Source organism: Panicum virgatum, chromosome 2K, assembly GCF_016808335.1.
Source record: "Panicum virgatum strain AP13 chromosome 2K, P.virgatum_v5, whole genome shotgun sequence".
Classification (NCBI taxonomy): Eukaryota; Viridiplantae; Streptophyta; class Magnoliopsida; order Poales; family Poaceae; genus Panicum; species Panicum virgatum.
This window is the reverse complement of record NC_053137.1, coordinates 1,633,139-1,704,928: the sequence shown is the minus strand read 5'-3', so window position 1 is coordinate 1,704,928 and position 71,790 is coordinate 1,633,139. Positions and strand designations below refer to the sequence as shown.

Here is a 71,790-nt window from a genome sequence, read left to right as displayed (position 1 = left end):
GCAACGCGCGCCTCCTCGCGTGCAAATCTGCCTGCGGCTTCTGCTGCCGGCACCGCGCGAGCAGCTTCTGCCGGGCGAGAACGACGTGCCCCAGGCCAGAACTCCGTCTCCTCCGCGGCTCCGCCCTCGCCGCCTATAGACCTAGGCTAGGACACCCACCAGTACCGACGAGCTACGGCAGCTTCGCCACATGCTGTGTCGCCGTCGTCTCCAAAAAGCAGCGCGCCAGCAGGTGGCTGGCAGCCATGGCGTTTCGGTTTCGTCGCAACAGGCACGGTCTGTGTGCTCCAATGAGGGCGCTGCACGCGGGGGTGTGGCTGCGTCCACGCCGGACGCGGCGCCGCGGTGGAGGGAAAAGCCAGCGGCGGTGACAGTCGACGCGCGCGCGGTGGCTGCCCGCCGGTGTCAGGCCGGCGAGGCAGCGCCTCGACGAGGAGGACGCGGGGAAGACACCCGTTCACTTGGCTCCAGTGGTGTATCGTGGCCGTCGGCTGCGGATCCAACGGCCCTCGCCTGCCCACGGGGTGGACGGTAAATGAAATACCGTCCACCCCCGGACGGTAATTGGGGCACCGTCCACCCCTGGGTTGCCGCATGGGGCGGCGAGGCCACCCGCCGGCGAGCCGAGAGCCGGCAACGAAGAGGACACCGCTCAGGAACAGAACCTGGGAGCGCCGGCGAGGCATCCGCCGCGGCGGCGCCGCCTGCGTGGGCACCAAGCACCGCCGCCTGCGAGTCCGCCCCGTCGCGCGTGCGCCGTGCTGCTCCGCAGTGCGCCAGGCGCGCCTGCCGGTGGCCGGGGGCCATGGCGTTCCGTCGCGCGCTGCGTCTGCCGTGGTGGACGGAGAAGTCGGACGTGCCGCAAATGTTCAGTTTCATCGATGTTAAGAATTCAGAGCTTGTGTATGTTCTTGTCAGAGATGAACAACGGGAGGTAACTCCATGGTAAAGACTTTGTTTGTGTCTTGGGACAACCGTTTGTCATCAGCGAGATTGGTGCTGGACTGCTGGTCTTTGCCAGTTTAGCAGTTGGCGTTCAGGGCCATCTGAATCTGTCATTAGCTCAGTCTGTGCATCTAAGTTGGGACATGCATGTATTTTTGATCCTGCTTGAACCTTCTTGTAAAGCTGGTAATCCCAGCAAAAAATATTTTGCTTTCAGTAAAAACAGGGCCAAATGCGGTATTTTTGGTCTGAAAAAAACATGCATAGACTGGTCGGGCAGTGCAACTGCAGTCTGCCTGCAGAGATAAAACTTGAGGCGATGATCTGATGAATTGAATTCAGACGAGACGGACGAGATGCTCCTGACGTCCGCCTGCACGGCTCGTTGGTCTGCAGAAATTACGAGTTGCAGCTGCTACGTCTTGGTTTGGGCGTATGATCTGCATGAAGTTGCTGATTACACTGCGAACGGCCTGACAAGATTCTGAACATTGCGTTCCTGTTAACGCGAACTGGGGTTTTTCTGAACATTATGCGCGCTGTCTAATTCCTCTTGCAGCCACTTTTGTGACGTAGCACTAAACTGTGCTGAAATGATTATACTCTCGTAGATAACGTGCTGAAATGAATCGTCATCTTGCCGGCGACCGTTGAAGTAGTGTGCAGACTGCAGATATACCATGCCAGGCAAGCTCGAGCTGAACGTACAGGGCGGCGCCGGGCAGAGACGTGGTGGCGGAAAATTGGCGGCGTAGGCACGCGGCCACCGTTGGCTCGGCGAGGCCGTGGAAGCGGCGGCGGTTACCTCGGGCGACAACAGGGTGGAGGCCCAGGGCGACGAGGCTGCGGAGGCACCGCGCGGGAAGGAGGCAGTCTGAGGCACCGGCGGCGTCGCCAAGGAAGCGTGGACGAGGACCTCCGACGGGAGCACGGCGCGTGTACGCGACGCTGTGACCTCCGACGACGCGGCGGCGAGCACCCAGGGTGGACGGTACGTGGAATACCGTCCACCCCCACTTACCGTCCGGGCTCAAGGCCACATGGACCGTCAGATTCCATTCGCGCGGCCAGGATCTCTCAATACGGAGTCAAACCGGATCTCCCCTCTCACGGCTTCCGTGGCCCCCACCTGTCAGATCCCTCGAGGACATCTTCGTGACAATGCGCGCCTCCTCCTCCGCCGGCACCGCCAGCGCCCGCCACGGCCGCGTTCTGCTCAACCGGCCGGGGAGCGACATGCCCCCAGCTAGGCTAGGACTCCGCCTTCGCACTCGCCGCCTGGAATATAATGGAACCCCACCCCCAGCACCAATGAGCTGCGTGCATCAGCTTCGCCTCCTGCTGCGGGCGCCGGCAGGTGGCGAGTCCACCCGCCGGCAAGCCGAGAGCGGGCAAGCGAGACCATCCAGAAGCGTTGCCGCTCGGCAGCGCGCCAGCAGGTGGCCGGCCGCCATGGCGTTCCGTCTGTCGCAACTCGCACACGGTCTGTGTGCTCCGTCTCCGATGACGCCGCCACACGCGGGGGAGTGCCATGGCGGAGGGAGAAGCCGCCGGCGGTAACGTTCGACGCGCGCGGGCGGTGGCTGCCTGCCGGTGTCAGGCAGGCCGCCGGCGAGGCAGCGCCGCGGGATCCCAGCCTCGACGAGGGGGTGCGGGGAAGAGACACCCCGTTCACTTTGGCTGGAGTCCGAATCAGTGCATCGTGGCCGCCGGTTCCAGATCCAACGGCCCTCGGTTGCGCAGGGTGGACGGTAAATGAAATACCGTCCATCCCGGATGGTAATTGGGGTACCGTCTACCCGCTGGGTTGTAGTCTGCGGCGGCAAGGCCACCCACCGGCAAGCATGGCCACGAAGAGGACACCACTCCGGAACAGAAGCTCAGAGCGGCGGCGAGGCATCCTCCGCCGCCTGCGTCGGGGCGGGGCACCAAGCACCGCCGCCTGCGAGCCCGCCCCGTTGCGCCGTGCGCCAGGCACCAAGGTGTTCCGTCCAAAGGCAGCCAAATGCATTAATCCAATTCACTGTGTGATTTGCGATGGGCGCGACCACGTTAACCACAAGTGCCCAGTTCTGAAGTTTTGATGGGAAGAATAGTAACATGTGCAATGGTAATAGTAAAAATCTATAGAAGTTTTGATGGGAAGAAATAAAAAGGCTTCTCATCAGATATAGATTATTGAGACGTGATGTAACTTTGATATTTGCCTCAGGAAATTCACAAGAAAAAAAAAGAATACCCCTATTGTATGTCACACCCTTTCTTTCTGTCCCCTGTTTTGATCTTACAGCAAATGAACAAACTAGGGGAATTTTGAGAGGCTACTCTACAAAATGTAGCACTGTAATCGACAGCATTTTGATGTCGCCTGATTTGAACGTTGGAGAACTGCTTTGGTTGATGAAATGGTGGAGTCCACAAAAATGGCATCACAGATGGCTAGCTGAGTTCAGAATCTACAAACAGTCCAACCATTGATTGTTCTGCGACCTTTAACAGAGAACAATCAACCAGTTACAACATTTCGCGCTCCAACATTTGTACTGGTAAACTTCCTGAATGTCTGAATAAATGTATGATGTGCAGGAAGTCTGAATGCATCTGTTGAGGACCAATTATCTTCAAAAGAATCTCTGTTAGGAACTTGCAAATTAAAACACAGTCAGCCAGTAATGATTGCACGATGACGAAGAAGACGAGAGACTTCAGCTGATATGTAGCGAGGAACCACAGTTTGGCACCTAATGCTCGACCTTACAGGAGTGGCATGGTTGCCTCAGGATTCCAAAGTGCTGTACAGATTTTGATCATATAACATTACAAGGCATTGGGAAACAGTGGTAACATTTGTTTGTGAGGCATTTAAAATCTTGCACATGATCTTCTTAATTTCTGATTTGATACGATCTTGCATGATCTCCACCAATGAAATTATTGACCAGACACAACCCCATGAAGAAACTAATAACCTGCAGGCTGTACCTTTTCCGGAACATTAGCGCTGAACAGGAAACGAGTGACTACCGGTTGGTTGGTCCCATTCCCATACATGAAAGATGGTAATCTGTTCAGCGATGATCCTTGGTCCCATTTGCGACGAACAGCAGGTACAGGAAGAGAACAGGCACAAGCTGGAACATTTTCTGAACATTTGCGAATTGGGTTTCCTGACACCACGCCGTAGCGATGCCACTCCAGGTTAGACATGCATGTATCTGTCGTCAAGAGCTCGAGCAGAGTGCTCAATGTATTCGTTCGTCGTCGAGAGCAAAGCCAAGCGAGGCATCGTCCTGTGCAAAGCAAAGACCGCCTCGGAGTTCTGCAACGCTTAGCCATGGCGCCATGGCTGTGCCAGACAGGGCCGTAGCAACACATGGCGGAGGCGCGAGGTCACCACTGCCCCGGCGAGGCCGTCGATGCAAGCCGTGGCGGGACCTCGGAGGAGGAACAGGATGGAGGTGCAAAGGCGCGGCGCTAGGAAGGAAGGAGGCGCTCCGGCACGAGTCGCTGTGCGGCCTCTGCCGCGGAGACGGCGATGACCTCCGGTGGAAGCGCGGCGCGCGTGCTCGACGTCGGGCGCGGCGCGCGGCGTGCGCTGTGGGCACACTGGGCGGACGGTAAATGAAACACCGTCTGGGGTGGACGGTATTTCATTCACCGTCCGGCCTCTAGGAAATATGGACCGTAGGATCCTATTCTTGCGGCCAGGATCGCAATACGCAGCCAAAGCAAAGCGGGTCGCTCCCGCCTCTGCTCCCGTGACCCCACCTGTCAGATCCGCCGCCCACACAGACTAACTGGCGAGTATATATTTTCAAATGGGCCGCCCGACCCTAGCCCGATTTGGCCCGGCACTATCAGGCCCGATAAATTCTTCGTGCCGGGCCGTGTCGGGCGTCGTGCCTCACTGACGGTCCAAACCCGGCACTAAGGCCCCTTTTTCGTGCCGGGCCGGCCCGATGGCACGACCGGCCCATTATGTTGTGGCCGGCCCATCGTGCTTGGCCGGCTCGGCGTGGGGGTGCGGCAGCGGAACAGGCAGGTTGGCGCGGTGGAGCCGCGGAGGCGGCCGTGCACCCCCCGCTTGAAGGAGGGAGGGAGGGAGGGAGGGAGGAGCGGCGGCCGGCGTAGGAGGGGTCGAGGGGGCGGGACGGCCGCGGCGTCCGGCTCTCGGCGAGAAGGCGGTGGTGGCGGCCGGCACGGCTCCGCCTCACCGCGCGCGTCTAGGGAGGGGGGCGTCCCGGCGAGAAGGCGGCGGCGGTCGGCACGGGCGCGTTCATGGAGGGGCGGCGGCCGGCGCAGGCGCGTGGGCCAAGGGTGGGCGCGTGGGCGACCTACGCCGCTGAGGAGAAGGGGCGGGTGTCGGGTGGGCGGGCGGCTGGAGAGAGCGAGGGAGTGGAGGAGAATGAGAGAGGATAAGGCTAGGGTTTCTCTTTTAATGGGAAATGGGTTGGTAGATGATAGTAGTAGATGTTTTTTACCAGGCCGCCATCGGGACGGCCCAAAATCTTGCCGTGCTTCGGGCCGGCACTATGGGCCGGGGTGGCGGCCCAAGCACTAACGACCCATCGGGCCGGGCCAGCTCGTGGCCCGATCAGTCATGCCTAGGACCGGGCTAGGGCCGTGCTTTACAGGGCCATGCCTTGGGCCGCCCATTGGGCCCGGGCCATTTGGAAATCTATGCTGGCGAGCAGAGCAGAGGCCACAGCAAATCCCCACCCCGTCCATTGACTCCTGACCGGCGCCGCGCCGCCTGCCCGCCATGGCAGCAGATCCGCCGGCGAGCGTGCTGATGGAGGATGTCCTCCTGTGGTTCCCGCCCGCGGACCATCAGAGGCATCACCAATGTTCAGTTTCAGTTTCAGTCCCATCGATGTTCAGAATTCAGAGCTTGTGTATGCATGTTCTTGTCAGAGATGAACAACGGGAGGTAGAGGTACTCCATGCGGGAGATGAACACCTTTTCTTTCCATGTTCTTGTTTTTATCTTACAGCATATACACACTCGCAGTTGCTACAATGTTCAGTATCGAGCATATTTTGGTGGATTGGAATCAAGTGCAGGTGCTTGGCAATCTCAAGGCGGTTACCAGAGGATTTCGTGGAAACAAGTGCTGGTGCTCCAATGCTGTACCGTAGAGCGGGAGCATCAGTCAAGTAGTTTTTTTTTCTCTGTTCCTTCCTTTTTATAAGTATTAGAAGATGCATGGGAGAAAGGGAAAGAGGAATGGTTATGTTGCTAGTAAATGGTTTTGGTGCATTGTTACCCTGTATACGTACAGTTCCTGAGCATTAGGCTTGAAGAGGAAAAGAAGAACGAGTAGTATGCAGAGACTGATAGAATGTTTGGAAGGACAAGAGTTATCGTAGTTGGGACATGTATTTTGATCCTTGAACTTTGTAATAAAGCTGGTAACCCCAGCAAACAATATTTTGCTTTCAGTAAAACAGGGCCAAAATGCAGTATTTGGTCTAAAAAAACATGCAGAGACTGACCAGGCAGTGCAACTGCAGAGATAAAACTTGAGGCGATGATCTGATGAATTGAATTCAGACGAGACGGACGAGATGTTCCTGAGTTTGAGACGTCCGCTTGCAGGGCTCGTTTGTCTGCGGAAATTACCTCTTGGTTTGGGCGTGCGATCTGCATCAAGTAGCTGATTACACACTGATCGGCCCGATGAGATTCTGAACATTGTGTTCCTGTTGACGCGAGCCGGGGTGGCTGGGGCATTTTCTGAAGAATAGGCGAGCGTACGTTGCCTAGTTCCTCTTCCTCCAGCACGCAGTAAACTGTTAGCTAGCCCCATCCACACGCAGTAAACTCTCATCGATAGCCTGCGCAAATGAACCTTCACTTTGCCGGGGAACGTTGCAGTAGTGTGCAGAGATGACATTATATTGCAGACAGACACAGGCGCACCGACCGTGCCAGGCAAGCTCGAGCAGAACATGGCGGCGAGGCCGTCGAAGCGGCGGCGGTTAACCCAGAGGTCAACAGGGTGGAGGCCCAAGGCGGCGAGGCGGTGCCGTGGCAGCGCCTCGGCCCTGCGCTGCACTGCACGTGTGCCTGCCATTCCGCAGCGAGTAAGTAGGCGCGCGGCGGCAGCCGAAGGAGACACTCGAGCACACGGCGGCGCCGTCGAGGAAACGTGGAAGACGGCCACCGGCTGGGGCATGGCGCCTGTACGCGACGCCGGGACATCCATCGACGCCGGGCGCGGCGGCGACGGAGAGCGGGGCGCGCGAGCTGGACGGCACCCGGGGTGAACGGTAAATGGAACACCGTCCACCCTGGATGGTATTTGATTTACTGACCGGCCTCTAGGCCAGCTTAACCGTCGGATCCAATTCTGACGCCCATGATCTCGCGAGAGACCAGAGTCAAAACGGATCGCCCACTCTCCCTGCTTCCATGTACCTACCTGTCAGATCCGCCGTCCCCCACAAACCACCTAGCTGCCCAACGCACGAGATCGTCGTCGCGCCGAGGACATCGTCTTCCTCCGCGTCCCGCCAGAAGGCAACGCTCGCATGCACGCGTTGGACGCGCCTCTTCGCCGACCGCGACGTCCGCCACCGGCACCGCGAGCGCCAGCAGGTGGCCACCATGCCGGGGCTCCTCGCCGACCTCATGCAACCACACCGGCGGCATCGCCCTGTTCATCCCCACGTGCATGCGGCAGCTTCTGCCCAGCCCGAGATGATGGCGCCGGACACAGCCGCATCATGCTCAGCCAGGTTCCGGCGAGCGAAGTGCCCCTATGCAGGACTCCGCATCCACACTTAGGAAGAAATCATCACTTTGCCGTTGAGCAAATGATCTCAGGAAGAAATCATCACTTTGCCATTGAACATTGCTGCATAGGGGCGACGTGTTTCTCCGCGTGTTGTTGTTGTCTAGAGATGCATTGCAGAAAGACAGCCGCACCGACCGTGCCTGGCAAGCTCGAGCAGCGTTCGGAGCTTGACATTGGCGGCGCCGGACAGGGATAGGGCAGCACATATTGGCTCGGTGAGGCCGTCGAACCGGCGGCGGTTAGCTAGGAGGAGAACAGGACGGAGGTCCACGGCGCCGCCAGGCACGCGCTTGCCACGGGACGGCGCCGCGAGCGCCTGCCGTTACGTGGCGAGTGGGTGCCATGGTACCGGCATCGGAAGGAGGCAGTCGGGTCATGGTCTGGCACGGCGCCGTCGAGGGGCGCGGCGGCGCTGGAAGCCTGGAATCCCGGGGTGCGGCTGAGTCCATGCACGGACGCGGCGGCGCGGTGGACGGAAAATTCGGCGGTGATGAAGTTCGATTCGGCGGCCGGTGGCGGCCTACCGGTGTCAGGCCGATGAGGCAGCACCACCACGGGATCACGGCTTCGACGAGGGGGCACAGGGAAGAGACCCGTTCACTCGGGTGTATCCTGTCCGTCCGTTGAGGATCGGACGGCCCCCGGCTGCCCAGGGGATGGATGGTAAATGAAATACCGTCCACCCCCGGATTGTAATTGGGATACCGTCCGCCCCCTAGTCGCCGTGTCTGGCGGCAAGCCCTCCCGCCAGCATGAGGAGGCATGAGGAGGGTGGTAATTTTACAATACAAGATCAATGGTTGCCAAAAAAAATTGCCCCTATTGTATGCCACACCTTTTTCTTTCTGTGCCCTATTTTTATCTTACAGCAAATGAACAAACTAGGGGATTTTGAGAGGCTACTCTACGAAATGTAGCACTGGAAACAACCGCATTTTGATGTCGCCTCGTATGAACTTCAGAGAACTGCATGCTTCGGTTGGTGAAATGGTGGAGTCCACAAAAATGGCATTACAGATGGTTAGCCAAGCTGCAAACAGTCCAACTATTGATTGTTCTGTGGCCTTTAACAGTGAACAATCAACCGGTTAGAACATTTCCTACTCCAACATTAGTACTTGTAAACGTTCTGAATGTCTGAATAAATGATGTGCAGTAAGTCTCAATATCCATTCAGGACCATTTATCTTTGAAAAATCTCTATTAGGAACCTGCAAAATCAAAATGCATCTATCGGTTACAGCTTAAATTTTAGATAGGGTTGGCCCTATGTTGATCACAGATCTTAAGAAAAGAAGGATTTGCCCCCACATGTAAGCTCCTGTCTCTCTGTCTCAACAGTCAACAGGTAGGAGGTGACTGTTACTCTGCTCACGGTCTCCTGGACGGCGGTTGAAACCACCATGTGTGCCATGAGGTTGCTCTCCCTCTGCCCGGCGGCAGTATCCCACCTGACGGCCATGGATGCAAAGCGAAAACGAGCTGAAGTGTGTTCAGGAGGGTCTTCTGAGAGAAGAACAGAACACATCCGATTTTTCCGAAAGTAATCGTTATTTTCCGGCCGGATTTCTGATGTTTCAAGATCAGCCTCCAGCTTGATGTGGGCCATCTCTAGCCTCTCCAAGTTTCTGCTCAAATTTGATTCCTCTTTCACCTCATATTTTTGGACAAGACCAGATAGGATTTGGGCATTTGGCTAACTATCTCCTGGACATATGCAGAGCTGACTATCTTTGCCATTAGAGTGAGTTCAAACAGTATTACTTCCCTATTCAGAAAATATAACATATAAAAATATATGAGAGATGAAATGTGTGAACTTAAGATAACAAGCAAGTTTTAGCTTAGCAGCTGCAAGAACCTACCTTTAATTGAATGGCATGGAGGAGGTAGACAGCTATCCAGTGTACTACTCTATATAGTAAACCTGCTTAGTGCAAGGGAAGATGAGAACTTAAAGATAACATGCCATTATGATTAGAGTTGCCAGAATGATGGTCGGATGTTTCTAATTTTTGTTTTAGAGATTACTTTAACATTTAACAATAACATAATTAGATAATTTATATGCAAGTTTAGGGGTTATTTTAGATTATTTTTATAGTGGCATAGGTGGGTAATTTACACGACGACTAGGGGCTACTTTAGATTTTTTTATAATGTCATATGTGGGTAATTTAGATACATGTTCAGGGGTTACTTTAGTCTATTTTCATAATGGCCGATGTGGGTAATTGATTCGGAAAGATAACAGATCGAATGACTATTATGATTAGAGTTGTCAGATTGATGGCCGGATATTCCTGATTTTTGTGAGAATTTCTCTATTTTTTATACTGTCCATTTAGAATTCTAGGTGGTTTCTTGAGGAGGCTTTAAGGGAGCCTCAATTAGTAATAGTAAGATTGAGTTATCCTCAGCGTATACTAAACTGGTCAGAACCAAACAACATCAAACATGCAAGGCACATAAATTGAAACCATGAACAAGTGACCTGCTACAGTAGCACAAGTTCCTAATGTAGAACATATATAGGACTTCTAGATCCCGTCTGTTGTGGTTGTTTTTATTTATGCTATTTCGAGTCCTTCATTGTTTTGTTCTTTTACATCCAAGTTACATTATTTAGAATTTCAAGTGTAGCTGTGGTGCTGCTAACAGAATTTCCTTTTCTTTCTTCTTCCAGTTCATAATGGACCTTTGCAACTGGACAGGAGCATGTGTAACCCATAAGTCAAGTATGTGACAGGCACGTATCTGATTCCTGATAAGCTCCTCGTCATGCCCCAAAAGTTCTCTTTGTTCTCATGCTTGATCTCCGTGTGCTCATGAATGGCTTCTCAACCTGAATGAGTGCAAAGCCATGTTTAGACTTCCAAAGCATTTGGTAAACCATTGCTTCTGCATTCTGGTGGAAGTAATCTATTGCCTTTGGCAGCATAATGTCTTCCAGCCGTTCCAGGGTAATGTCTGTATGTAAGCAGTGTTGCTCCTTGTGGACTATCGCTGCTATTTCAGAACTCCTATTCGCTGACAGCATATCCTCTTCAGACAATGAGGTCTTCTGCTTGCTGTAAATAAATGGACATTGAGGCTTGACAATACAAATTAAAAACAATTACCGATTCTAGCAAAGCTTCTGATATTCCTGCCATGTCTAGGTTGCTAAAGCGTTGAACCTCATGCTGACCATGCTGCTTGCAACAAAATGGGTTTGGCCGAGCCCACTGCAACACGAAGCTAATGAATTTGTCCCAGTGTTTCTTATGGTATGATGAGTAAATAGATGGCCCCCATGAGAATTCTTGAGCGGGCAGTTGAGTAAGTTCATTCCTTACATTTTCAAAATTACATTTAAAATGAGGGGCAAAAAACTGCAAGCATCTAAGTGCGATACCAAATATATCTGTACTCTCTGAGAGTTGTATGACCAAACAAAATACTATATGGCCCTCTGGTGTACCATCGTACTGAACAAATGTCAAGACAACATTTGTTCCATCCATTGAAGTACGGATGGGCTCCAACAATAGTTGACAGGAAGGATATTTGTTTCCCCGAATGATTTTATGATGTAGTTTCTTTCCTGCAAAAAGGTTTTAAACAAGGGAGTCAAAGGGCATGTGACAGCATGGTGTGCCACCAAACTGTATGAATCTTAGAAGCTCAGTAGCACCATCTGCAAACCACTCAAATCTTTGAACATTAGATCTGCTCAACATTCCGTTGTCGCGGTTAAATATAGAGAGAGCAAATGACTTGGCAGCATGCACAATCCGGTCAGGAAGGGGGAATTTCTCACCTCCTGTTCCATCTGTTCCTTTTCTAGGATTCTCAGCTTGCATTTGTGCAGCATGTCATCACACTCTTGAGCAGCACGCTTGAGCTTCCTACGCCAACGCAACAAGGATCCATCAGTAACCTGCCACTTTTCTGATGTTTCAAGAGCAGCCTCCATCTTGATGTGTGCCATCTCTAGCCTCTCCAAGTTTCTGCTGAAAATTAATTCCTCTTTCATCTCATATTTTTGAACAAGACCAGATAGGATTTGGCTAACTGTCTCTTGGACAACTGCAGAACCGATATCTCTGCCATTAGAGTTCAAGCAGTGTTCCTTCCTTGTTCAGAAAATATAACATATAAAAATATATGAGAGATGAGATGTATGAACTTAAGATAACAAGCAAGTTTTAGCTTAGCAGCTGCAAGAGCCTACCTTTACTTGAATGACATGGAGGAGGTAGACAGCTATTCTAGAGAGTAAACTTGCTTACTGCAAGAAGGGAAGATGAGAACTTCAAGAGAAAAAATTAAAGTGATGGCCACGTTAGACGACTTCAATAGTGAGGGGTTTGGCTTTGGTCTCTCCAAGGGGTATCCTTTATAGTCATTAAGTCCGCCTTAAGTCAATGATGAGAGTTTCCACTTCATTACCGATTTGAATACATTAGTCCAACAACGCCAACATGCATTATGTGGAAAAAAAGACGAAGAGGTGAGTTAAGTCATGTGAAAATGGAGGTGTTAGTGTGGTAATTAACTATCAATGAAAGGGAAAAAAGGAAAGTGGAGATATGAAATACACAGTTTGAAAATATTTTTTTTGAAGAAAAGTTTGAAAATATTTCATCCACACAATAGTGGACAAGGAACTTGGATTAGTCTTGGATGCTTATCACTGGCAATTTCTAATAGAATGAAGCCAATATACAAGTCATGGTCAATTTATTAGTATGACTGATGTCAAATTGACTCACTAGATTTTTCCATGTCGTGTAATTTGGTTCAACGGGCACCAAACATAGAAAACGCACAAAATGGAATCAGAGAACAACTGATGTGCTATGTTTTTCTAATGGAGAACATTATAGTACGTACTACTTCTATTCCAAATTGTAGTTCATTTGACTTTTAACCCTAAGTTTGACCACTCGTCTTATTCAAAAAATATATGCAAACATTGCCAATTTTAAATCATTCTTGAAGATCTTGTATTGATAAAGCAAACGACAACGAAAGAAGTGATATTTTGCATAAATTTTTGAATAAAATAAGTGGTCAAACTTGGGTCAAAAAAGTCAAACGACCTACCACGGAGGGAGTACTTCAGTAATAACTGAATTCAGATGTGAAGAAATATAAAAGCTTCTCATCAGATATAGATTATTCAGATGTGATGTAACTCTGAATATTTGCCTCTTGTCGGTCGAAACCCACCGGCGAGCAGCGACAGGCAACACGAAGAGCCGGGAGGTTGCCGGGGCGCTGGCAGGCACTGCTCCCTCGTCGACGGCCCGCAATTCCGGTGCGCGCCGCGGCTTGTGAAGTCGCGGGGCGTGCCACCTGACCTATACCCGATCAGGAAGGTGCGAACGTGCTTGCGACGGTTAGCCTGCATACACAAACACGTGGAAACATAAGTCCGAGCCGTGGTCAGTTCCCCGGGACGACTCTTGCATCGGCTTTAAAGAGCCGATCGAGTCCCGGTGTCAGATCGGATCTGCATCTATCCAGATATTGATGAATAAAGTAAATAACTATAAAGCTGCTTCAGTTAAATCTAATCAATCTCATCCACGATGGTAAAAGCCTCACTGCTAGATCGGAACATCCTACACGTGACTGGGCCTAATGAACGTAACAGATAACTAAACCAAAACCCAAAACAGAGGCCTAAGAACTAGCAAGAGTCAATTCCCGGAACAATCCCTATTAAGGCTAAGATAAAGCATCTAATACACCACCGGATCATCCAACCCGTTTGCAAGGCCTAATCTAACAGATATTACGCCAACTCTTAAGAATAAGAGCAAACCATAAGAGATCAGATCTACTAAACATAAAAGAAGCAGGGTGTTGCCTTTACGCAACTAACTCTATGCAACAAGAGCTAGTATAAGATGATAACATGATCGTGTAAAGACAACATGATATTCGTAGATGATAAGCAACAAAGCATAACAGATCTACTAAAAGTCATGCTACGAACATCAGGATAACTAGCATTACTCGCCATCAAAAACGCTTCAGTACGAGTAATGCCAAGGTAAAAGCAAGAACAATGCTGCCCTGATCGCATGGAACGATCAGGGCAGCATGGCACTTACTTGGATGAAACCCTAGGATTAGGGGTGGCGATGCGCCGAGTTTGTTGTTTGTGAGACGTGATGACGTTCCCTCCTTTTCATGAATAACATAGGGTACATATTTATAGTCCGGAGACTTGGGAAACAATCTAAACTAATCTTGTCCCGATTGGACTCTATCTTTAATCTTGAACTAAATCTAAGATACGTGGCCCATGTGGCCCAAACGCTCACGCAGGAGCCGATTTACAAGCCTTCTTCAATCTTCTGCTTTAAACCCATCTTGCTTTCGGCCCATAAATTAATCCTGTTAATTTACGGCGATAACACATGCCCCCCTGGTTTTGGCAATGATAGTTCCAAAACCAATCCGTCGCTTCATCTTCCCGTTAATGCTCATTAAACACACTGCAACCACCAAGGAAGACGCAACGTCTCTGCAACTGGCTCCTCGTAGAACGTGAAACTGCCGATCCGTCTTCCATCTTTTCGCTATTTAATCTCACCCCGAATTGGCTCTTCTTCACAGCGAACTCCTTCTTCCTCCCAAAGCCAGTAGCACAGAAAACCCCAATCCTTCACCAGCCATGGCCATCTCTTCTTCCTCTGGCTCCAACTCTTTTGGAGATTCCTCTTCTTCCACCTCTTCTCCTTCTTCTTCCCCCCTTCCTGCTTCTTCCATCGACTCCATTCCGGAGAGTCGGGAGCCGACGCCGGAGTGGGACCCAACTGCGGCGTATGAAGCGCTAGCTCCTCTGCACTGGGATGCAGAGGAGTTCGACTTCGGGGTCGTCTCCGAGGAGGATGAGCCCATGACTGAAGGAGAAGACCTCCGGCTCCTGTTCTAGGAGGAGTAGGAAAACAGCGAAGAGGAAGACCCTTCTTCGGACGGAGTCGATTCCTCCTCAGAAGAGGAGATCGACTCCCCCTCCGACGACGACGAGCCGATGGGCGGAAAGCCCTTTCGGTTCCTCGGGTCCTCCGAGGAGGACAGTGAGGAAGAGAAGAGCGGCGGCGGCGACGGCTGGAGTGACTTCGGGTCTGAAGGCGGCAGCAGCGCCTTCAGCAGCGATGATGACGACGACGACGACAGCGACGACGACGGCAGTGAGGATGCGCCAGCCCGAAGCCCCAAGCGCCGTAGGTACTAGGTACCTACGAACAGTAGTAGTAGCATCGTAGGGGTAGGATCACAAAGCTGAAGGATTAATTCCTTTGTAACAATCGGCTTTCCTTGTAATGAACTTTCCTTTAATGAAATCGAATTTCCTTCAATTCCGTGCATCTGTTTACTTTCCAAAAAGCTGATGGCAACGCATCAAGCTTCTATAAATATCCAAGGGCCGACGAAATTCAAACCAAAAGCAACCCGCACGAGAGTAGAGTAACACTTCCACCTTGAACCAAACTCTTGAATCCGAGCACAATTCGAAAACCCAGCTCTACAAATTCAAGCAAGGACTCCTCAAGCATCCAGAATTCGAATCAGAACCCACAGCAACCAAACCCCAAGTCAACGGATCTGACTCATGGCAGACTCTACAGCTCAGACAACAAATCCTTCCGTTGATGATGCGGCAATATGCGGCCTGAAGGTAATATTCAGCCTAATCCTTTTAGTTTTCTTCAGCTTAGCAAGCTTCTGAAACTTTAAATCCTAAAACCTGACACCGTATGCATATTTCTGAATTTCTGAACTTCAGGTGTCAGACATCCTTTTACCGCATCCTTCCAACCCAAAATCTTTCTTTCTCGGCCCACGAAATCATGAAAACCCCATAGATTTGATCTATTGTGAAGCAAATAGGATACCTTTCGTGAGTCAAAACATCGATTTGAACCTTTGGGCCGACTGCTTAAGAGCCTGGCCTAATCCTCCTGAGAGCTGGATTACATGGTATAGCAGAGTAGCAACAGCTCATATGCCCTTGTGGCAGGATTTAAACATAGCCGATGCACTTAGTTTATCATTGTCTCCACTTGACAAAGATGAAAATCTACTGAAAACTATCGGCTATTTCTGGTCCGATGCCCTGAACTGTTTCCTCTTTGGTCATGGACCCATGACTCCCACTCTGCTAGATGTCACCATGATCACTAGCCTAGACATTGGATCTCCTAATCCAGCTGCCCACAAAATGGTAGAAGTCCCCTTTAAACTTTCTTCCAAGGCTAACTGCACAAACTGGGGTACTTACATGAATCAGCACATGAAAACAAAAGGTCCAGTGACTGAGAAGGAACACACAGCCTTCTTAAATCTTTGGCTAGAGCACTTCATCTTCTGTGGCCCTTTCTTAGCTCCAACTAAGAACTATCTTCCCTTGGCCTACCACCTGGCCCATGGCAATCACATCGGCCTAGACAAACTTTTTCTTGGTGAGACCTACAGATATCTCCATTTGATGACATCTAACTTGCTTAACCAAAAGAAACTGAGAACTGGAGGCCCTTGGTGGTTTATTCAGTTGTGGGCACAACTATACTTTCAGCACCAGATTCCGAACTTCCAAGGCCTGACCAAGAACTCCTTTCCTGATGAGAGTGGCAAACCAATTAGATGTACTAGCTACGGCCAAGATTTATTTAGTCTCCCTGGCAGTAAACTGAATTCAGCAGATGCAGCAAACTAGTTCAGAGTCTTCTACAAAGGACTGGACAATCCACTCTACTTCCCATTCACTGAATCTGAATCCTTTGAAAACCCAACTGCCTTTAGACTGGATAATTTTGCCGATGACGACAGCACTCGGCATCTGTATTCTTTAATGATCCGACCTGGCTTCCTTCCTACCGGCATGAGCACCTCCAATAGAATTATCAAGCTAGGCTACGAAACTTACCAACCAGTCATAGCAGCTCGACAGTTTGGCCTAGGACAGGTCCCTCCCCACTTCCATATTCACCACTTGGTGGGGAGCAGAGCCGATCTGTCTGACGGTCTCACCAGTTCAAGATGCTACAGCATGTTCGATGACCTCCACATTCCAATACCAGCCGATCTATCTTTTGATCCTTCATCGATCGATTTTAGCACATGGTGGGGAATGTGGAAAACCCATGCTTTCAGAAAAACTCTAGGCCCTCGACTGCAGCAAATTGATCCTGAATACATAATCCCCGAGGAAGAGGTACTGAATTTATGCATTTTACTCTTTCCAAATCATCCATTCCTTTTACTTGACCAACCCTGCTCATCCTGTTAGCAGCAACAGGATGGTCCAGAACCTATGACCATCAACGTGGAGCCATTCCACTTTCTTCCAACTGCTCCTGATGTACTTTTCTGCAAAGGATCACCATCAATGAAGAAAATGATAATGACTATTCAGCCAGACTTACTTCAGTCGGCTTCCAGACGAAAAGAAGCTCCTGCAAGCGTTGCCCCCTGAATCTTGACCAAGAAAAGGAAGATAATCACGAGGCGAATCATCAAGAAACCAGTACCGGCTTCCCCGAGTCCATCAGAGTCCAACACCAACCAGGTAACTCATCATCCCAAAACTTCTTCTTTGTTGCACACACATGTACTCTGGTTGACTGTAGTTCTAGTTCCAGGACACAGCTGAAGACATCCCCAATGTAGAAAGTCCAGTACAACATGAGATGGCTGCAACTCCTGATGCACTGATGGAGGCAAACGAGGAACAAGCTGATACAGTCGATGTTCTTGATGTCAACACAAGCTCTAACAGGACGATTGCTCTTGAACTGCCCAACACTTCTTCTTCAGAACAGGTAACATTACAAAACCAATTATGAAACAGCCGATAGCTTCATAAACGCACCTTGCTCTAACTTCATATATGTCCATAGGGCTTTGATATTTCAGGTTTGCTTTCTTTTGACCCGGCATCAATGGGTCTGACTGCCCCTGGAGCAAAAACACCATCTATGCAGCAATCGGCTAATTTGGCACATCAGCTTCATCTTATCAAGGATCTGCTATCTGCTCCACTCACTGCTCTAGTTGGCGATTCCAGTGAAATAAAGAACATCTTCGAGCAAATAGAATCCCAACTCCCGGAGCCATTGCAAATCAAGCTTTGGCCAGCCAGCAATCTTCCATTCTTCCGGGTAGAAGTGAATAAAGCACAACAAAGAATAGAAGCACGTCGCACTCAAGCTTCTCTGAAAGCTGACATCGCTCAAAAGTGCAAGGCCCTCAACCAGAAGAAGGCAACTCTAGATATCAAAGCTGACGTGTCTGCCAATATGAACCGACTCGACCTCCTGAAGAAAGAACTGGCAGAACTCGAAGAAAAGGTTCGTACCAGCAAGAAACTCATCCAGGCTGAGGAAGCTTCCATCGCAAACTCCAAACAAGAAACCCAGGAAATAGCCGAGCAGATACAAGCAGAGTTTGCAGAGATCAGCACCTTAAGTCGGCAGATAGTTACAGGCGATGACAAGGATGACGAAGCGATCGTAGCACGAGCAGACATCGTCCGCACTAAAGCCATCCATGCCATAGAAGAATTCCTGAACCAATAGATAGGCTCAAGAAACAATTAGTACTGCCTGTTAATTCTGAAACTTGTGACTGTTAAAAACATCTTAAGTCGATGGTCGCACATCGTCTATCTTGCTTCTCATATGTATTTTTACTAGCCAACTCAACGTGTTGGCCTCTCATTTATTTTTTCATTTTTTTTTACCGGCCAACTCAACGTGTTGGCCTATCTCCTTTTTTTTACTGGCCAACTCAACGTGTTGGCCTTTCATCTTTTTTTTTTTGTTACTGGCCAACTCAACATGTTGGCCTATCTCAGTACAGCCACATGGATCTCATCGGCTCTTGTTACTTGCTTTCCCATATGCTCGGGAAATACTTCTTGAGGTGTTGACCATTGACAGCAATAGGAAACTTGACGCCGTCCAATTCCTCGAGCATGTATGCATTCCCAGGCAAAACCTGATCGATCTTGTACGGCCCATGCCAAGTTGGAGACCATTTACCAAACTTTTTATCTTTAGTTCCCAATGGCAATACTGCCTCCCAAACCAAGTCTCCAACCTGGAAATTCTTTGGCTTGACCTTCTTGTTGTATGCGTGAGCAACTTTGGCCTTATTTTCCTTGATCTTCTCCAGCGACCAAAGCCTTAGCTCTGTCAGGTCCTCCACATTATCGTTCATCAAGGCTGCATACTGTTCAGCAGATAAATGATTCTGAAACTCAACACGCCTTTGATCCGGCCGTGATCTCCCATGGTAGTACAACATCTTGGCCGTAGACTAAATGGTACGGCGATGTCTTGGTGGACCCGTGACATGAAATACGATATGCCCACAAAGCTTCTGACAACACCTCATGGCAGCGCCTAGGATATTCATCGATCTTTCTCTTTATGAGCTTGATGAGGCACTGGTTGGATGCTTCAGCCTGTCCATTAGCTTGGGCATAATATGGAGATGATCTGATCAGCTTAATCCCCATGTCATCGGCAAACTTTCTAAACTCCTCCGATATGAAGACCGATCCTCCATCGGTCGTAATAGTTTGAGGAATTCCAAATCTGTGGATGATGTGTTCTTTGACAAAGCTGATCACATCTCTTGATGCTACTGACCTCATGGGCACTGCCTCTACCCACTTTGTGAAATAATCTGTAGCAGCTAAGACCCATTGGTGACCCTTGCTAGACGACGGGTTGATCTGACCAATCATGTCCATGCCCAACCTCTGAATGGCCACGGTTTGACGATAGGATTCATTACTGATGCTGGCACTATCTGAATTTTGCCAAACCTCTGACATGCCTGGCATCCTTTGTAATATTTGAAGCAATCTTCAAGCATAGTGGGCCAGTAATAACCTAATCGCCTAATCAGCCACTTCATCTTATGAGCCGATTGATGAGTACCACAGTCTCCTTCATGAACCTCATGCAAGAGCCGATTTGACTCTGAAGATCCCAGACATTTAAGCAGTAGTCCTTCCAAGGTCCTGTAGAACATGTCATCCCCTACCAGAACATACTTCATGGCCTTGAGTCTTATCCTTCTGGGTGCCGCCCGAGCCGAATCCTTCAAGTAATTGAAGATATCGGCTCTCCAGTCTTCGGGATCTAGAAATTGAACCTCTACATCGACTCTATCGGCTGTTTCCCTGTACCCGGAAGCCATCTGTGCCAAATCGTTGGCTTCATTATTCAGAGTCTTGCGTATCCAATGCAAATTGATGTACCTGAATTGTGACATCAACTCACGGCACTGCATCCATATCGGAAAAAGAGCCTCGCTCTCACATCTATATTCTTCCGTGAGCTGAGAAATCACCAGCTTTGAATCTCCAAAAATCTCCACCGCTTCTGCACCAGCTTCGAGGAGTAGTTCCATCCCTTTGCGAACGGCTTCATATTCTACCAAATTATTGGTGCATGGGGCAGTCATCCTGATGGAGAAAGAGTAAGTCGCCCCTCGGGGCGATACCAACAGAATTCCCATACCGCATCCATCATCACAAGCCGATCCGTCAAAAAACATAGCCCAAGCATGAATAAATAGTGCAGCTATATCAGTACTGATCCTGTCTGCAACAAAATTTGCCAATGCCTGTCCTTTGACTGCTTTCGCAGGCTGATATCAGATATCGAACTCTGACAATGCAAACATCCATTTTCCAAGCCGGTCTTTTAGGACAGGAGCCGACTGCATATGCTTTATGACATCCGATTTGCATATGACAATTGTTTCCGCCGAGAGCAAAATATGACGAAGCTTTGTACATGTAAAGAATAAGCAAAGGCAAAGCTTCTCGATTTCAGGATACCTGGTCTCGGCATCTAACATACGTCTGCTGAGTTAGAAAACCACCCTTTCCTGGCCGTCGTGCTTCTGGACTAACACCGAAGCAATGGACGTGTCACCCACGGATAAGTACATGTAGAACGGCCTATCTTGCTGAGGAGGAACCAACACTAGAGGCTTTGACAAATATTCTTTGATTTCATCGAAAGCTTGCTGCTATTCTGCCCCCCAGCGAAACTCATCATCGGATTTGATCTTCACTAAACCCATAAATGGTTCGATGCGCCCAGACAGATTAGAAATAAATCGTCTGACAAAATTAATTTTACTGATGAGCTTCTGCAACTCTTTCTTCATAGTAGGTGGCTTCATCGTCTTCACAGCTTCTTGACTCTTCAGGCCGATCTCGATTCCCCGTTCATGCACCAGGAATCCCAGAAATTGACCGGCCGATACTCCAAAGGCACATTTCTTTGGGTTCATTTTGAGCCCAAACCTTCGAGTCCGTTCCAAAACTTGGCGCAGATCTTCTAGGTGCCCCCCAACTGATTTGGACTTGACCACAACATCATCAATATAGATCTCTACCAGTTTGCCGATGAGATCATGAAAAATATAATTCATGGCACGTTGGTACGTTGCACCGGTATTTTTCAGTCCAAAGGTCATTACCAAGTACTCGAACAAGCCGACCGCTCCTGGTACTCTGAACGCGGTCTTGTTCACGTCTTCTGGGGCCATGAAGATCTGGTTGTAGCCGGCATTACCGTCCATAAAACTCATCATTTTGTGGCCGGCAGCTGCGTTGATCAATGTCTCTGCAACAGGCATCGGGTATTCGTCCTTTGGCGTCGCTCTGTTGAGATCTCTAAAATCGACGCAGACACGCCATCGGCCATCCTTCTTTTGCACCGGTACCATGCTAGAGATCCGTTCTGCATACTGGCACGGCCTGATGAACCCAGCATCCAACATCTTCTCCACCTCTTTCTTGACTTCCTCTAGGACTTCGGCCTTCATCTGACGTGCTCGTTGCTGAAACGGCCGAAACCCTTTCTTGAGCGGGAGCCGATGCTCAACGATGCTTCTATCTAGACCGGGCATCTCGGTGTAGTCCCATGCAAAATAGTCCCGGTACTCTTTCAGCAGTGCAATCATCTCCTCACGCAAGACCGGATCCAACTTCTTGCTGATAAATGTCGGCTGTGGCTTATCCCTAGGACCGATGTCAACCTCTTCCAAAATCATCAGCTGACGTGAACCCGTATCCCAGCTTGCCGTCGTCTGAAAAACCAGCTGCGAATGCAAGCGAGTCTTTGTTATCCACCAGATCAGCGGCAAACACATGGAGATGACAAGAAAAATTATTTGGCCAACCATATGGGCTGGCCGCTTCTATACTCCCATTACCATTCAAAACCGAATATTCAACGAGCGGCCAACTGCCAGAGCAGGCCATCATATGTACATCATGTAACAATTCCGACCCCGAACAAGATTTTTCTATTTTTTGGGGCCGGTCGCTGGGACCGGCCTCTCTACCTCTATTACACCCCGTAGCATACCAGGATGCGTCTTCTCTGTGAGGCCAGTGGATAAGACCAGCCTCGGTCCGTTTTTTGTCACTTCGATCCGATCACAATCTTCCAGGGCGATCCCTGAGATCGGCTCTTGCCCTTCCGCATCCCAGGCATTCATGTCTGCGAGCGAGACCTTGCTAGAGTCATCTGCTCGGACCACTTCCACTTCATCGCCATCCCATTGGACGAGATACTGATGCATTGTGGAAGGGATACAACAGTTGGCGTGAATCCAATCCCTCCCAAGCAATACCGTGTACGCACTCTTGCTGTTGACGATGAAGAACGAAGTCGGGATCGTCTTGCGGCCCACTGTCAGTTCCACATTAAGGACCCCCATTGCCTCTGATGGTTGCCCGTTAAAGTCATTGAGCATCACATTGGTCTTGATTAGGTCGGCAGAAGAACGCCCCAACCGGCGCAGCACCGAATACGGCATCAGGTTGACTGCAGCGCCGGTGTCAACCAGCATCCTGTTAACGGGTTTACCGTTGATAAAGCCCTTGAGATACAGACCCTTCAAATGTTTGTAACTTTTTTCCTTTGGCTTCTCCAAGATGATCGGCTGGGGGCCAAGATCCAACTGTGCAAAGGGCAAATCCTCCGGTTGGGGTGCTCGGAACTCCGATGGGAGCACGAACACCATGTTCACATCAGCCGATGGCTTCTCATCGGCTTTTGTCTGCTTGGGGCGCCACTCTTTTCTAGGAGGGCGCCTTTCCACCCTTCGCGGGAGCTTGACTTGTTCCGCAAGATCCGGACGTGCCTTCCTCAGCACGTCAAGGTACTTTGCTTCTGCCTCTTCCAGATTGCGCAAGCGCTACACTCTGCGCTTCTACGAGCGATTAAGCCCGTCAGGACACCAGCGTGGGCGATGGTACCTGTCTTCTTCTGGCTCGGAATCACCCCTGGTCGACCTCTCAACATGTTCATTGTGACGCTCTTTGGGCCCCAAGCGTCGAAACACCGAAGTATTGCCAGACTGGCGTGTCCGAGGCCTGCACTCCAGACAATCATCTATAGTGGGCAACCGGTTCATGCCAGAATTCCAGCAGTACCTGAAGAACGGGCAATGCCAGTGGTCGCGTACGGCCTGGCGTCTTCCCAGCGTCCTCCTTGTGCGGCACTCATACTCCTCTTCTTCCGATTGATATCGGCGACGCAGCTTGTGCTGATACTCATACTTTTCCAAGAGCCGATCGGAAGCAGGAAGCTGGTTACGGATGTGACGCACTTGCTCTTCAGTAATGTGCTGTCGCCCTGACTCATTTTGATCCTGGGGCCGTTTGCCAAAAACGGCCTCTCTCCTTTGCTCGTCACGACGGCATACGGGCCCCGCCATGTTGATCTGGAATGAAAAATTCTGGCTTGTAGGAGTGAAGTCCGACAACTCTACCACGTTGGCTTGTGGGAAGGGCTTCGTGTCGACCTTCATCATGTGTTGAGCCAAAATTAATCGGCCTTGCTCGATAGCCGATTGGATCTGACGACGCAGCTCCTTACATTCACCCGTGGCATGAGTGAACGAGTGGTGCCATTTGCAGTACAGCCCTCCCTGCAGCTGTTGTGGCGTCGGTAGCTTGTGATTCTTTGGGAGCTTCAGCTGTTTTTCTCTGAGGAGCAGATCAAATATCTGCTCTGCTTTGGTCACGTCGAAGTCGAAGCCCTTCACAAGCCCCTGCTGCTTGATCCATTTGCACGGGACGGGGTTTGCCCCCCGAGTCCACTCTGCCATGGCCACTTCTTGCTCCTCGCCAGAGTCATCAGATTCATCCGCCTGGGCCATGTTTACATGGCGCTTGAACTTGTCCTGGTACAGCTCAGGATGGTAAAGCTCATATGCCGTAAGCTTCTGCACCATGTGTGCCAGAGAGGTGAACTCCAACTGAAAAGCCAGATCCTTGATTGGCTTAGCGAGCCCCAGAACAGCCAAGTCGACTGCCTCCTTCTCTGTGATGCGCGACGAGTAGCATCGGTTTTTGACTTCCCTGAAGCGCTGTATGTATTTTGACACAGTCTCTCCTCACTTCTGCCTGACTTGGGCGAGGTCGGCAATTCCAGCTTCAGCAGCCTCTGAGTAGTACTGGGTATGGAACTGATCTTCCAGCTGCCTCCAAGTTCGAATCAAATCCGGAGCCAATGACGCGTACCACCCAAACACCGGGCCTGTAAGAGACTGGCCAAAGAACCGGACCCTCAGAGGATCCGACACTAAGATCATCCCAAGCTGCATTAAGTATCGGCTCACATGCTCTATGGAGGTGGCTCCTTCTGACCCATTGAACTTGGTGAACTCAGGAAGCCGATACTTGGGTGGCAGTGGGATCAAGTCGTAGTCACTTAGGTACGGCTTGGAGTAGCCGATCGCTTTCCTCTTGGGCAAGATGCCAAACTGGTCTCTCAGTATTGCACTGACCTGCTCCACAATAAGAACTCCTGGGGCCGATGGCTCAGCACTCGGCCTGGTAGCGTACTTTGCCAGCCACGCTTGTTTCTCCGCGTCTGCTCCAGAAGCTCCTGGGTTTACCATCTGCACCGAGCGTGTTGGATTGACGCTGTCAGGGATGTAGGCGCACGTGTAGCCGTGCGGGATCTCCTTGGGTGGCTCGGTGAGGAATTGGCCTTCTCCAGGATCACCGCCGATCTTGTGGACGACGTAGATCGGCGAATTTTGTGGTTTTGGAGCCGCAAATGAGAATGGCACTTGCGGCCTAGAATGCAGTGCAGCTTCCTCTGTGTGACTCCCCAAAGCTTCTTCAACTCTTCTAACTCTGCAACAATCACATGAAACCAGAATATGCTATAATTGTGGTGAGAGAGGTCATCTGAGTCGTATTTGCCCTCAGCCACAAAGGTCTCATCGTGGAAGGGGGAGAGGTAGTGATAGAGGTACATCGAGGGGAGGTGGATACCGTGGGGGAAGGAGAGGCTATAGAGCTAACTTTGCTATGCCTGAGGAAACTGCATTAGATTTGGTCACAATTCCAGTTGCAGAGTTAGAAGAGTTGAAGAAGCTAAGAGAGAACAAGATTGGCAACATTACCAAATGAGGTTGACACTGCTCCTTGATCATCATATTTTGAGTTACTCAGGAAATCTAGCTCGATGTACGAATATCTAACTGGGTTCAGATTCTGCAAACAGTCTTTAACAGTGTTCGTTGTTTGGCACTCCAACTTTGGTTGCCGCAAACGTTCTGGAAGTCTGAATCACACAAGTTCGCAGGGGCGATCAACAAAGGCCCATCAGGCTTTCTGACGACGACAAGTATATCTTCCTTCTTCCTCAGAGGATGCATAGAAAACTCAAAACATTTCAGTGCGAGATGGACTCTCGGTTGTTTGGCAAAACTCATCTCCGGCTCTGAACCCCGCATGGTGGCGCCGGCGCATCAGGAGTATCTGACCAATCAGCCATGAATGCAGAAACGACCTGGTAATGCGGTTCAGCGTTCGGGAGGTCCAAGAGAAGAATAAAATGCATCCGATTTGCCATACAAGAAGAACCCACCAAGATTTTTCCGGCCAGGTCGATTAACTCCGGCTTGGCGCTCGTGCAAGCAAGCCTCGACGAGGGGGAGGGGGAAGAGCCCCGTTTGCTTCCCTGCAGTCCGAGTCGAAGAAAATTTTTCCACCCAGGTCGAAATAACTGGGTGGAAGCCCAAAGGAGGCGGCGCCACGGTCCTGCGCTGCGCGAGCACCTGCCATTCCGCGGCAATTAGGTAGGCGGCGGCACCCAAAGGAGGCACTCGAGCACGGCGCGGCGCCATCGAGGAAACGTGGACGACGGCCACCGGCAGAAGAACGGCACATGTACATGGCGCCGTGATCTCCGAGGACGCTCGGCGCGGCGGCGGCGGCGGCGAGCGGGCCTCGTGCGGCGCGCGCTGGAATCCCGGGGTGGACGGTGGAAACATCATCCGCCCGGACGGTATTTCATTTGCACGACTCCATACCAAGTCAAAGCGGAACGGCACCCCCACAACTCCCTTGGCCCCATCTGTCAGATACGGACGAGAGGAGATGGCAACTCGCGCCTCCTCCGCGCGGCGCTCGCGTGCAAGCTCTGCGCACGCCTCTTCGCCGCCCGCGGCTTCTGCTGCCGGTACCGCGAGCGCTACCACTGGCGGTATTGCCCCCCGCCGGTTCGTCCCTACGTACAGGCAGCTTCTGCCGCCGGGGAGCGACCATGCCCCCAGGACAGGACTCTGCCCTCGCCTCCTAGGAGGCTCGGAGAGCAACGCCGATGAGCTGCGGCGCCAGTCGGTGCTCAACTGGAACGAGGCGGCCAATGTTCAAGCGCCGGCAAGGCATCCGCCGCTGCCGCCAGCGTGGGCACCAAGCACCGCCGCGGCGCCGCCTGCGAGTCTGCCCCGTGCGCAGTGCCGCTCCGCAGTGCGCCAGGCACGCCTGCCGCCTGCCGGTGGCCGGCCGCCACGGCGTTCCGTCGCGCGGCGCGTCTGCTCAAAGCGGAGGCGGTCACCTCGGACGGCAACTGGGTGGAGGCCCAAGGCGACAAGGAGGCGCCGCGGCGGCGTCACGGCCCTGCGCTGCGCGATCACCTTCCATTCCGCGGTGACTAGGTAGGCGGGCACCCAAGGAGGCACTCGAGCACGGCGCGGCGCCGTCGAGGAAACGTGGACGACGGCCACCGGCGGAAGCACGCCGCGTGTACGCGCGACGCTGTGATCTCCGACGACGCCGGCGGCGACGGCGAGCGGGGAGCGCGCGCAGGACAGCACCCGGGTGGACGGTAAACGCAGTCCACCCCGGACCGTATTTCATATACCGTCCGGGTTCCAGTCTACCTCGACCGTCGGATGCCTTTCACGCGGCCGGGATCTCCCAATACCAAGTCAAAGCGGATCGCCACCCTCACAGCTCCCATATGGCCCCACCTGCCAGATTCTTTTTTTTTTTTGAAACGACACCTGCCAGACTCGGACGAGAGGAGATCGTTGAGGATATCATCTTCCTCCGCGTCCCGCCGGACGGCAAGTCGCGCCTCCTCCCAGGACAGGACTCCGCCCTCGCCTCGTAGCTAGGAGCCCACTGCCGACGAGCTGCAGCACCAGCCGGTGCTCAACTGGAATGAGGGGGCCAATGTTCAATGACCCGATGCATGAAATACCATGCACCCCTGGTTACTGTATGCGGCGGCGAGCCGAGAGGGGGAAAGCAGGGGAGAATGCTCGGGATCAAATGCTAAGAGCGCCGTGGAGGCACTCGCCGTCGCCTTCTTCTTCACAAAGCACCGCGGCCTCTGTCTGCGTCGTTGCGCCGTTGCGCGCCCTCGCGTTGCCGCTCGGCAGCGCGCCAGCAGGTGGCCGGCCGCCATGGCGTTCCGTCGCAACTGGCACGGTCTGTGTGCTACGATGAGGGCGCCGCACGCAGGGGTGCGGCTGCGTTCACGCCGGACGCGGCGCCGTGGTGGAGGGAGAAGCCGGCGGCGGTGAAGTCCGTTCGACTCGCGCGCGGGCGGACCGGGCGGTGGCTGCCTGCCAGCGTCAGGCCGGCGAGGCAGTGCCACGGGATCACGGCCTCGACGACGGGGCACAGGGAAGAGACCCGGCCCGTTCACTTGGCTCCAGTCCGAATCGGGTGTATCCTGGCCGTCGGCCGTGGATCCAACGGCTACCCAGGGGTGGACGGTAAATGGGATACCGTCCACCCCGGACGGTAATTGGGGTACCGTCCACCCCCTGGGTTGCATTGTGCGGTGGCAAGGCCACCCGCCAGCGAGCCGAGAGCCGGCGAGCGAGGCCACGAAGAGGGGGCCTCTCTGGAGCAGAACCTTGGAGCGCCGGCGAGGCATCCGCCGCTGCCGCCGGCGTGGCCACCAAGCACCGCCGCGGCACCGCCTGCAAGTCCACCCGCGCGCGTGCCCAGTGCCGCTCCGCAGTACGCCAAGCGCGCCATGGCGTTCCATCGCGTGCTGCGTCTGCTCAGAGTAGCGCGCCGCAAGCGGGAACGCAGCCGCGTCCACGTCGGACGTGCCGCCGTGGTGGACGGAGAAGACGGACGTGCTGCAAATTGGGCTGCTGTCAGGTTTCCTGGAAGAACACAGTCCAGAACTTCAGGTTGGGCAGCACGCTGCTCTCTTGCTCTCCTCTGCTTCAGGGAATCAGGGTCAGATGCGTTTCAAACCTCAGTTAACAACTACAGAAGTGAATTTCACTTTACGTGGGCACGCCTCTGACTGTGAGATTTTGCAATTGGTGACAGTAAAATCTGCTATCAAAATTTTGAAGGAAAAAGAATCAAAGCTTCCAGTCAGACATAGATTATTGCGATGTAACTCTGAATATTTCACTCAGAAAATTCAGAAAAAAGAATACCACACTGTATGACACACCTTTTCTTTCTGTGCTCTTATTTTCATCTTACAGCAAACGAACGAACTATTAGGGGATTTTGAGAGGCTACTCTACAAACTGTAGAACTGGAATCGACCACATTTTGATGTCACCTCGATATGAACTTCAGAGAACTGCTTTGGTTGATGAAATGAAATGGTGGAGTCCACAAAAATGGCATTACAGATGGCTAGCCGAGTTCAGAGTCTGCAAACAGTCCAACCATTGATTGTTCTGTGGCCTTTAACAGTGAACAATCAGCCAGCTACAACATTTCCAACTCCAACATTAGTACTTAGTACTTGTAAACTTCCTGAATGTCTGAATAAACTATGTGCAGGAAGTCTGAATAAACTTCCCAACCTGACGGCCATGGATGCAAAGCGAAAACGAGCTGAAATGTGTTCAGGAGGGTCTTCTGAGAGAAGAACAGAACACATCCTATTTTTCCGGCCGGATCGAACCCACGCCGGCTCGGAGCAGCGCCGCGGGATCACGCCTTGACGAGAGCGCGCTCTGTTCGCCTCGCTGGAGTCCTCATAAAATGTATCCTGGCCGTGCGATGCGGGTTGGACGGCCCTCAGCTTCCCAGGAGGCCACAGTATGCGGCGGTGAGTCCGCCGGCGAGCGGAGAGCCGTCAGGCGAGGCCAGGAAGGGGAGAACGGCCTGTAGGAGGCTAGGAGCAACGTCGAGGCACCTGCCGTCGCCATCTTCAGCACAAAGCACCGCGGCCTCTGTCTGCGCCCTTGCGCGCACTCACGATGCTGCCCGGGCCGGCAGTGCGCCAGCTGGTGGCCGGCCGCCATGGCGTTCCATCGCAAGGTCTGTGTGCTCCGATGAGCGCGCCGCACGTGGGAACGCGGCGGCGGCCGAGGGAGAAGTCGGCGGCGCGGTGGGGTTCGACGGGCGTCGGGCGGGCCGTGCACCGTGGCTGCCTGCTGCTGTTTGGTTGCTAGTTGGAAGGAGGCGATGCAGTGAGCTACTGAGCTGGGCCATCACCAGCCGTGTACGTGTCGTACGTGCCGCCGTGGTGGAGGGAGGAGTTAGCCGGGGGCACGATGACGTTCGTTGCGCGGGCGGTGGCTGCTGGTGTCAGGTTTCGTGGAAGAACGCAGTCCAGAGCTTCTGGTTTGGGCGGCATGGTGCTTTCTTTCTCTCCTCTGCTTCAGGTTCAGGGAGAAGGGAGACACTGTCATTCATGTGTACCAAACCTCAGTTAACACTTAACAGAACGCAGAAGTAACATCATGCTGAAATTTAGAGAACTGCTCTGGTTCATGAAATGGTGGAGTGCTCAAAAATGGCATTACAGATGGCCAGCCGTTTTCAGAGTCTGGAAACAGTCCATCAACCAGTAATATTTCAAATTCTCAAAAGAGTGAGTGTTACATTAGCATTCCTAATATACAACGTACTTCTAAAAACCAACATGATACAAACATGATACAAACATTTGACATGTAACACTACTACCATGATACTGCATTTCAAATATGGATAATAACACTACACTAGCTTTGCTCCAATTGCCCCTGTATTCATTTCAAACCTTTGACTCATATTTGTTCTCTGATAATACCTATACTATGATGCGTTGGTGGATTATCCTCAACTATGAATAGCAACTCCAATATTTTCTTCTATCCCATCCCTTTCCCCCTAATTGATCTATGTTACATGATTTAGAATTTCAGGTCCAGCTGCGATGCTATGAAGTATGAACTTTTCTTTCTTCAGCCAGTCCTTGAACGCGCTTCTTAGCTGAATGGGCACATGTGCGCGCCATAAATCGAACAAATGAGGGATCATAAATTTTCTACTTATAAACTCCTTATCATGTCCTTGTAACAGCTTTCTTTTCCTAGCCCCCCAAAAACTTTTCGGTGTGCTCATGCTTGCCTTCTCAACCTGAATAAGTGCAGAGCTATGTTTAGACTTCCAAATCATTTTGTAAATTGATGCTTCAGTATTCTGGTAGAAGTAATCTAGCGCCCTTGGCAGTATGATATCTTCCAGTTGTTCCAAGGTAACGTCTACATGCAAGCAATGTTGATCCTCGCCGACTGTCGCCACTATCTCCGAGCTTCTATTTGCAGGCAGCGTGTGTTCTAAAGAGCGATGAGGTGCAAAGTAAATTCCAGCTTTCAGATAACTAGAATCCTGCAGAGAAAGTATGTCTTCAAATGGCAAGGTCTTCTGTTTGTTGTATGGAGACAAAGAAACCTGACACTGCAAATTCACTTCAGTTACTGGTTCCAAGAAAGCATCTGACAATCCTACCATGTCTGGGTTGCTAATAGGTAGAAGCTCATGCTGATTATGCTTCTTGCAACATAATGAGTTTGGGCGAATCCATTGAGATGCATGGTGTTGGACACGAACCCGATCTTGCTGGTTGGAATGAACATATGGCACCCACGACAAGCACTGAGTTGGTAGCTGAGTAAGTTCTTTCATAATATTTTCAACTTTACACCTGACATAAGGGGCAAACAAATGCTGGCACTGAATTGCGGTCCCAACTATGTCTGTTCTCTCCGAAACCTGTAATACTATGCTAAAGTAGATATTGCCCACTGCTGGAGAATCATCTGTCTGGATAAAAATCAGGCTAGCCTCTGTTCCGTGCTCTGCAGTACCAAAGGGCGCCAACCACAGTTCAGAACGAGGATGCTGGGTTGCGCCAATGAATTTGTGATGTAGTTCCTTGCCTGCAAAAAGGTTATTGACAAGGGAGTAGAATGATATGTGGCTGCGTGGTGTGCCACCAAGCTCCACAAATCTCAGAAACTCACTAGCACCATCTGCAAACCATTCAAATCTTTGAACAGTGGATCTCCTCAACCTCTTGTTGTCACAGTTAATAATGGAGGAGACAAATGACTTGGTAGCATGCACGATCCGTTTCGGAAAGGAGGAATTCCTTACCCTTTGTTCCATCTGCTCATCTTCTAGTATCCACTGCTTGCATTTGTGCAGCGTGTCGTCGCATTCTTGAGCAGCACGCTTCAGCTTCCGACGCCAATGCAACATGGATGTGTCGGTGATCTTCCACTTATCAGATGTCTCAAGAGCAGCCTCTAGCCTGATGTGTGCCATCTCTAGCCTCTCCAAGTTTCTGCTCGCTTCTGATTCCGCTGTCTCCTCATATTTCTGAACTAGAGCAGATATAACTTGGCTAACTGTCTCCTGGACAACTGCAGAACTGACAATCTCCTCCATTAGTATTCAAGCATCTGTAGTCCCTTCTCTGCTCAGGAAATACAACATATATCAGTAATACTATGAGAGACTAGATATATGAATATGAACTTTGGATAACAAGCAAAGATTTAGCTTAGGGGCACCACACGAACATACACCTACCCTTTGATTATTTTTTTTAAGCATGGATGTTGAGGACAGCTATCCTGTGTATAGAGTCATAGAGATATCTTGAGGACAAGATCATACCACGAGAAAAGATGAGTGAAAACTTAAAGAGAAGAAAGTATTGTCCGAAGACTTTGGGGTGGAAACGACAGGTCCAATAATGAGGGGTGTGGTGGAAGTTAATTAATTAGTCAAGAAGGTTTATACCTTCTCATCTGCTCTAGTCTCTATCATCCTCCAGTCTCTCAATCTCCATGGTCGCTCAATCTCAATCTCCCATGGGTAGGAAGAACAAGCGCCCGGCAGATGGAGCTCCGAAAGGCAATCTGCGCTCCGTGCCCGCCTTCTCCGGCAAGGGTAAGAAGATCTTAATCCTGCGTGGTCTCATGTAAATGTTCGTACCACTAATTCTGTTCTGTTCATACAGGACCATATGTATGGCCGACTTGTCCTGCAGGGGTGCTCGCGGCGCCAAATCCACAGCCGCAACAAGTTCCTCTGGCGGCTCCGGTGAATCCTACAATGGAGACGACGCTCGGCGCTACCTCCGTTGGTGCAAGGGGACACGCAACCTCTACTCCGAGGCAACTCGTGAGATTGTGCATCTCCAGCTCTGCTTGGGGATCACCCAGGCTGGCCTGATCGCCGCCGAGGGTGAGGCCTCCACCTCTCGGGTGATGCTGTCCGCTGCCGATGGCAGAGTTGCAGGTACGGTGCTTCTCTTTGAGCATAATTGATTCTCCATGAAGATTATTTGTTCCCATTAATAAACATCTCTTTTTTTCTGCATGGAAATATAGCCCTGGAGGCATAAATTCAGGCCCTCCACCAAGCGGCAAACAGCGCCGCCACCACGGTGAATGCCAGAGGCGACCTGCTGGTGGACCGCCTACAGGACATCCCCAACCGCACCGGGTAGATTGCCACCCACGGTGTCCGGCAGGGGGCTGCAACTGCTCTTGCTATGGCGCAAACCTGTACCGGGCACAATCTTCTCCTTTTGGAGACTGTATTCCCCGAAGGAGAAGGGCGAGCAGGCTTCGACGATCTCGTTGTGCAATTTGATGTAACCGCTAATGCAATCGCCAATAAAGTCAGCGCCGATAGTGTTGTAACCAAGGTCTTCCTTGGTGAAGATTAGATTGTACCTGAAACATAATGAATGCACAATCCAATCTTTTGCTGATTTCATGAATGACCACAACTGTGTGCAAATCCAGTACAACAACAATTTCATGACAAGTCTGAATGTGCAATAACAGGCAACAAGACACACGTCCGAAAACAATAATGCATACTCCTAGAGATCGTCGTCATCGTCATCATCACCATTCCCATTGGCGTCAGTGTCAGTACAATAATCCAAGATAGTGTCATTCCATCATCCTCATATTCCTCCTCGTCTTCCTCATCATCTGATGAATCTCCCATTACAAGGTCTTCTAGATTAGCTTCAATGATGTCTGCATCCTCATGCTGGTGCACATCATCAGCAGCATATTCATCGCCCTCATGCACTGCACGCTCCGTATAAGAACAGTAATCGTCTTGGTGTACGTTCCCATCCTTTTCAGGCACATCATAAATGCCCCTGTGCTTAAATTTTTGCACAACTCGCCAATCGTTGCCTAAATCATTATCCTGCAAGTAAAATATCTTTGTGGATTATGTTGCGAGAATAAAAGGGTCAAACTTGTGCCAAAATGAGTTGATGTTGATGGACTTGAAATGTCCATCATCTTTAATGCCTAGAATTTTTCCCTCTTGATTGTACCAGTCGCATCGAAATAGGACCATTGACCGATGGTGTTGCAGATTAGAGTTATATTGCAACTCTATTACCTCTTTGTGAACACCATAAAATTCAATTGTCTCGCCTCTATGTGTCTCCTTGGCCATGACACCACTATTCTATGTTTTTAGATGTTACTCCCGGGCAACTGTGCTATAGCGGACTCCATTGGCACTGCAAGTTGCGCACTGTAACACCCAGGTGTTAATCACCTGTAATTAGGGTTAATCATATGTTTAACATGACGATTAGTATTAATGTTAATTATGTAAAGGCATTCAATAAAGTTTGTTAGTACTTTAACACATGAAATGACGAGTTCTTCAAATTACAGTTTTTAAACGTTTAAATCTATATTTCAAATTGTAACAAACAGGTTTAAAAATAAATTTCAAACCTTTGCTTAAATGTACTTTTGCCTAGAACCAATGTTATAGGTTTTTGAATGATGAACAACTTTCGTGTTCAAAAATTTTCGAGTTGGCACACAAAAGTGGGAGAAAAAGTTGAATTCCGAAGTGTATAGGACATTTTCAAATGCACTCAAGTTTCAAATTTTATCTTTCAAACCATTGTTCAAATGGAAATGTGTCTAAAACAAAAGTTGTAGATCTTGAAATTTTAAGCAAGTTTGGTATTCAAAAGTTTTTCATTTGAGGCCATGAAGAAGGAGAAAAGCTGAGTTTACAAATTGGAATTTTGGAACTTCGAGTTAATTACGAAACTGCCATCACCACCATCTCTCCTCTCTCCTCCCTCTCTGTTTCTCGCCGTGACGGCGTCCGTGCGCCGGCGCAGCCTCCTGGTCGGCCACGCGCCGTGACACCTGCCAAACCCATCCCCGGCGCCCCTGGTTTCGTCGAAACTAGCCAACCTGGCTTCTCCTACGTGCGACGCGTGCCCCGCCGTCCTCCGCTCGCATCATTCGCCGTCTCGACGTCGGTGCCGAGCCACGCGTCGCCGCGCCGTCGCCCTGTGCCGCCCATGCTGGCCGTCCTCGGCCTTATCCTCCCAGAAACCCCATCCTCGTTTCTCCCCTCTCTTTCTTCTCCTCCAGCTTGAGTCGAGCCGAGCAGGAGCAGCGCAGGCCGCCGCCCGTTCGTCGATTCCGACCAGCTCGACCCACCGTTCCTCGATTCCTCGCGCCCAAGCCTTTCCCTCCTCCTCCTCCACCTCTTCTGTGCCTCCCCGATCCCGGCCGTGCCCTACCCCAGCCGGAATCGACACCTCGTACCACCGGCATCCATTAAAGTTTCGTCGAAACTCAGGCCGCCATCGAACTCCACCTCCCGGCCACCGTTTCCACCAACCAACGGCTGAAATCGACTCCCCTCGACTCCCTAAAGCTCATGCTCTCCTCGTTCTTGTGCGTTCCCATTGTTTCCGTGCTCGTTCTCCAGCCATGCCATCGCCGGCATGCTGCTGCTCACCGCGAGCCGCACGCACGCGCCCCTGCGCCGCACCAACGAGCACCCCCAGTCCGCGCGGCCCTGTCGAACCCTCCCGTGGCCGCCCCATCACCAACCTGCCTCGCCGCAGGCGAGGGCACCGCCGCCATCGCCGCTCGTGCTGCTGCACCGCCGACGCGCCTCCTCCAACCATCCCCGGCTCCAACTCTTGCTTCGATCCGGCCCTAGGTGAGCCCCTCGTGCTTCCCCACCACTTCCCGACCGCCGGCACGGCCTTCCCCCACCGGAATCGAGCTCCCTGAGCACTCCTCTGTTCCAAATCCACGTGGAGGACCCCAGACAGCAATAGAAACAAGTACAGGTGTCTTTTTGCGAAGTCATAGACTCAGATGAATAGTGTCACACTGGACCTTTTTGAAATTCTAGCTGCAATCTTTGAAAATCCATATAAAATAGAAGAAAAATGCTAAAAATGCAAACTATAATTTGTTGGATTCCTTGTTCTAAGATCTATAACTTTCCTTACAGGTTGATCTTCAGTTTCTAAATAGTTTTTGCTCTAGTTTAAATGTTAGTTTAAATGGTTGCAAGCTTTGAAAATGCATAGTAAATAGTATAAAAATGGTAAAAATGTAAACCCAGTTGGGTTAGCTTTGTTTTGTCATGTAGAACTTAGGAAAAATATTTAGCCGGCTGTTTGTTTAATGTTTTTTTGATGTATTGATTTAATCATGCTTAATGCTTGTTTAAGCTCATTTATTTTGTATCTGCAGTTTTGTATGTTCAAAAATTATGAAATTTATGCAGTAGCTTACTCTTCGCATGCTTAGTTCACCATAAAAATTTGGTGCCCAGAAGTTATGTGCATGTTTGTAAATATGTTTTTGTTCTGTTTGTCTTGCTAGGGCTAAATTAAATGTTTTCTGTTGTCAATAAATATTGGCAAAATATTGTTGCATGCCTTATCAATAACTCATCATGCTGGTAAGTTTTGGTTACCAGTTTTAGGCAGCAAGTCAGGTATCTACTTTTGTTTAGTTGCTAGCCATAGCTTTTATGTTATAATGGTTGCTAGGCAATTCTTTTCTGCAGGTTTAATTTCAGTAACTCATGTTGATCTGGTATAAGTTTTGTTAACTCTTTTAAATACTAGAATGTAGGTTACTGTTATATCGTTTGGTCCCATGTATCTTGTTAGTTAAATAATTTATTCTATTTGTTATTTCTCGGTTTATATCTTTGCTTAGCCTTTTCTAAGCAAGCTAGTAATGCTTTGTAGTAGGAAACGCTTCAGGCTAAAATACTTGAATAAACTCTCGTATGTAGCACCAACTCCTTTGTCTTTTGAACTTGGTTGTTGTATTCACTCAATAAATGATTGCCCAGTCATGTCTTCCTTCTTAATTGTATCGCATTGCATTGCATCAGGTTCGTGCCCATGCAAGCGTGACTTGTGCCTGCCCTGCTTGCCCTTTTTGCTGTATCATCTACTGCACTTCCATGCATTCAAACATCCACCTTGGTGCATCTCATTTAGGTACGCTAGATGTACAACGTGTGGACTTGAAGCACGTGCGGACGGAACCGAACCACAAGACGGTGTTGGGTGGACGCATCCTGAAGAGAAAGGGACCCGCTGGAACCACCGAAGACCCAGCTCAAAGTTAGAAGGGCCCAAGGCCTTGTTAGTACTAACACTGACTCAGTGTTATCCCAGGCAAGCCCCGGAGCATAACCCTAATTTAAGTATTTAATATTATTTAAGTAATTGTGCATTTACGTTCTAGGAGTTGTATGAAACTCTAGTATGCATATTCTCCCTAGGTACCTGTGAGTCCATACTAGTATAGATGTCGTTACGAATGCTTTGCTAAGTAGGATCTCGATAGAAGTCGGGTGATTCCTGTCACTCGCGAGATTTAAGATCCGGTTACTTATGGCAAAGTGGTTTGAGAATGAATCTGTGAGAAAAGAAAAATGGAGACCGTGCGGAGAGGAATTGGATTATGGGTATGGAATGGATGAAAAATAAACCTCCGCCTGTGTCGATTGAGGACTATACCTTTGTTGGCACTATTGATCAAGGATTGAACAGTACTAACCACATACCGGAAGTAGGATGTAGTCGAAACCATTAAACTGTGTACCGCTTTACGACGATACTTTGAATTCCATCATGCTGCACTGGGCGTGGGATGATGGCGGGTGTTGGATTGGATGTCGCCTCCGGGTTCTCCGGGAGTTCACCGTGAGGGGCACTTCACCTGGGTTTTAGCAGGCGTAGTTCAGATGTCGTGGTAATGATGGGAACAGCTGACGCGTGTGACCCGGCGTGGTTTGTATGTGTCGTGTGAGTTAGGTCCACCTTACAAGGTTAAATCGGATCGATTCACCGTGACTCGCGGTTATGAGAGCCTTGATCTCTCTTCACATCGTAGTAAAGAAGTGGAATGTGAATGGCAATGTGATGAGATATATTTATGATACTCTTGAAAAATATAATGTGATATACCATGCTTGCTCTAGATGTTTATGCAAACCTAGTTGATATTTGTACATTAAACTTGAGCTAAAATATTGAAAGTAAGGATTCACTATTAGTCGCCTTTCAGCAAAATAAACTCTAGAGCCAAAAAGCTTTACATGTCTAGATAGTGGGCTAAGTATACCCATGTCGGGTAAGTCTTGCTGAGTATTAGTATACTCAGGGTTTGTTGTTATCCTGTTTCAGGTGTAGCTGCTGCTGGTTGGAGCTAACCAGGAATCACATCGGTGGGCTCGATGTGACGTCCTAACATCATCGTAGTTATCATTGTTTTTCTAAACTAAACTTCTATTTAATTTCCACTGCATTTTTTGAGCTCTGATATTTTACGTAAACTTGTTTGTAAAACTCCACATTGTAAATTAATTTTGAGAACTTTTGTCTGCTTGTAATCATCTGTGCTCGTCTTCGTGCGAGACTTCCAGTGTTTTTCGATCCTTAACCTGGCAGACGACTGGATTACATCGTTTTAAGTGCGTGGTAACTAGATTAACCATTAAGATGATAGTTAGCGCACTTAAGCCGGTTTAATTTGGGCGGTTCTGCTACACACATGTCTTGACTCAGAGATCAGGACCACAAGAGAGTGCAAACAATCCCTGGCTGACCGCATTAGGATCCTCTCCACGCTGCTCCGTGATCTACAACCAAGCATATAATAAAGTTGTATGCGGCTATCGTAATGCCACTGATGACTTGCATAAATGATAGGATGACAACAACTTACATAATGCTTAAACCATTCAGCAAACTCTTTCTCGTGCCTTTTGTCAACATCACGTACCCCTTGTCAACATCAAAGTATAGACATTATTGTTACGAATATATCCGCAGTGGTCACCACATGTGTGGATATAATAAATAGGCAACAAGTAAAAGATATATAAACTTACTCCAAATACGGCTCGACTTCATCACTGCTACTTAGTACATACCAAGCAAGCTACTCAAAGGTTTTGTCATTGATGTATTGTACCCGATCCCTGCCAATAAGACGAACACCATGCATGAAAACATCGGTGTCACCATCTGTTGGCTCATCAAATTCAGGAAGTCCGTCGACATCATCGTCCATGTACGAAGAACAAAATGTCAAGACTTCACTTTCTATGTACGCTCTAGCAACTGATCCTTCAGGCCTAGCCCTATTCCTTAAAAGATTCTTCAATGTGCCAAGCCGCCGTTCAATTGGATACATCCAACCATACTGTATAGGACCTCTAAGCAGTGCCTCATCAGGTAGATAGACTGCCAAGTGCACCATCACATCAAAGAAGGCAGGAGCGAAGATCTTCTCAAGCTTGCATAGGATCAGTGGGATCTCTTGTTTCAGGCGTTGGACGACATGTACAGAAAGATTTTTGCTACACAGCTCCCGAAAGAAGTTCCCAAGCTCAGCAACTGCTTCATATAGATCAGGACGCACAAGTCCTCTTAAGCCCGCAGGTATGATTCTTTGTAAAAGGACTTGGCAAGAATGAGTTTTCATCCGGCCTTGGACCTTTGAACCATCTGCAGTAATGTAACTTCCTAGGTTGGCTGCAAATCCATCTGGAAACTTTACACCTCTTAGGTACTTGAAAAATGTAATTTGTTGTGCAGGCTTGAGGACATACCAAGCTGGTGGAGTCTTTACCACATGACCCTCCTGGTAAGGATGCAATTTATGTCGTATGCCCATGGCAACCAAATCTATCCTGCTACTCACTGTGTCCTTTGTCTTGCCCTCCAGTTTCAGCAGAGAGCCAAGGAGGTTGTTGCATATATTTTTCTCTATGTGCATGACATCAAGATTGTGGGGTAGCAGCAGATCTTTCCAATATGGCAGCTTCCACCACCCATATTTGCGGTTATAAATTACTCGTTCCCCTTTGTCACCTCGCTTTCTCTTGAGTCCTGTGTCTATTACACCTGGCTGGACATGGCTGACCCTTTGTAGTAGCTCTGCAACCTCCTCTGTAGTGAACTTTTCAGGTGCCCCCTGCTCCTCTGTGTTCCCATCGAACTCTTTTGTATATTTGCACCAATCATGATCCGTTGGCAGGTAACGACGATGGCCAATGTACCCTATCTTATTTTTTAGTTTCCGTGACAATGAGTTTTTGTCGCAATGAACACATGCATAATAACCTTTTGTACTTCGCCCTGACAGGGTGCCTAATGCCGAATAGTCATTTATGCTCCAAAGCACAGCTGCATGCAGGTTGAACTTCGTTCGACTGGCAGCATCATATGTCATGACACCACTCCAGAGCTGAAGTAGTTCTTCTATAAGAGGCTCCAAGAATACATCAAAATCTTTTCCTAGAGATTTTGGACCTGGGATCAGTAAAGACATGAAGCAGTTCGCAGGATTCACACATTCCCATGGTGGAAGATTTAAGGGCATAACAAGCACTGGCCACATGCTGTAGGTCGTGCTGAAGTTGCCAAACGGATTGAAACCATCTGTAGCCACGGCAAGTCTCAGGTTCCTTGCATCCTTTGCGAACCAATTGTACTTGTTGTCAAAGTGCTTACATGCCTTCCCATCTGCAAGATGGCTCATTTGACCCTCAACCGTTTCACGCCTCATCCCGTGCCACTAGAGGTCCTTAGCTGTTCGGCTTGAAGCGAACATCCTCTTCAACCTTGGAATTAGGGGGAAATGCCTCAAAACTTTATGAGGAACACGTTTGCCATCCTTATCTTCCCATCTAGATTGCTTGCATTTTGGGCAGGCATCATGTTGGCGTACGTCTTCCTAAACAACACACAATTATTCTCGCACACATGGATCTCGTCGTATCCAAGGCCCAGTTCATGAAGATACTTATTTGCATCATCATATGTTGAAGGTAATTTGGAGTCAGGGAATGCCGAGGACAGCAACTTCAATATTGCATTGAATGTTGTATTGTTGATTCGGTAGCGCAACTTGATACGAAGCAGCCTCACAAGAAAGGAGAATCTTGAGTGGCTAGATCCTGGGCAAAGCATCCTCTTCAAATCTTTCAGCACTCTAGTAAAATTAGGCAACTATCCATCCTCCTTTGCGGCTGCATACAATTCTGATAACATCTCCAGATCTGGATTGCTTGGTCACCAACATTGGGTTCCTCGGAAACATGAATCCCATCGTAATGGTGAGATTCCCAAATCCCATCATATTCATGTGGATGTGCCTGCTCTGTAAACTCAACATTCGCATCAATTGTAGATTCCCCATGATGAGTCCACCTTGTATACGCAGCTTACATTCCAAACAGAAGAAGGTGGTCGTGGACAACTGCCTGAGCCCTGCGACTTTGGTTAAGACTCCGGGTGCATGGGCAACTTATATGGGCGTGCTCAGGAGATCGTTGCTTAACAAACTCCATGAATTGCTCCACTCCAAGGGTGTAGGAAGGTGTGAATTTTCTACCATTAGTTATCCAATTTATGTCCATCTCGATATTTGAATTTCCTAAACAAATCATGGTGACGGAGTGGCCGGATTGTAACTAGTTCAACAATCTACTAGAGGAAAATCAAAGCTATCACTTGCCAAACTATAGTCATATCAACAAACAGATGATTGCGGGGCGAGGAGACTTACTTCCGGTTTAGGGTGAGTATCGGCTGGGCGGAAGGATTCGAGAACACAAGGATCCGCCACTGCCGCTGCCGCCGCCGCCGCTTAAGATTGGGGATTCTGGCCGGAGTGAGTGGTGGTACCATTCGGTTGAGTCTACCCTAGGTTGACTGCGGATCGTGGCCGTTGATTTACCATCTAGGGGTCAAGAATCCCCCATCGGTGAGTGGACTGGCTGAGTTGGCGCATGGACTTTCCTTTTATTAGATTAAAATTAAAAAACCGCCGCGCCCCTTTCGCCTTCTCCCCCAATACGGTTGACTGCGGATAGGTTTTCTCCATCTTCGTCGCCGGCGACTTCGTCTTCCAATCCATCGCCGCCTTCCTTGCTCCCCCTCGTGTCCTTGTTCTGCACCCCAGCAGCAATGGCGGAACGCGCCGAGCATTTCTTGCTCATGCAGGCGCACGATAACTGGGGTCGCTTCTCGAGCAACCCTAATGCAAGGCCGAGGCGCCGCCCAGCGGCCGCTCATTGTCGGCCCGCCTCCCTAAGTACTCCGTTAGCCGCATCCGCCCACGTCCCCTCGTCCTCGTCGGGGCGAGTGCTGAGGAGTGCTACGAGGGCGAAGGCCAACGCCAACGCCGACGATGGTGCGCATGCGGCCGCCATTGGGGATGTTCCAGAGGTCACCGCCAATGCCGACGATGGTGCGCATGCGGCCGACGATGGTGCGCATGCGCCCAAGAACGAGGTTAATATTTCAAGCACCCTTGCTCAACTTCGGATCCTAATTAGATTGATTCACCATGTTGAACTTCGATGCCTAATTAGATTGAGTGAATCTGTAGCTTGGATTGTAGGGAGAGTAGTTCGGATTGAAGCGAGTTGTGATTCAATTGTAGGAAGTTTAGATACTTGGCTTGATTGATTGAGTGAATCTGTCAAATGAACTGTGCATCATGTACTATCCTTCCATATATATGTATAGTGACCATGGTTTTCTCATAGGCCGAGGGGATGCATGAGTTTCGTTTTCAGGGCATCATAGTGATTGTGTGTGCCATGGAAGGCGACATTGATGATGAAGACGCCGATGGAGAGGTCATGCCGCCGCATGTCGTAAGGATCCCTCTCATAAGCTACTACTGCACCCCTCATTTTGATTTATAACTTATCTGATTGCATTGTCAACTGTCAGATATGTCAAATTGCACATGGCCTTCGTGTTGCCATCAGGCATAAGATCATAGCCGGAATCTTCTACGATGATTGGTGACGACATTGGCGATGAAGACGCCGTTGGAGACGCATGTTGCCCCTTCTCTGTATTTTGCTGCGGCGAAGAACAACAAAGACCTACTAATTAGTGCAAGATTATGTTTTTCACTGAAGTTGTGAAATGTTTGCATCCCTAAATTGTTATTCCCTATCTGTTCAAAGCTGTTATGAAATGTTTGTATCCCTGAATTGTTATCCCCTATCTGTTCAAAGCTGTTGTGAAATGTTTGTATCCCTTAATTGTTATCCCCTATCTTCAAAGCTGTTGTGAAATGTTTGTATCCTTGAATTGTTATTCCTAAATTGTTATCCATCCAATAAGCTTACATTAATTGAACAACAAACAATTAAACAACACGATTACATTAATTGAACAACACGATTACATTAATTGAACAACAAACAATTGAACAACACGATTACATTAATTGAACAACTAACAATTGAACAACACGATTATATTAATTGAACAGGGCTCACAGCATCCAACCCTCGTTCCGAGCCAGGACTCGGTGCCGGCTGTACTTCTTCTTGTTGCCTTCCCTCAGGGCGCGGGACTTGGCCTTTCCGACGACATGATCCCTGACCTCATTTAGACTAGTCCATCGGCTCGCCAAGCTGGGGCAAACAGGGCACCGGAAGGTGCCGTCACCATGGCGGATGACGCGCAGAGTAGGGCCTCGGGGTACTGCTCTGCGATAGCCCCGTCGGTCATCGTTGTCTGAATCCGTCTCTGTCTGTGTCTCGGAGTCAGAGTCGAATGCCTCAGAAGGAATGTTGACCGTGGAGGTGGACGTACTTGGCGGCAACGAAGCAGTAGAGGTGGACGAGGACGACGCCACCACCACCGGAGAATGCTGGGAACGCAGTGGGGAGCCCGCAGCCCCTCCGCGGCCTGCATCGGTGGACGATGGCTGGTGCCCGAGGTCGCCGGCGTCGTCGGAGTGGGGCGAGCGCCTAGAGCGGGACGACAAACCTCCACGCATCATGCCGAGATAGTGGTAGTGGAAATGGCGAGGATGCCGATGGTCCTGCAAATGTCGATTTAAAGGAATTTGTGGCTTCCACGAGAAGTCAACCGATTTGAATAAATGAGTTCATGGCTTCCACGAGAAGTCAACCCGCGCCGGAGAACAGCAACCGGCTGCGGCCGTACTTGGGATCTGAATCGTCAGCCATCAATGGGCAGATGAATGGCCATGAGGAATTGGACTAGACTAGTAGAAAAAAGGCCCACTGTAGGTTTCCGGCCCATTAAACCCAACGGTCTACATATTGACCTTTTAAACTTTCAAGTAATTTGAAAAGTATGTTCAAATTGAACTATGTGTCCTCCAATAGAACCCATAAAATATCAGAAAAATTATAATCAGGATCATATATAGCAGCATAAGCCAAGTGCTACATATGAAATGAATATTCAACTGGTTAGTATGGGTAATTCAAACATCTATGTCTAAGGAACTACAAAAAAAATAATAAAATCAAAAGTTTGTCAGAAAATCGTACAAACTAATACAACAACATAATGTAGGTTCATAATATTGTAAAACAAATCAAGTGGTTTCGACAAAGTTGGGTCATACATTGTTCAAAAATGGCTACATCACCCACATGGTTACCTAGAACTCAACACCAAGTTTCAAGTTTCCATAGCACAACAATACATGTAAACTCATATACACTTCAAATTTGGACACAATATAGTATTTACCTTACAAATGCCAGATATGAGCTTATATTTGCATTTTTTATGAAAATTGTGTTGTTTCTTTTTATAACTTATGCATACTAAATGACGCGATATGTACAAGATCTAAATAACAATACATAACTTTGGGATAACACAAATTAATGGAAAGAGGGCGATTTAATATAAAATTTTGAAAAAGAATAATCAAATTTCGAGTTAGTATGAGGGAGAAATACCAGTTACAAGTTTTTATTAAGGATTGAAAAGAGAAATATGGACTACATATGACCACTTTTGGATTTGAGCCAATCGCGCGCACCATTCATCCGGGATTCAATTCGAACCGACACATGGGGTCCACTGGTCAGTGGGGCATCCGGTTCGAAATTTTCGATGGGCGGCAAATACGTCGCCGAAGCCGAAAACATTTCCTCGAAATGACCCGTCTACCCTCAACCAAAAGGCACACTGCTACCCCATCTCTCAAGGGTATTTGTGATAATCTTCCCCCGCGCACTATATCAATTGCCCCTTGAATCAGTCCCCGCCTCCACCTCACACCTTTCCCCATTCCCCTCCACCGAAGGCCACCGCGACGGAGCTTCTACTGCCTCCGCACCAGATCTGCTTCCCCATCATCCACTATCTCTGCACCGGAGCTGCTTCCCAGTCAGCCACTACCTCCGCACCGGAGCTGCTTCCCCGTCATCCACTACCTCCACACCGGATCTGCTTCCCCGTCGGCCACTACCTCTGCACCTGAGCTGTTCCCCTGTCGGCCACTACCTCCGCACCGGATCTGCTTCGCCGTCGGCCACTACCTGCGTATTGGATCTGCTTCCCCATCGGCCACGACCTCCGCACCGGAGCTGCTCCCTCCGTAGGCCAATACCTTCGACGAGCAGCTACCCCGACGATTGACCATGGTCGGTCCAGGTATGCAAAATCCATCCTCTTTGCACAATCCTTCCCCTCGCCCTCCTCCTCTATGGAGCCTATAGTGGGTCTGTATTCGCCCTCGTGTCAGCAACCAGTCACCAGCCAGCCAGAAATACTTTTGTCTCACAACAAATCAGTACCAGCCACCAGGCACAGCCTGCCGAACAAGATCAGGACACACACACACACATAGAGAGAGAGAGAGAGGGTGGGGGAGTAAGAAAAAGTAACATTTTTATTCTCTATTGGTACCTTTTGCTATGGATTACTGTATGGTCTGGTCTCACAGTGTTTCAGCACTATGGACTGCTTTTCAACAAATTTGTGGATGCTTTGCTCTGAACGTAGGTTACTAACACTTCAAATCTATTTTGCACATTTAAGAACCGTCTTGTGAATACGAAATGCAATGGAATGCCAACATCAGGGAAAGCAACAGAATATTTGAGGAGCTTGGCCTTAGTGGTCTGGCATCAACTCTTAGTTCGTTGCCAACAAAAAAAGCAACTTCAAAGGGGGGAGATTCAGGCACCAAGGGGAAGAGCTCTGGCAATAATGCTAGGCAGGGTGAAGGGTCTGATTTATTAGATTATATCCCTGAACATGAGGAGCCTGATGATGGAGATGACGATACAGACTTAGAAGAGGAGGCGACACCCCTAGCAAATGAGGTGCATTTTATATCTTGGCTTAGGGGGCGGGATGCGGGATTACATATTTCCAATGCCTATAGAAGCCGACTATTGCGTGGAGTACATATCTGCAATACATAATACTGCTTCTAAGTTATTTGTTTAAACAACTGCTTTTTTTAATTCAACAGGGCCCTATACCAACTCGGCGTACGAAGGTGTCTGAAAAGACAAAAAAAAGACATGCTGTCATGGCTCCTGGAGGCAAACAATCCAAGAGGGTCAGGTCAATCCCACTAGCACAAGTTGTTAATGCAGGCTCATCAAGGATACTGAATAGGCTGAAGACAATAGGAGCACCTGAACAATATGTGTCTGAAAACATATCACCAGTGCTAGCAAACAGTACCGATTGTGACAGTGCTCAGGCAGAATTGACACCAGTTGTAGAAAATCAGAACTGGTCATTTGCATATGATGGCGGCCTGGACGAAGATGAGACCGAGGGCAATCCCATCCCCGAAGATGATCCCATATCCGAAGGTTGGTTCTTATGTTACCCTCAAGACTGTTGCACTAATGTTTGTATACTTGTTCAATAATGTGAATTTGAATTGCAGTACCTACGCAAAGAGGCGGCTCGAGGAAGGCGAGGGAAGCAACCACGGGAGTTATGCTTGACAGGATGACAAAAGCTATGGGGAGAAGGTTGCCCGTAATTGTTGTTGAGGGGAACCTAAGGCCGCATGATCTGTTGCAAGCTGCCAAGTTTGCATCAGAGACTGGTGTTATTGTTAGGGGTCAAGTTCCTATCTTCACCCATTGGAAAGAACACAAGCAACATACAGAACATTTTGATAGCTTTGTGGGAAAGCTATCTGTGAGTGCCTATATGCTAGTTTCTCTTTTACATTGAACTCTTATATGGCCCTCGTGTAACTCGGATGTCAATTAATCACCAGGGAAGGTTAGCAATTGACCCAAGCCACAAGCCAACAAAAGATGCTTGTGTCAGTGTATTCCAGTTAGCCATACAGCAGTGGCGGTATAGGTTGAAGAAGAAATACTTTGTTGGCCGCCATGCTAATGAGATACCCACAACCTCTCTTGTCGCCTACATGACTAATGCACAGTGGTCTCAACTTGTTGATAAGTGGTCAAATATGCGCAACAGGGTAATTGCTCTTGCTGTTCTTTGAAATATGTACGTGTGATGGAGACTAGATAAGACATAATTTCTTACGAAGGGAGTCTCTAACCAGAACAAGCAAAACCGTGGACGTGTCAAGTGGCCTCAAGCAATAGGATCTCGCTGCTACGTTGCCCAGTTGCATGAATATGTAAGTCTCAACACTCTTGTAATGGAAGCTTTTCATTATTTTGCTTTGTTAATGAAATAAGCGCGCGCGCGCACGCGCGCACACACATGTAGCAAGTCCTATTGTCAGTTATTCCTGCTTGATCATCATGGTTTCGCTATTTGTTTGACCACCATTTTGGTATATCCATCAGCACAATAACAAGAAAAATGATACCGAAGGCAGTGAAGTCGACGGGGAGGAATCCCAGGAGCCAGTTAGGGAATCTGATGAAGAACTCGATGCTGTGGAAGCATTCAAAGTCTGCCATACCAACAGCAAGAATGGTATGAGTGATGCCGCTAGAGAAGTAGTTGTAAGTCCCCTTGCATGGTTCCTTGCTCATCCAAGATTCAGCTAGTTTTGTTGACATTTGCAATTCTAGTTCTTTTGCAGCAGTTAGAATTTCATGATTAAATACGGCTTTTAGTTGTTTCTGCAAGGCTTTTGTCATCATCTTTCCAATGTTCTGTACATGCTGCATTATATAGTTTTAATATGCATGGCTCATGGCTGCCCCTTTGACTCAGTATTTTTGGTACACTACTTTCTTTTACTACAATCAGTGAAGTAATAGTTCATCTATGCATTTTATAGATGTCAATGAAAACTATCCGGGCAAAAGCTGTTGCTGATGGGCAGGACCATTGAGTAGTGCTGAGGTGGTTTCCAAGGTCATCTCGCCTGACAGCTCCAACTCCACTTTCTTCAAGAATGCTGGTTTATCCACTCGCTCCTTGAAGCCTCCGTCAGCTGCAGAACAAGAGCTACTTGAAGAACTTGCTGCGCACAAACAAAAAGAAGCTACTATCACTGAAGAATTTACTGAGGTCAGGAAGAGGAGTGAAGCAACAGAGGCAGCGTTGCTGAAGACCCAACAACTGTATGACGAAATGAAGAAGCAACAAGAAGAGAACAATCTCATCCTCCAGAGAATCTTGCAGGTGAACGCTGCTGGTATCTCTTCTCAGCCCTGATCCTGTCCTTTCCTTCCGGTGCTTGTGGGTTCTGAACTATTTTGGTGGTGCGATGAACTATCTGTTATGTTATGGTGAACTATATATCTATTGTCTGTAGTGGTGTGATGAACTATACGTGGTTGTAACTTATGTGGCTCCCTTTCTGTGATTTCTTGCTGCATCATTTCATCTGTGATGGAATGCAGTCCGTTCGGCTGGCTGGGCTGAAATAGTTGGCTGGGCTGGAATGGAATGATAAAAATGTGGCTGGCGCTAGCCAGAACCAGCCCAGTAAAAAGTTCTGTGAAGAAATGGTTTTGTGACGAAAGCACCACGTGCAACTGTATGAAAATGACGCGTGGAACAACCAGAAACCGACACGTTGAACATCCATAAAATGCCACGTGCAGCACCTTGAAAAGTGACACGTGGACCAATAGGCACGTGACACGTGGACACAATGGGCACCGACACGTGGGTCACCGGGAGAATGACACGTGGACGAATCGAGAAAGGACACATGGAAAAATTGGAAGATGACACGTGTCAGTTGCTCATATCGCCATGTGGACTATTACCAGCTCGCCACATCGCTATCCTCTTTGCGACACGTGCTGCCCGCCACGTTAGCTGCCAGCATGGACAAAGCCACGTCGAGCGCCAGCGTGTCCCATGGTGGCTGCCAGCGCGGACGTGCACACGTGGATCTGGGCCTTCAGTGACATTTCAGCGATGCGTCAACGAAGCAAAACTGGTTTCCCGACAAAATTTCCTTTCGTCATCGAAAAAACATTTTAGTGACGTTTCGACTATTTCGTCAAGGCAGACCTAACTCGATGCTCCATTTTTGACGAACCGAATTTCATCACTAATCGTCAAAAATTCGTCACAAGATTCTTTGCACGACGAATTTGGATCCTTCTGTGACGAAAGTTGTTCGTCATCGATGCATCAATTTCCACTAGTGATCCCACTTTCTGGTGTTGCGCGGCATAGCACACACCTGTCGTTGTGCGGCCACCCCCTTGCACTTAGGCGATCAGCAGTCCATAATCTATTTTGGATGTCTAGCTAGCTAAACACTTTGCACTTCGGTGGCACCCAAGCCGTCCAAATGAGGTTTTCAAAGTTGGTGGAGGTCGAACCTAAGAATTGTGCGTCATAGGCCGACTTTGTTGTATACATACCATCAGCTGTGAGTTTCTAATCGATGTTGTCTGGGATATCAGGTTGAAGTGTTGCTTGGCTCACTTGGCGCCAGAGTTGGCAATACTCAGAAAAGTGGGCAGCTGAGAAACGCTGATTGTGTAAGTCAAGATCACGCACCCAGTTGCTATTCACAAGCGCCTCACGTAGATTTCTATTTTTCCTTTTTGAGATGTTGTATACCGCTGGTGCTATGTCTCTCGACCTACCTTTCAATTGAGTCGGAGCCAAACAACTTGGTGCCAGGTAGTCTGATCGACCGGCTCACTAATTCAGGTTCTCACAACTTACTTGATGCCGTGTAATTTGGTTCACTAGCCTTCTGATCTTCGCTTCATTGAATCTGAATGGCAACTATTGGTCATTGGTCAAAGGTGTCCCCAGAGTACGTCGAGATCATCTCTTGGAGGCCAGGTAACATGGTCCTGCAAGAACATAATAAGATGGCAGTAGCAGAGAAGAATTCAGTGGCATCATCGTCCAAGTCTCCCATTGGAAAAAGATGTAGTCAGCTGGTCAGTGACAGGGTGCGTGTGCAGTGGTGTGGATAATTATATTAGCCAATAATTGAAGTTGCTGAGGCGTGCAAAGCTGCCTAACCTGAGCATTCCACTCGTAACGGTAATCCTATGCGTCAATTGAAGTTATTAAGCAACACTAGCACCAACAGCAGCAGTGTATTATATTCGTCTCACCTAATTTTGTTTTTGCTTCCAGAAACAAGTGTTTGATGGAGTGATTAGTCTCATTGTGTCAATGGATTGCTTTTGTTTATTGGACGAAGGGGACAATACAAATCTGCACAATTTGTCATCAAGAAAGAAAGGGCCTGAAGTTCTACGGAGTATGTCTTCATCACCGGGATTCAGGACAGGAGGTCCACGACCGAGAAGAATGCAACCGCATCTAATTTGCCACGTGGAAAGAAGCAAGCAGACGAGACATTACAGGCGAGGTCGCCGGTGCGTGCTCGTGTAACCCCGGTGCTCGTCGGGGGGCGGCGGCGTGGCCGGAGAAGCGGCGGCGCCGGCCGCAGAGGACGGTGCGGCGCTGGAGCGCTGCGTTCGCTTCGCCTCATCGCGCCGTGGGTCCCTTGCTTAATCCTAGCCGTAGGACACCCAGGGGGTGGACGGTAAATGAAATACCGTCCACCCCCGGCCCGGACGTTAGTTGCCAATGGCGGCCAGCGCCACCCGCGGGCGAGCCGGGAGCTCGGGAGCTGGCGAGCGAGGCCGGGAAGAGGTCATGGCCCTCACTTCGACGCTGCGGTAGCCCCTGGTGTGGCACACCGGCGCCGATCTGGCGGCGGCGGCGGCACCGAACTCCACGGGCAGCTCGGGGGTGCCCCTGGCGCGTGCGCGCGCCGGCCGGCCGGCCGGTGCCCGGTGGTCGACGAGCACAGAGTTTACTCAGAGTAGGCCGCTGCACGCGGGAACTCACCACCGCCCGGCGGCGGCGGCGCCGGCTGCTGATGGAGCGAGGCGAGTCATCGCCGGAGGGCGGCGGCGAGGCCGGCGAAGCGGCGCCGGCGGCGGCGCTGGAGCGCTGCGCTCGCTTCGCACGAGGGCAGTCAGGTGCCTCTTGGCTCTTGCTTAATCCTGACAGTAGGATCAAGATCCAGTGGCTGCCGCGTGCCCAGGGGTGGACGGTAAATGAAATACCGTCCACCCCTGGACGTTGTCCCTGGAGCGATCGATCGAGGCAGCAACAGGGCATCGTCCTCACTTCGACGCTGCCCGTGGCGTAGCATGCCGACGCCGTCGCCGCCGCCACCTCCACCGCCGCATGCCGCCGCCGGCGGCGGCGGCGAGCACCGCAGCCTCTCTCCTAGCCGTTACCTGAGGGAAGTGCAGCTCGGCGGTGTGTCTGGCGCGCGCGCGCGCCACATTGGCCTGACGGGCGGGTGGTCGGCGACCACGGCTTGTGCTCCGATCCGAGTGGCGCTGCGGCAGACCGAACGATGGGCAGCGGCGAGGGGCGGCGCCGGCGAAGCAGCGCTGCTTGCGGATGACGAGAGGGCGCTTATTGCTCAAAGCGTTGGCATGGCACCCAGAACATTTGGCGCATGGCACCAGGTGTTGCCCAGGGGTGGACGGTATTTCATTTACCGTCCACCCCCCGTCCCCTGGTGCCTGGTCGTTGGCGATACGGGAGCCGGTGAGCGAAGCTGGGAAGAGGGCATCGTCGCCTTCACTTCAACACGCGCTGGTAGCCCTGGCGTGGAACAGCACCGCCGCCGCCGCCGGCAGCTGCACCGAGCACAGGAGCCTCTGTCGGAGAGCTGAGCCATTTCGGCGGCGCACGTCGTGTGGTGAGCGCGGCGGCGTGGAGGATATGTTAAGTCGAAGGCCGGTGGCGGCGGTCCACAAGCTGGCTGCTGATGGAGCTAGCGAGGCGACGACGAGGCAAGTCATCGCCGGACACGAAGCAGAGCGCGGGGAAGGTGGGGGGAGGTGGAGCTTTTGGTCGGGCGGCATGACGTCACTGCTTCCTTGCTCTCCTCTGAATCAAGTTTTGCACCGGGGTCAACATTGTCCTTTAATGTCGCTTTCCAAATGAACTTCAGACAACTGCTTAGGTTCATGAAATGTTAGGATCCTCCAACCGTCGATGTAATTTTGGATCAGAGACATGTTCATGATGAAACTGCCATAACATCGATGTTGGAATACGAAATTCTTGCATTCGGCGAAAAGATTTAGCTGGGATCTCGGTGAATGCGAGATCGCAATTTCAGAAATGTTTAAGCCCTGGAAGTCTGCAGTAGCAAGTAGCAGCAGTAAATGGAAGCTTTTCTCTGTTATCTCGATGTAACGAGCCAAATGTGATTTAACAGGTTAAGCATTGCATCATGAATATCCTCGTTTGCAGTTATAAAATTTTAATTTGAATTGATGAACAAAATAGGAACAAATTCTTTATCAAGAATTTTTTTCCCCTGCAGAACATCCGTTGAGAACTAAATAATAAATTAAAATACTACGTACGTGGGTCATTTAACGACAGGAATTTCCACGTGGGCCGGGCTGCATCGCTGCAGTTCCCGGCCCATATAAATGATCTCTCAAGGAATTTTTTTTCTTTCCATTTCAGCAGCCACACCTGAGAACGGCGTTCTTCAGAATGAGGACGTTGCAACTAAATAAAACTTTCATAGTTTCAAACAACAAAACACATGGCAGATCTATAGCCGGGTATGTCTAGTGTATACGTATATGTTGATTGAATCAGCGGAGATCATCTAATGAGCGATGACCGCCGCAACTAATGGGCTGGCTAGTTTAAGCAAATTCAGTGGTTTGACTTTTCACTACCAGAGTGCAATCTCATAGTTGCAGTTAGTTTAGGCCTGTTGTTAACAACATGCTGCTATCCACTACCAGAGTCGTCACTCTGCTTTTTTCCCCCAAATGACTCGGTCCCAGTCCTTATTGGTCAATATATGTTCATGATATCATCGAACTCAGAGTGGGCATTCGGTTTTTCGATTCGGTTCGGTTCGGTTTCTTAGTTTTTGAAAAAAATCAGTTCCCAGAAACTAGGAACCGATCAGTTCCTACAAATTTTGGGAACCGAGTATTATGGTTCTCGGTTATTTCGGTTTGGTTTCGGTTCTAACCGAACTTTTTTTACCAGAAGCTAAGATAACAAGAAAACCACAATTGTTCTATAGCAAATTTAGACAATACTTCATCTATTTTAGAGAATAATAATTGAGAAGGGAACAATGACAATATAGTAAGAGAAATACATAGTAATCTCTAAAAATGATTCACACACCAAAAGACGGACAGCGGATCAGGCCATGTCACCCGTTAACTCTCTAGCCGTCGGATCCAGCCAAGACACAATATGAGCCGTCCAATCGGGTCATAGCGGGTCTCTCACCCGTTAATCTGTCAACCCGATGGTCGCGAACCCGGTCAGCCTCTCCGCCGCCGCCTCCCTTAGAGCAAGTATTATGAGGGGTTGGGAGCGAGTGAAATCCAATGGGGAGGAGAGAGAAAGCAGGAAAAAGAGGGAAGCGGGCGGCTCGCGAGTCGCTCACTCGAGAGGATACATACGCGCTCCGGCTGCTTCCATTCGTTGCTCTTTCAACTTTGCATTAAATGTCTAGCTCTCGTTGGCTGCACTTTTCACTCTGCATTAAATGTTCACGGGGTCTACTATTTCTTGCAGCCGGCAGCGGGCGTGACTATTAGTCATTCTTGCTCTTATCCTCCAGGCGCGGGGCGGGGAGCAGTGGCCCGAGGTGCGGGCGCCACGAGCGCGGTGTTCATGGCCATCCCGGCGGCCCGGCACTGGTGGGGGCGCCAGCGGCCACGGCTACCCCAGCGCAGGCGGGATTGTGGGCGCAGCGGCTCTGGCAGCTCCAATGCCAGACATGCAGGCACGGGCGAGGACCCCCACCGGCCCCTGCGACCCCGGCGCGGCCGATGATGCGGGCGTGGCAGCTCCGGCCACCTTGAAGCTGGCGGCCCGGCGCTGGTGTGAGTGAGACCACCGACCACAACCTCTCCCCCACGTGCCTCCTCACCAGCCCGCCCCGTGCGCCGCCACCTTTCTCTTCGTCCTCCGCCCTGTGCGCCGCCTGCACTCTTCGTCCCTCAACATCGGGCCACCTCCAAGGTAGCTATTCTCGCGGGGCGAGGTCGCCGCCGAGCTCCTTGGCGACTTGTGTCACCTCCACGACAGATGGCCCGCAGGGACCATACAGCACGTGAAAAGGATGTTGCACATCTAGTACTCCACTGCTGAGTGCTGACTGGATGGTAAGACACCCATTCATGCAGCCTACTTGTTCGACTAAATGCTTGTGAGGATCATTTGTTCACTTTGTGGTTTAGCCATCATGTTTTTTAGCTGAATTAAGTTTTCATATGTGCCAATTGTGTATTCATCTGCAGGGTATGTTGAACCGGACAGTAAGAATGTTACAAGCTGGGATAGAGCCTGTGCAAGTTTCACTTCTCTGTAGTCTTTCTTAAGTTTTTGCGCTTACCTTATTGTTGCTGACACTGCTAAACTTCTATGCTAGCTTTGTATTCGATAGTGAACCACCTGAAATAAAGAAAAAGGAGCTTCGAAAAAGGTATACATAAAACTTCTTCTTTGCTCCTCTTCACTTAAATCTCGATACAATTATAGTTGATAGATTTCTAGATCTGTCACGGGTGCCAAGCAGTTGATGTATTTCTCAAGTACAAATACAGTTGTCTTGTTTTAGCACTAACAATCAGCCATAGTTCTAAGTTTCTATTTGTTTTCCAGAAAAGGCAATTTCTTAAATAGGTTGTAAAAGTTGGGTTCTGCCATTTTATTATTGCTGCAGTAAGGTTCGTTGTGACTGTTATTGTACAATCAATGGCTCTTATTGTACAATGTGCTGTATAACTCAATTGCTTGTTTGGTCTATCTGGTTTCTTGCAAGTGAAGGTCCTGACAAGAAGCATCTGCATAAAGTTTGCCTATTACTATTGTTTAGAGCTGAAAACTACAATAAAGGGAAAAAACGGATGAAGGGATACATGGCACCAGACTATGCCTTGTTTGAAAATGTTTCACCAAAGGATCAATGTTTTTAGTTTTCGTGCCTTGCTCCTGGAGATAATAACCAGGAGTAAGAACAGTACCGCTGCTGATTCAGACAAAGCACTGAATCTCCAAACTAATGTAAATACCATTTCTTTTCCACTTATAACTAAAACCTGGTGAAAAATCTGATGCAGAACATGTAACAGGTATGGAATTGTTACACCAAAGGGGTGGCATTGCAACTGATTAACGGATCACTTGATGGGCACACCAGCAGCAAAGTGATGCCATGTATCCACATATGTCTTCTTTGTGTAAAAGAGCATTCAAATTACAGGTCAAGCATATGTTCTGTTGTTGTGATGCTAATCAAAGGCTGGATAAAGCTCCAGTACCCACGAAAGCAGGCAAATCCTCTCTGGGACCTTCATCATGGTGTAGCATGATCAATTTTCTCCGGCCTTGCCCCTTAGTTCGATTGATATGGGCTTTTCATTTACAATATCTGATCACCAGGGCAAGTTGCTGGAGGAGGCGAGGCAGGTGACACAGGAGGCTGACACATCTTTTTTTTCCCCCAGAGCTAGACTTTATTGCTAGGGCCAGTGGCTAAGCGCCGTGGCATATTTCGAATTTAGGGCGTTGAGATATATGACAACTGCTAAGGGTACATGCGACCCGTTGTACATACAATTTGGACACCAAAATGTTTTCAAATCAAAAAATGATGAACACAAAAGTTGTCTAGAATTTTTAAATCTACAACTTTACTATATAGCAAAGTTTTGTAAATTCAAATTATTTTCATAATTTGTTCAACATAACATCTTATTTTGCTAAAACTATAATATTGTACCACCGTTCTTTTATGGCTTCTTATGCTATCTCCACAATAACGCGTTATATTTTAATATAATAACCACTACTTCCTTAAAAAATAACACGTCTATTAATTGCAATGTGATTTCGCAAGTACATTAAGTTTCCGACTATTTGTGCTCCAACCTCCCTAATATATTATTTTACCCCTTTTTTCACCACAATAAATACAACAACAAATGTCATTGCTCCACTTCGATACCCATAATAATATACTAATTAAACAATAGGGTCACGATAATAGAATACCCAAAATATAAATCAAGTGTAACAACAGGCTGCAGACCATGACACCTATGCAAAAATAACGAAGCGACGGAAACTACTACATGCATTAACTAAAGTTTGCATCAACTACAATACTATGTTGCGGGATACGGGCCCCAAGCAGCAAAGCCCACTACTACAGAACAAGTCTTTGTTCCATGCCATTTGTCCCGGCTGCCCTTGGGCCCGGGACAAAAGGTGGCTTTTGTCCCGGGTCCAACGGCTAGCCGGGCCAGCGGGGTGGGGGGGGGCAGAGGTCTTTTGTCCTGGTTGGAGGCACCAACCGGGACAAAAGGACCCCTTTTGTCCCGGTTGGTGGTTCCACCCGGGATAAAAAGGCCCAACCCTTTTGTCCCGGTTGGTAACACCAAACCGGACTAAAGGGTGACCCTTTTGTCCCGGTTGGTGGCACCAATCCGGACTAAAGGACCCTTTTGTCCCGGTTGGTGTTAACAATCCGAAATAAAGACCCCTCCACGTGATAGTTCAAAAGAAAGTTATTCTTTACTAAGTCACATGTACTACTTAGGTGAGTTGGCAAGGAAGTCATGCGCCAGGCAATAGGTCTTGGGTTCGAATCCCGCAGGGCACAAAAAAATTTTAGCGTGAGAGACATTTTGTCCTGGTTCTACCACCCGGGACAAAAGACTCCAGAGCTTTTGTCCCGGCAGCCGAATCCCGGTTCCAAAACCGAGACAAATGGCCCTTTGGAACCGGGACAAACGGCCCGATCTGTAGTAGTGGCCGCGGGCTTTTCTAGTATAGTCAGATACATATAATAATAGCCTGAGGTACTAAAGTAGCCACACACTCGAAATTTAAATAGAAAATAAGAACAAGTGATGATGGTATACTTGTAAGTCTACGCATACAAATGCACACTAGATTCTGATTTCCTATGTAATTGAGTAATCCCTACCCCTATTCTCAGCTAGTGAGAACCAAACAACATCATACATGGAAGACACACAAATTGAAACTAAGAACAAGTGACGTGCTACAGCTGCACAAGTTCCTAATAAGAACATAGGACTTCAAGGCCCAGCTGTTGTTGTGGTACGGTAGACATCTCTCCACTAATTTCTAACTATGCTATAGCTTTGCTCCTCTTACTTCTGTATTTGGAGCATTTGACCCGAATCCTATCCCCGAGGATGTCTGTGTTTCTGACAGATTTTGTCCTAGGTTGTGACTTGTGGATATTAACACACTAATATTTGATTTCTTCCCTATGGCATTCCATTTTGATTTCTTTATTCTTCTCTTGTTTCCCTTATCCATCTAAGTTACATGGTTTAGAATTTCAGGTGTAGCTGTGGTGCTGCCAATAGAATTTCCTTTTCTTTCTGCTTCCAGTTCATAATGGACCTTCGCAACCTGATAGGAGCATGTGTAACCCATAAGTCGAGTGAGTGACAGGTACGTATCCGATTCCTGATAAGCTCCTCATCATATCCTTGCAATAGCTTTCTTTTAGTAGCTTCCCCCAAAGTTCTTTGTGTTCTCATGCTTGATCTCCGTGTGCTCATGCATGGCTTCTCAACCTGAATATGTGCAAAGCCATGTTTAGACTTCCAAATCATTTGGTAAACCATCGCTTCGGCATTCTGGTGAAAGTAATTTATTGCCTTTGGCAGCATAATGTCTTCCAGCTGTTCCAGGGTAATGTCTGTATGCAAGCAATGTTGCTCCTTACAGACTATGGCAGTTATTTCAGAATTCCTATTTGCTGGCAGCATGTCCTCCAAACAGCCATGGGGCGCAAAGGAGATACCAGTTTTCAGATATGGATAATCTTGCAGAGAAATTAAGTCTTCAGACAGTGATGTCTTCTGTTTGCTATAAACAGGCATAGAGACTTGACAATGCAAATTAAAATGAATTACTGGTTCTAGCAAAACTTCAGATAATCCTGCCATTTGTAGGTTGCTAAAGCGTTGAACCTCATGGTGACCATGCTGCTTGCAACAAAATGGGTTTGGCCGGGCCCACTGCAACAAGAAGCTTTCGAATTTGTCCATGTGTTCCTTATGGTAGTAAATAGACGGCCCCCATGAGAAGTCTTGAGTGGGCAGCTGAGTAAGCTCATTCCTTATACTTTCAAAATTACACTTGAAATGAGGGGCAAAAAACTGCAAGCACTTAAGTGCAATACCAAATATATCTGTACTCTCTGAGAGCTGTACGTCCAAACTAAAGTATATATGACCCTCTGGTGTACCATCATACTGGACAAATGTCAAGCCAACATTTGTTCCATCCATTGAAGTATGGATAGGCATCAACAATAGTTGACAGGAAGGATACTTGTTTCCCCGAACAATTTTATGATGTAGTATCTTGCCTGCAAAAAGGTTCTTGACAAGGGAGTCAAAGGACATGTGATGGTGTGGTGTGCCACCAAGCTCTACGAATCTCACAAATTCACTAGCGCCTTCTGCATACCACTCAAATCTTTGAGCAGTGAATCTGCCCAACTCATTATTGTTGCGATTAAGGATGGAGGAAACAAATGACTTTGTAGCATGCACAATACGGTTAGGAAGGGAGGAATTCTTTACCTCCCGTTTCATTTGTTCTTCTTCTAGGATTCGCTGCTTGCTTTTGTGCAGTGTGTCATCGCACTCTTGAGCGGCACGCTTCAGCTTCTTACGCCAGCGCAATAAGGATGCATCAGTGATCTGCCACTTATCAGATGTCTCAAGAGCAGCCTCCATCCTGATGTGAGCCATCTCAAGCCTTTCCAAGTTTCTGTTCGCATTTGATTCCTCTTTCTCCTCATATTTTTGAACAAGACCAGATAGGATTTGGCTAACTGTCTCCTGGACAATCGCAGCACTAACCGATTCTGCCATTAGAATTCAAGCATATGTAGCATTCCTTGCCTGCTCAGAAAAAATGATATATAACAGCATGCATAAGAGCTTAAATCATGAACTCCGGATCATGAACAAAGTTTAGCTTTGCGGTTGTAAGAACGTACCTTCGAATGAACTGGGTGAAAACTATGGCTAGAAAGGTACTATTTGGGATGTTAGAAAAGAACAAGAACTTGCGATACTATGGGACAATAACAACTGATGTGTCAAATCAGCTTAGCAGCAGCAAGAACCTTCCTTTGATTGACTGGTATGGAGGATGTAGACAGGACAGGCAGCCTGTATATAGAGGGTAAATCATACTGCGAGGGAATATAATAATTTAAGGAGAAGATAGTGATGGCCAAGACTTTGACGGGGTAAAAGTTAGACATGTCTCATAGCCAGGGGTCGTGTGGATTTGGCCTCTATAGGGGAAATCATGTACTCCCTCCGTCTTGAAATATAGGGCATCCTGAGTTTTTTAGACAGATTATGAAGGTAGAGAAAAGACGGTACCACTCATTAATATGCCTTTTTTATCCTACCCGCACCAGAATCAAGGAGATTAACATATATTTTTTACTCCCCTGGCCCACCACGATTGATTTCTTTACAAAACTAGCACCAAAACAAAAGAAATTAGTATGCCTTTTTTGTTTAAAGGATCTAGGATGCCTTACATTTGGGTACAAATTTTAAACCCTCCAAACAATCCAGGACGGAGGGAGTAGTCAAGAAGTCTGACTTAAATGAAGGATGAGAGTTTTGGCTTCGTTACAGGTTTGAATATATTCAACATTGAATTATTATGTGGAAAAAGGTGGAAACAAGAGGTGCGTCAAGCCGTGTGAAAATGGTGCTTGGTGTGATAACTAACAACGATGGGGAAAGAAAGTGGAGGTGCGGAATAGAGTTTGAACATATTTCATCTATTACTAGCATTTTCTAATAGAATGGAGCCAATATACAAGTCAATGTAAATTTATTTCCATGGCAGCTAGTCTCGTTAATGTCTAATTGACTCACTACATGTTCCGATGAGCACGCGGATGGGGCTGTGAGGTCTAAGGTAGGCTGTTAGTTTCCAACAATTAAAGTGAATAGTAAGTAGAACATTTGGTAGACCAACATTGGTGGCTGTAAATCTTCGCAAAGTCTTAACACTACTCCAACGGCTCCCCTATCACATCCAGTTCAAAATGAGCATCATAGCCGATTTTAGGGGCGCTGAATTTAACTCGATGGTGATGAGAGGGGGCATCACTGCCGGATCTAGAACACCGCTGGATCTAGAACCGGCCGTGATACCATTTCCAGAAAACAAAAAAAAAAATGAAAAACCAAGTAGCGGTCACGCTCGCCGCGGTGCTCACGCCCACCCCACGCTTGTCGCGCTGCTTGTGGCCGCACCACACCGCTCGTGCATGTGCCCCCACGCTTGCGTTCGTCGAGCTCGCTTGCCATCATCGGCGGCGGGGAGGAGGACGGGGATGGCGGGGAGCAAGAGGAGGCGGGGACGGGGATGGTGGGAAGGAGGAGGCGGTGGAGACGGCAGGGAGGATGAAGGGGGAGGGTCGGCGGCAGGAAGGAGGAGGAGGGGAGCGGAGGTCGCGACGGCGTCAAGGAGGAGGAGGAGGAGGAGGCGAGGGATGGTGGTAGCAAGGAGGAGAGGGATGGCGGTAGCGAGCCTCCCTTCCCCCACTGTGTCTGCCTCCCCTCCTCTGCATCCGCTTCCTCTCACGGCGGCGCTTTAGTAGTCGGCACGCTGGGCGGCGGGAGCATGGACGTGGGGCTGCCCCCCTCCTCCTCTGCGGCCGCTTCCTCTCTGCGGCGGTGCATGGGCAGCTAGCAAGCAAGGCCGGCGGGAGCAGCGACGCATGGCAACCTCCCCTCCTCCGCGTCCGCAGCCACCTCCCCATGCTCCTCCCTCGTCCTCGATGTCCCTCCCCTCCCAGCCGCCCCTCACCTCCCCCGCAGCGCGAGGAGAGGCGTCGCACCGAGGCGTGAGGAGAGGCAGCGTGCAGAGGAGGCACGGGGCCGCGCCGCGACGAGGCGGGATGCGGCAGTCGGAGGAGGTTGGATGCGGTGGCCAGAGGAGGTGAGGAGTGGCGGCGTCGTGAGGAGGCAAGGAGCCGGGCAGTGGTCGTAAGGCAGCATGCAGAGGAGGCGCGGGGCCGCGCCATGACGAGATGGGATGCGGCAGTCGGAGGAGGTTGGATGCGGTGGCCAGAGGAGGCGAGGAGCGGCGGCGTCGTGAGGAGGCAAGGAGCTGGGCAGTGGCTGTATTTTTTTCGAGAAGGGCAATACTGCCCGGTGATGAACCGATAGTGATGGGTACGACCATCACCATCAACTTAAATCCAACAGTATCCAAAACCGGCGGTGATAGGGTAGATGCAGTAGTGATATGAAACTCACGGGATTACCAGGGTTTTTTATTATACAGCGGAAAATAAAATAATGTTCATGGGCTGTAGTCATGTAGAACCCCAAATGTCATGGTTCAAACACCCAACCCCACAGCGTCGACATGGCGTCGTCCTCGTCGAAGGTGGCTACTGAACTTGTTTTTCTTTTCTTTCGCAACCTCTCCGATGCATCTCCAGCCATGGCGGCAGTATCCGACAGAACTGGGATGTGTTCAGGAGGGCCTACAAAGACAAGATCGACAAAACGAATTCATTGTCGGGAAGCAATCAAGATTTCCTAGCCAGATCGAACCAACACCTGCCCGTCCACGAGAGGCGGTTAGGGAGCTCGCCGGACGGCTGACGCCGACGAGACAGCGCCGTGGGATCACACCTTGACGAGGGGACGCGGGATGACGCTCTGATCGCTTCGCTGAAGTCCGTCTCGGATGTATCCTGACCGTGCGATGTGGATTGAACGGTCCTCAGCTATCCTGGGGTGGACGGTAAATGAAATACCGTCCACCCCCGGTCACTGTAGGCGACAGCGAGGCCACCCACCGGAGAGCCGAGAGCCGGCAAGCGAGACCAGGAAGGGGGAGCTACTCCGGAGTAAATGCTAAGAGCGCCGTCCAGGTACTAGCCGGCGGCAGCACCAAGAGAGCGCCGCTGCCTCTGCTTGCCCCGTTGCGCAGGTGCAGTGCCGCTCCTTAGTGCGCCAGTCATGCCTACCGGTGGTCGGCCGCCATGGCGTGGTAGGCTAGGATAGGAAGAAGGGGTGGTAGGCTAGGCTAGGAAGTTGGTGTCTCCCTCAATTCGACGCTGATCGGCTGATACCCCTGGCATGGCACTGCGACGGTGGCGTCGGCGCGCGCCGTGGTGGATTTAGAAATCTTCTAAAGACCAAAATGGGGGGCGATTTTTGGCCCCCCATCGAGCCACATCATCAAAAAAAAGAAGGGCTATCCGATTGGCCAGCAAAGAGATCTAGGCCGTCGGATCGCATGTAAATTTTACAAAAAAAATCCCTCAACTTTATAGAAATTAACCCGCAGTCTGTATATTTTTATGAAAAAACCCTGAATTTTTTACAAATCAACCCGCAGTCCAAAATTTTGCCAAAAAGTCCCCTAGCTTTGTGAAAATCAACCCATAGTCCCTGCATTTTTACTAAACAAACCCTAAAATTTCTACAAAATAACCTGTAGTCTAAATTTTACAGAAAAGTCCCTCAACTCCTCAAGATTACAGAAATCAACCCGCAGCCCGTATATTTTTATGAAAAAGACACTGAGCTTTTTACAAATCAACCCGCAGTCCAAAATTTTGCCAAAAAGTCCCCTAGCTTTGTGAAAATCAACCCATAGTCCCTGCATTTTTAGTAAACAAACCCTAAAATTTCTAAAAAATAACCTATAGTCTAAAATTTTGGAAAAACATCAATAACCTTTGTAACAATCACTGGTCTACAGTTAATGGCGTGGCAACGCCGCGCCAGCCTTTCTAGTTAATAATCGAAGGCTGGCGGAGGTGGAGGTTGCCTGGCGGCTGGTGAGTCGAGTCGTCGGAGCGCATCCCTGACGGTCTTCGTCCTCCCCTCCTCCATGTACCGGGCGCCGCCGCCGGCCCGCGGCGCCTCATCGATCGCCCCCGGCCAGCACTCCAGCGGGCAGTCTGATCGATCAGCCATTGACACCGAAACGAGCAGAGACAGCAATCCAGCGCTCAGGAGCAAGAACATAGCGCATCCAATCTGTGATGGATCAAACTCTTGCCCGTGCAAGCAAGGATCGGGAGCTCGCCGGACGCCGGCGAGGCAGCACTGCGGGATCACGCCTCGCCGGGAGCGCGCGGGATAGCGTTCCGTTCGCTTCGTGGGAGTTCGTATCGGGTGCATCCTGGCCGTCGGATGAAGATCGAACGGCCCTCGGCTGCCTAGGGGGTGGACGGTAAATGAAATACCGTCCACCCCCGGTCCCCGGATGGTAATTTGGATACCGTTCGCCCCCTGGCCGACGTTTCCGACGGCAGCGCCACCCGCCGGCGAGGCATCCGGAGGCCCCCGCTGCCTGTGTGGGCACCAAGCATCGCGGCTTTGCCTTCCCCATTGCGTGCCAAGCTCCAGGCACCGCACGCCTGCCGGTGGCCGGACGCCACGGCGTCTGCTCCGACAGCGCGCCGCATGTGGGAACGCGGCTGCGTCCACGTCGGATGTGCCGCCGGCCCGCCGTGGTGGAGGCCTGGAGGGAGAAGTCGGGCAGTCGGCCGGGGCGCGGTGACGTTCGACGAGCGGGCGGTCGGGGTGGTGGCTGCTCTGGCTGCTGGGGTCATGTTTCCTGGAAGAAGGGGAAGCGGTGAGGCGGGCCGTCCCTGCGCGTGTCCGTGCTGCGATGAGATGCGACACACTCCAGAGCTTCAGGTCGGGCGGCACATTGCTTTTCTTTCTCTCCTCTGCTTCAGGTTCAGGGTGAAGGGAGACATTGCCATTCATGTGTACCAAACCTCAGTTAACAGAACATAGAAGTAAAATCATGCTATTTCAGTTTACATGGACACGCCTCTGTCTGTGAGATTGTGCAAGGGTAATAGTAAAACTCTGCTATCAAAATTTTGAAGGACAAAAATTATCAAAGCTTCTCAATCAGACATAGATTATCAAATCTCTGAATATTTCCCTCAGGAAATTCAGGGAAAAGAAAGAAAGAACTGCTTTGGCTGATGAAATGCTGGTGCCCACAAAAATGGCATTACAAATGCCTAGCAGAGTTCAGAGTCTGCAAACAGTCCATCAACGATCAAACATTCGTGTTCTGTGGCCTTTAACAGTGAACAATAAACCAGTTAGAACATTTCCCACTCCTACATTAGTACATATAAACTTTCTGAATGTCTGAATAAATGATGTGCAGTAAGTCTCAATGCATCGGTTCAGGACTAATCACTGAGGGACTGCACAATCACGAACACAATGAGAGACTTCAGATATGTGGCAAGCAATGCTAGTTTGGCACATGATTCTCCACTGGGACCTTACATGAGTGGCAAGGTGCCTCAGGATTCCAAAGTGCTGCACCGACGGCATTGGGAAATAGTGGTAACATTTGTATGTGAGGCAAATCAACCCTTCAAAATTAAAATATTTCATATGGTCTTCTTAATTCCTGAATTCATATGATCTACACCAATGAAATTATTGAGCAAAGACAAGCCCATGAAGAAACTGACAATAATGAAATTTTATTTGCAATCATGATCTCTTCCAGTTGTTCCAAGGTAACATCTACATGCAAGCAACGTTGATCCTCGCCGCCACTACTTCAGAACTTCTATTTGCAGGCAGCATGTCTTTCGCAGAGCGGTGGGGTGCAAACTGAATCCCGGCTTTTAGGAATGGAGAATCCTGCAGAGAAATTATGTTTTCAGATAGCATGGTCTTTTGTTTGTTGGGGACAGACAATGAGACATGACAGAGCAAATTCACTTCAAGTACTAGTTCCAGAAATAACTCTTGTAGTCCTGCCATCTGTAGGCTGCTAATAACATCATGCCGAATGTTAGAGGAGTCAAGTGCCTTTTGGGCCTTAGCCCATTAGGGTTAATTAATCGCTTGCTTAGGGGTCAAGTAAACCTCTCTATATAAGGAGAGGAGATGTATCAATCTAATCAAGCAAGAGATTAGAAGAAAATCCCTTCTCTCTTACCGGCCATGGACAAAGCCCCGCGGCCGGTCTCCCTTGGCGCCCGAAACCCTAGCAATCGCCCCCTCTCACTCTCTCACGATCTGCAGCCCAACAACAGCCATAACACCGAACATGCTGCTTGCAACATAATGGGTTTGGGCGAAGCCATTGAGACCCAAGTATTTTAAAATGGAGCCGCTCTTTCCGGTAGGAATAAACAGATGGCATCCATGACAGATCTTAAGAAGTTCAATAAGTCTGTTCCTAATATTTTCAGTTGTACACTTGAGATGAGGGGCAAGCAACACAGAATTGCGATCCCAACTATGTCTGTACACTCTGAAAGTTGTAGTGTTATTCTAAAGTAGATATTACCTTCTAGTGTACCATCATTCTGGATAAGTGTCAGGACAACCTCCATTCCAAACACTTCAGTGATGAAAGGCACCAATGAAAATTGAAATGAAGGATACTCAATTCCTCGGACGATTTTATGGTGTAGTTCCTTTCCTGCAAAAAGGTTCTTGACAAGGGAGTGAAAGGGCATGTGACACTGTGGTATGCCACCAAACTTTATGAAACTCAGAAACTCACTAGCACCATCACCATACCACTCAAACCTTTGAGTAATGGAACTGCTCAACTCGTTACTATTGCTGCTAAGGACAGAGGAAACAAACGACTTGGTAGCATGCACAATCCGTTTAGCAATGGAGGAACTCCTTACCTCCTGTTCCATCCGTTCATCTTCTAGGATTCTAAGCTTGCATTTGTGCAGCATTTCATCACATTCTAGAGCAGCACCCTTCAGCTTCCTACGCCAACGCAACAAGGAGGCATCATTGATTTGCCACTTTTCCGATATCTCAAGAGCAGCCTCAAGCTTGATGTGTGCCATCTCTAGCCTCTCCAAGTTTCTGACCACCACTACGGGAGCCGGCCAGTTTGCACACGGCAAACAGGCGTCGGCAAAGAGGCCCTTTACCGTGTGACATTTGTGCCATTTATCGGCAAATAAGTTTTTAGAAAACTGATTTTAAAAATAGGAAACAAAAAAGATTTAATTCGGGGAGGACCCCACCAGCCAGCCACACACCCGCTCTACCGAAGTTGCAAGTTGTGGCATTTTTTGTGCACTACTGGCTGATGAGATTCTAACCCACGACTTCTCTCTCACGTGTAACCTTCTCTGCTACTACACCACACAGTCACTTATGTCTATACTCCATTTTCTTTCCCCACATATTATACTAAACTGAGTGTAAGTTGTTTGTTCGAGGCCCTAAATGAATTCAAATTAAAAAGTTGTCAACTATAAAGTTTCATAACTTTTCGAGATCTACAACTTTTATTTTTGTAGTTTCTCCATCCGAGGTCATTTACAAAATTTGAATTTAACATTGCCGTGTGCTAAATCTAGGGCACAAGGCAAAGCATAGTTGTTTGCCGTGTGCCTTAATCTAGCACCCAGCAAACCCTTGCTTTGCCGTATGTCCTTGTGTGACAGAACCGCCTAAATTAAACCGGCTTAAGTGCGCCAACTATCATCTTAGTACTTAATCAAGTTCCCGCGCACTTAAAACGGTGTAATCCGGCAGCCTGTTGGGTTAAGGATCGAAAACACTGGAAGTCTCGCACGAAGGCGAGCGCAGATGATTACAAGCAGATAAAAGTTCTCAAATTTAATTTACAAAGCGGAGTTTTGCAAACAAATTTACATAAAATATCAGAGTTCAAAATGCAGCGGAAATTAAATAGAAGTTTAGTTTAGAAAAACAATGATTACTACGATGACGTGAGGACGTCACATCGAGCCCACCGATGTGAATCCTGGTTAGCTCCAACCAGCAGCAGCTACCTGAAAACAAGATAACAACAAACCCTGAGTATACTAATACTCAGCAAGGCTTACCCGACTATTGGTATATACTTAGCTGACTCCTAGACATGCAAAGCTTTTTGGCTCTGGGGTTATTTTGCTCAAAAGCTACTAATAGTGGATCCTTACTTTCAAGATTTTAGCTCAAATTTATCATACAAATACCAACTAGATTTGCCTGAATATCTAGAGCACGCATGGTTGATCACATTATCTTTTTAGAGTACCACAGTCATATCTCATAATCTCAACTTTCCCATATCATTTCAATCTTTTACTACGATGTGACGCAATGACCAAGGTTCTCTTAACCGAGAGAGACGGCGAATCGATCCGATTTAACCTTGCAAGGTGGACCTAACTCACACGACACATGCAAATCACGCCGGGCCATACACGTCAACTGTTCCCATCATTACCCCGACGTTTGATTCATGCCTGCCAAAACCCGGGTGAAGGGCCCCTCACAGCAAACTCCCAGAGAACCCGGAGGCGACATACACTCCAACACCCGCCATCATTCCACTCCCAGAGTAGCAGGTCGCGATTCAAAGTATCGTTGCAAATCAGGTAATTAGCTTACCGGTTTCGACTACCTCCTACTTCCGGCATGTGGTTAGTACTGTTCAAACTCGGTCAGCAGGGCCAACAACGGTACGGTCCTCAATCGACACAGGCGGAGGCTTACTTTCCCTCCATTCCATATCCAAAACCAAAATCATCTCCGCCCGGTCTCCATTTCTCTTTCCTCATTGATTCATTCTCAAGCCACGTTGCCATAAGTAACAAAAACCTATAGCTCGCGAGTGACAGCAATAACTCGACTTCTACCGGATCCTAGTTAAGCATGGCAATACTAACGACACCTGTATACTAGTATAGACTCATAGGTACCTAGGAAGAAACATGCATACTAGGGTTCCATACAACTCCTAAAAACGTAAATGCACAAATACTTAAATAAACATTGAATACTCAAATTAGGGGTTATGCTCCGGGGCTTGCCTGGGTTTGACACAAAGTCAATTAGTTAGCTTGTAGTCTTGCACCGGCTTGACATCATCCCAGTCCAAGCATGCACTCCAGTCGGTCCTTCCGTCTTCTGGATTGGTCCACCCGTGCATCATCTTCTGGCTCGGCTTCAACATTGCCCTCCCGTTCCACGTGTCGCACATTTAGCGTACCTAGATGATATGCAATGATGCAAATGTCTGAATGCATGGACAATGCATCGAAAAGGGCAAGCAAGATAAGCACAAGGTCGTTATTGCATGGGCATGAGCATCTAAAGAAGTGAAGGTTAAATAAACATCACACAAGTCTACCGTAGAGATAGCAAGTACATCAAGCATGGTACACAACTAGCAGACGATATAAATAAAGTGTTTCGCTTCCAAAAAGCATTACATAAACTTATTTTGGAAAAGCTAAGACACAGCGTAAAGCAGAAAAGGTTAGACTAGAACTTCATTAACTAGCAAGCAAGTATGAGCAAGAGAACACACTAAGGTTTTCATTTAGCTTAACCAGCCAACATAAGCAAGATGGAAATAACTAGGGACTTCTATTCAAATAAAAAGAAAACACATAGAACCAAGCGATATGAAAGCAACCCATATTCTGATTCTAAACGCAACCACCTGAAATGTAAACTGAACCAAGCAATATAAAGCAAACCACATATGATCTCAAACGAGTTAACACGCAACAAAGCATTTCCTAGTAACCGCATACAAGGAAAACTAACATTAGGAACCAAACAAAAAGTAAAAAAACTTAACTAGCAATCATAAACTGGTAACCAAATTTTACCAGCATGATAAGCTACTAAGAAGAAGTGTAAAAATAATTAACCAACATTTATTGATAACATAAAGCATTTATTTTATCCTCAACAAGACAAACTGAACCAAAAATATATTTACACACATGCGCATAGCTTCTGGTTCTAAAATTTTTACAGTGAACTAAACATGTAGAGAGTAAGCTACTGCATAAATTTCATAATTTTTCGACTTCTAGAACTGTAGATATTAAATAAGCAAGCTAAAACAAGCATTACTCATGATTAAATCAAAACATCATAAAAACATTAAACAAACAGCAGATTAAATATTTTTCCTAAGTTCTACATTCCAAAACAAAACTAACCCAATAGGTTTTAACTTTTTACCATTTTTCTACTATTTACTACGCATTTTCAAAGTTTGCAACCACTTAAACTAACATTTAAACTAGAGCAAAAAAATATTTAGAAACTGAAGATCAACCTATAAATAAAGTTGTAGATCTTAGAACAAGGAATCCACCAAATTTTAGTTTGCATTTTTCTGATTTTTCTACGATTTACTATGATTTTTCAAAGTTTCAGCCAAGTTATTGCAAAATAACCCTTCGCAGCACTATTCATTTGAGTCTATAGCTATGCATATAGCCCCCTGGACTTGTTCTGATTCTTGTGTGGAGCCCCTGGTCGCGATTTTTGGAACAGAGGAAGCTCGGGGAGCTTGGTACCAGCGAGAGGAGGCCATCCCGGCGGCCGGGGAGGGGTGGGGGAGCATGAGGGACACGAGAGCTACCTCTGGGTGGTCTCGGTTGATGCCGAGGTGGCCGGAGGAGGGCCGGCGACGGGAGCAAGCGGCCGGCGACGGCGGTGAGCGGCGACGGCGAGGTTCCGGCGGCCGATTCGAGGCGGGCTCGGGCCTGGGAGTACCAGCGCGTCGGGGCAAATCTGTTTGGGGGCTCGGCGCGGCTGCAGGCATGCCGCAGGCGGCCGACGGCGCGCGGCATGGCCCAGCCATGGCAGCCGCGGCGGCGCTGCGCCTCCCCGCACGCGCGAGCAAGGGAGCAAGGGCAGGGACGTCGGCAGAGCAGGAGGGAGTCGCGGGGTGGCTCACATGGGCGCTTGGTTTGCGATGGAAAAAAAATAGAAGGCAAGTGCTAGTTTGCTTCTGGGTGAAGAAGCAGCAACGGGAGAAGGAGAAAAGAGCTGGCCAGCACGTGGAGACTTATGGAGAGAGATGGGCAGGGGAGGAGAGAGAGTAGAGAGAAAATGATTCGACGAAACTTAGCTCGATTTTGACCGTCCAAAACTCAAAATTTCATATAGAAACTCGAAAAATTCCAAGAATGAAAGTTGTTCAAAATTTGATTTCCTCCAACTTTTGTTTTAGGCAAAACTTCATTTGAAGATCAAATCATGGTTTAAAATTTGAAATGTTAAAACCAAAGCATTAATGTCCTATTCAAAGCAAAATTAAAAGTTTTCTTCAAATTTTGTACTGAAACTTAAAAAAACATAAACATGAAAGTTTTTCACCACTCCAAACTCTACAAGTTTGTTTTTAGGCAAAAGTTTATTTGAGCAAGAATTTAAAAGTTAATTTTTTTAAAAAAAACATTTTTTTCATTGGATTTGAAAAAAATATTCATCATTTCATGTGTTAACAAGCTAGCAAAAATGTAATTAAAAAAAAATTATGCATGCATGGTTAGTGTTAATGACGATACTAAACACATGATTAACCTTAACTACAGGTGATTAACACCTGGGGTGTTACACCTTGATCTGGCACACGGCAAAGTATGTTCGAAATAATTTTTTTACCTTCAATTTTTGTACCTTTCAATTTGTTCCACTATTTAATATTTGCATAACTTTGTCACAATTTTTACCTTGCCAAAGTGACTCAACTATTCATGTTTGATGATTCTATGCGAAAAAATATTCTTTCATGTGTTTTAAGCTTGAATTCAAATTATATTGTTTAATTGCAAAAAAAATTAAAATTATCAAACGGCACCAGAAAATAACCAAAATTTTACATGAAACAATTTAAATTGTCTATTGGCTATAGAAAAAATTTGAAGTCAAACCTAAATTCAATCGTAACTTTCACTCCAAACTTAACCGTATCCTTCTCAACTCGCAGATGTTTCCATTTGTAAGCATCGTACGTGAAAAAATTTCAAAATCCACTCAAATTTTTATCATAGCCTCCACATATGATATCATGAGATATTGGCAAATTTCGTAATTTTTAGACTTCATTTGCTTTTTTTAGAATTTTAAATTCATTCGGACACACGTTCATGGTCGTGTTTTCTGCACAGGATGTTTGAAATTTCTTTTCATTTGATGGGTAAGGCCTCAAACTAGGTTAAATAACATGAGTATCATTTTTCACTCATTTTATTCTATTATTTGAATCACTTGCACTTCAAATTTGGCTTGATTTAAAAATTGCTTGAAATGCAATTAATTAGTTAAATATAACAAATAAATAAAAAATATACCAAATTTTAACATGGAGTACCACATGTTGTATGTGAAGAGTAGAAAAAGTTTTGAGGTGATAAAACAAAAAAATTTATTATTTTGCCGTGTGCCAAAATAAAACACACGGCAAACTATTTCTTTGCCGTGTGCCAAAAAAAGCACATGGCAAACTATTTCTTTGCCGTGTGCCAAAAAAAACACACGGCAAAGCATGTCTCCACCGTGTGTTATATGTTTGCCATGTGTACACACGGCAAAGAGGTTCTTTGCCGTGTGCCCGATAGAAAGCACACGACACAGTAGTGCACATTTGATCCCTCTTTCTCCTCATATTTTTGTACAAGACCAGATAGAACTTGGCTAACTGTCTCTTGGACAACAGCAGAAGTGACAATCTTTGCCATTAGGATTCACAAGCAAAGATTGAGCTTAGCTTATGTAACAACCTACCTTTGATTGAATCACATGGATGTGGTGGACAGGTCCCAGTATGGCTGTATATTGGTAGAATAATATTGCTAGGGAAACATGTAGACAAGTCCAATGGTGAGGGGCGTGGGCAACTTGTTCTCCACAAGGGAACGTTTTTAGTCAAGAAGGCGTATCTGACTTCGGTTAACAATGATGTGCCGCAGTTTCTTACATGTACGAAATATGAATATAATTGGTGAACCGAAAATGACTGGGAAAGAAAGTGGAGTGCAGTGGACAAGGACTTTGGAAAAGTCCTGGGCTTAGAATAATCAA

The 71,790-nt window shown here is 48.5% G+C and overlaps 2 protein-coding genes and 2 long non-coding RNA genes across 5 annotated transcripts; 1 reads left to right on the top strand and 3 right to left on the bottom strand.

Moving 5' to 3' along the window:
- Positions 1–10,995: 10,995 nt before the first annotated feature.
- On the bottom strand, positions 10,996–12,092 carry LOC120660636. Of its 2 annotated transcripts, none has more exons than XR_005669683.1 (3): positions 11,962–12,092; positions 11,548–11,863; positions 10,996–11,331 (listed from the first exon to the last, which is right to left on the bottom strand). It is a non-coding gene; the product is annotated as an uncharacterized LOC120660636 (long non-coding RNA). The 2 variants fall into 2 exon arrangements; XR_005669682.1 differs by having other exon boundaries at positions 11,548–11,859; positions 11,962–12,091.
- Positions 12,093–53,491: 41,399 nt separating this feature from the next.
- On the top strand, positions 53,492–55,482 carry LOC120660631. The gene is made up of 3 exons (XR_005669681.1): positions 53,492–54,027; positions 54,163–54,928; positions 54,997–55,482. It is a non-coding gene; the product is annotated as an uncharacterized LOC120660631 (long non-coding RNA).
- A 1,249-nt stretch (positions 55,483–56,731) lies between these two features.
- LOC120660622 lies at positions 56,732–59,051 on the bottom strand. Its single transcript, XM_039939222.1, has 2 exons — positions 58,920–59,051; positions 56,732–58,821 (listed from the first exon to the last, which is right to left on the bottom strand). Exon 2 carries the CDS (start codon positions 58,789–58,791, stop codon positions 57,232–57,234), a length of 1,560 nt encoding a protein of 519 aa, XP_039795156.1. The 5' UTR covers positions 58,792–58,821; positions 58,920–59,051; the 3' UTR covers positions 56,732–57,231.
- Positions 59,052–64,116: 5,065 nt separating this feature from the next.
- Positions 64,117–66,563, bottom strand: LOC120660612. The gene is made up of 2 exons (XM_039939210.1): positions 65,261–66,563; positions 64,117–64,605 (listed from the first exon to the last, which is right to left on the bottom strand). Exons 1-2 carry the CDS (start codon positions 65,781–65,783, stop codon positions 64,532–64,534), a joined length of 597 nt encoding a protein of 198 aa, XP_039795144.1. The 5' UTR covers positions 65,784–66,563; the 3' UTR covers positions 64,117–64,531.
- Between the last annotated feature and the right edge of the window lie 5,227 nt (positions 66,564–71,790).

What these genes read in the sequence shown, in the direction of transcription:
- LOC120660622 (XM_039939222.1), bottom strand. Translation starts at nt 58,791, where the DNA reads ATGGCAGAATCGGTTAGTGCTGCGATTGTCCAGGAGACAGTTAGCCAA.
- LOC120660612 (XM_039939210.1), bottom strand. Translation starts at nt 65,783, where the DNA reads ATGGCACACATCAAGCTTGAGGCTGCTCTTGAGATATCGGAAAAGTGG. An exon ending in GAATGATGGTACACTAGAAG is followed by an intron (nt 64,606 to 65,260) that starts GTAATATCTACT and finishes ATTTCTCTGCAG; the next exon opens with GATTCTCCATTCCTAAAAGC.